This window comes from Humulus lupulus, chromosome X (assembly GCF_963169125.1).
Source record: "Humulus lupulus chromosome X, drHumLupu1.1, whole genome shotgun sequence".
Classification (NCBI taxonomy): domain Eukaryota; kingdom Viridiplantae; phylum Streptophyta; class Magnoliopsida; order Rosales; family Cannabaceae; genus Humulus; species Humulus lupulus.
The window spans coordinates 95,871,646-95,943,734 of record NC_084802.1 but is presented as its reverse complement, the minus strand read 5'-3'; the positions used below and the strand labels follow the sequence as shown (position 1 = coordinate 95,943,734).

The 72,089-nt window shown below is 41.7% G+C and overlaps 1 long non-coding RNA gene across 2 annotated transcripts; it reads left to right on the top strand.

Moving 5' to 3' along the window:
• The first annotated feature begins 51,195 nt into the window (after window positions 1-51,195).
• LOC133804787 (uncharacterized) lies at window positions 51,196-54,357 on the top strand. Of its 2 annotated transcripts, XR_009878628.1 has the most exons (3): window positions 51,196-51,215; window positions 52,390-52,456; window positions 54,088-54,357. It is a non-coding gene; the product is annotated as an uncharacterized LOC133804787 (long non-coding RNA). The 2 variants fall into 2 exon arrangements; XR_009878627.1 differs by lacking the exon at window positions 51,196-51,215 and having other exon boundaries at window positions 51,236-52,456.
• The last annotated feature ends 17,732 nt before the right edge of the window (window positions 54,358-72,089 follow it).

The following is a 72,089-nucleotide window of genomic DNA, read 5'->3' as shown; positions in this document are numbered from 1 at the left end:
CCAAGTTTTTTAGTATTGATTTTTGCATGATTATTTGCTAATTCAATCCATGTGGAGAGCATACACATTCTTATCACTTTATTACTTGTGGACTGTGTACACTTGCACATTTACATAGTAATTTTATCACAACAAAATCATAAGAAATTTCTATGTGACTTCTTCAAGGTTTCCCTCTATTAGGTAGAGTGTCTCTACTTTAGAACATTTCTCATTTGTTCCCAACTCTTTAAACCTTTGGCTTCTCCGAGACAATTTAGGTTGCTCACTAACCTTTGGATCTTTCTCTTTAAGAGATTCTCCAAGGTTGCGCATTTACATAGTAATTTTATCACAACAAAATCATAAGAAATTTCTATGTGACTTCTTCAAGGTTTCCCTCTATTAGGTAGAGTGTCTATACTTTAGAACATTTCTCATTTGTTCCCAACTCTTTAAACCTTTGGCTTCTCCGAGACAATTTAGGTTGCTCACTAACCTTTGGATCTTTCTCTTTAAGAGATTCTCCAACACTTGTGGGTTCTTGAGAGTTGCTATCATAATATAACATATTCTCAAAGAACTCTACTTCTCTTTATTCAATTATCACATTAGACTCCAAGTCTAATAGCCTTTAAAGCTTTCTATTCGAGGCATAGCCTATAAATGCACACTTAACAGCCATTGGACCCAACTTGTTCCTTTTAGGCTTCGTGTTCTTGCAATAAGCAAGGCACCCTTGCACTTTAAGATTGCCTAGGCTATGCTTCTTTCCTCTCCATAACTCATATGGAGACATATTGTTCTTTTTCATAGCAATTCGATTCAATATATAACATGTAGCAAGCGAAGCTTCACCCCACAAATTATAACACAATTTAGCATGTAAAATCATAGAGTTAATCATATAAAGATATGTTATACTCCTTCTTTCAGCTATTCCATTTTGTTGTCAAGTGTACGGTGCAGTACATTCATGTATAATGCCATGTTGTTAACTAAACTCATTAAAATCATTTTAAAAGTATTCACCACATCTATCACTTCTAAAACTCTTAATTTTCCTTTCCAATTGATTTTCTACTTCAGCTATATAGAATTTAAATGCATTAAATGCCTCATCCTTATTCTTAAGAAAATATACATAAGTATACCTAGAGAAATCATCTATAAAAGTTATGAAGCAATTTCCTCCTCTAGTCAACATGCCATTTAATTCACATAAATAATTATGCATTGAATCGAGTAGGTTTGAACATCTATCAACACTTGGAAAAATGTTTCTTTACCATTTTAGATTTAACACATAATTCACATTTCTCATGCTCATTCACATCACAATAAATTAATCCAGATTTAACAACTCTTTTAATTGTGCTATAACCTATATGAGCAAGTCTATTATGCCACAAAGTAATAGAGCTAGAATTAATCATATAACAAGAATTAGATCCCAAATAATTATTGTCTTTATTAAGAGTACATAATTTTATCATCTGATCACATGAATAACCATTTCCAACAAAAGGGCCAAATTTAGTCAAAGTGAGTATACCAAATTCAAACTCCATTTTGATACCTGGTTTACTCAATGTACTTCCACTTAATGTTTCTAGTCATATTGGGAACATAGAAAATATTAACTAGGGTCACTTTCTTTCCATTAGTGAAGAATACATCAATGCAGCCCTTACAAATTACCTTGGATCTCTTTTCATTTATGTGGATATGGGAAATTCATTGAAGAAGAAAGGCACCCAAAAAGAGGGCCTCGCATAGCGAGGACCAACACGCCGCATGTCAGCCAAGCATCTCGAGTAGCTCCTGGTGGAGTCCAAGTGCCTCACGCACCCCTCGCAACGCCAAGTGCCTCGCACAGCGAGACACCACACGCTACAGCCAGTCGAGGGCCTCGCGCACCCTTGGCAACGCCAAGTGCCTCGCACAGCGAGGCCCTACACGTTGCAGCCAGCTGAGTGCCTCGCGCACCCCTCACGATGCCAAGTGCCTCACAGCGAGGCCCCGCACGCTACAGCCAGCCGAGTGCCTCGCATAGCGAGACCTCACACGCTGTAGCCAGCCGAGTGCCTCATGCACCCCTTACGATGCCCAAGTACATCGTCGTGTTGCTCATAATGTGGTGACACTGCCTATGAGCCAAAGACACATCGTTTGTATAATATGCAAAGGGCCTCATTTCCTTGAAGCCAAGGCACGGAGGAGAGCCACACGTAGTGAGAGCCTCATTGCCTTATCACGTACCATATGTCCCAAGCTAGGGCACGGAGGAGAGCCACACGATGTGAGAAGATATATTTTGGAAGTGTGAAAAGGACCTGCAAGTACAAACGAATTAGTACAAGAAGTGGTGGCATGACCTGCATACCTCTGACCTTGTACCGACAACTGACACCACGACCCTCTGCTCCTCTACATCATGCCCCACTACTCTGACAGGGTAACAACGTACAATCTTGTCCCTTGGGACCACCTTGTATCAAAGGCCATTGGAGCCCATCTATAAATAGGCTCCGAACCCTTAAATGAGGGGGTTGGAAAAATTCATTGTAAACAAAGATAGTAAAGCAATATACGATATTTTCCACCATTGTTGTTCTGCATCTCTCTTTCTTAAGTTTTTGCTAAGTCCTACCTATGCATTTTTCGTAACAAGCTTTGAGTTTTCCATCCATATATCGTTGATGAGTTGTTGCCATCAACAATTTGGCCCAGTCTGTGGGAAGAACAAGTATCAAGCCAATGTTCTTTCTGATCGCGAAAATATGTATATACGCAAGCGCACGCATTCAATTCAAGTAATATAGATGATAAATAGAGTATCTTTCCCACGAAGACTATTTTCCAAGTACCACTAATTGTTCTTTAAATTTCTATTTGGCAACTAAAAATTTGATTTTTGACTTTAATTTTAAATTTGAAAGTACTTTAAACAAAACAACTAAATAAAAAATTCAAATCACTTTGAAAAAGATCTAGGGTGTTAATTTCATCAACTTTTCATTCTACTAATTGTATTAATCAATTCTAGATTTCTTTCTTTCTATTCTAATAGCAGGTTAACATAAATCGATTCCTATTCTTTTTCAAGATATAAGATCTCAGCCTATATGCAGGTTTTCTACATCTTTGTGATAAACTTAAACATATAGAATGCATTAAGCATGGAAACCTAATTACTACACAAGCCATACAGGTGCTTTCGCACAATATGAAACCTATGTCTATATATGATAGCATATTCAATTCTTATCTTTCAAATTTTGAATCAAAATCTTTAAATCAAGCAAATAGTGATCAGGTATATACTAGCATTAAACACACATTATATAGATTAGAATAGAGAAGAAAAATCAAAACAACATCATAATTGAATTAGATAGAAATCCAAGTGACTACATTAAACCCTAGATAAAAATTTGTTTAGTTCATAACGACATAATAACAATAACATTCATATAATTGTTCATGGAAAATAACCTAAAGAATTAAGATGAAGAAGAAATCGAGAAAATAATAAACCAGAAAAACAAATCTAAATACAATAATCATAGTAGTCTTTTCTAAATCTAGGGTTTATAAAACTAATCAGGCTCCTCAAATTCGCAGAATAATGTCACTTAAATAGATTCCCAATGCCCATAATTGAAAAGACCGTTTTGTCCTTCTAAAAATGACTTAAATTTTCAAAATTGCACAGATAACACTATAGCTATAGGTTTTGAGCTCTGTAGCGCTGATAACAGAGCCAAATTCCATAAAAAATTCTCGTACTAGTGTTGTAGCGCTAGTTTTGTAGCATTGTAGCTCTACAATCAGACTCCAAATAAATATCAACTAGCGTTGTAGCACTACTTACAGAAACACAAGCCTTCATAACAACAAATGAGCGTTGTAGCGCTACTATGCTAGCGCTAGGGCGCTAATCACAGTGACTTAACTCGAACTTCTTGCTTCCAAAACGACTCAATTTTCTCCAAAATTGCTCCATTTTCTCCCAGTTTTACCTCATTCATCTCTTTTCACCTTCTTAACATCAAAAACCTGAAGCATGAACAAACATGCATAAATCTGTGATAAAATAGCCCTAAAATAATGAAAACCTTCCTAACAACTAGACCATCAATGAGCCTAAAACTCATATATCAAACTCCCCCAAACTAATCATTTACTCGCCCTCGAGTAAAGAACACAACAATAAATAGACTTGACTAAAAACCTAAACAACAAACACACTTGAATCAAGCCGACAACAATAATTCACGCCTCAAGCTATGATGACTAACACACTTATATAATCTTTAGGAAAATCAACTTATAATCCAAAATTTCAGTCAAAACCTTCTTCCAATTCACATAAATCCAAACAAAAATAAAAGCTCTCAAAATCATGATTAATAAATAAAATGTATTCGAATCATTTCCTGCTCGCCAATTTTTTTTCATCACAATCAATTAATATCATTATCACATAAGCTTGTTATACTTACAATTCTCCACTAATGTAAAAAACACATGCTCAAAAATCAATAGGAATTTCACAGTTTATAATTGAATGGCTTAGGTTAAGGTAGATGAAAAAGTCATTTAAGCTAAAGTATACCATAAGCACACTACCAAACAAACCAATCTTGTATCAACTTGCAAACCCCAAAAACAATCTCAAATTTTTCTTACTTTGAGAGAAATTCATAAACTGATTTATTTTTTATTATTTTTCTTCTGATGATACTACACTTCCCCAAACTTATTTCTTTGTATTTTCAATTGAGTGTAGTTTATTTTCAATATACTTTTTTTCTTTCTTTCTCTCTCAATTTATCTTCTTCTATTGAAAAAATTTCCAAATATAAACTCCATTACAAACCATCCCCCAATCACTTTTCATATTCTCATGGTATATCAAAGGGAAGGAAAAATAACATAGTTTCAAATAAGCTCAAAATAAGTGTCAAACGAAAAGAATCAAATTAGGCTCAAAATGGGGTAACTAGTGATTTAATAAATCAAGGTTGGCTTAAAAGACTCAAACATTGCAAAGAATTGCCTAAATCATCTTCCTAAGCATGCATAATCTAGGATTTCGTCTCAAATAGCAAGCAAACAAGTTCTAGGATAACAACATTTTCATAATAATTTTTTTTTCAACATTCAGCAAGGAAAAAAATGTTCAATTACACAAAATTTATTAAAAATCATGATTAAGCTCTCAATTATTTAAGCAGATAAAGTAAAAATGGAAAGAAATATTCAACCAAGCACACAAATTTTTATAGTTTCATTCCCATTCAATTTATACAGCACATCATTCAATCATTTTATCATTGGCTAATCATTGTCAAATTGATTCACATGAAAAAGACCTTGGGTGTTAATTTCATCAAATTTTAATTCTACTAATTGTATTAATCAATTCTAGATTTCTTTCTTTCTATTCTAAAAGAAGGTTAACATAAATCGATTCCTATTCTTTTTCAAGATATAAGATCTTAGCCTATATGTAGGTATTCTACATCTCTATGATAAACTTAAATCTATAGAAGGCATTAAGCATGGAAACCTAATTACTACACTAGCCAAACAGGTACTTTCGTCCAATTTGCAACCAATATCTATATAATGATAGCATATTCAATTCTCATCTTTTGAATTTCGAATCAAAATCATTAAATCAAGCAAATAGTGATCAGGTATTTACTAGCATTAAACACACATTATATAGATTAGAATAGAGAAGAAAAATCAAAACAACATCATAATTGAATTAGATAGAAATCCAAGTGACTACATTAAACCCTAGATAAAAATTTGTTTAGTTCATAACGACATAATAACAATAACATTCATATAATTGTTCATGGAAAATAACCTAAAGAATTAAGATGAAGAAGAAATCGAGAAAATAATAAACCAGAAAAACAAATCTAAATACAATAATCATAGCAGTCTTTTCTAAATCTAGGGTTTATAAAACAAATCAGGCTCCTCAAATTCGTAGAATAATGCCACTTAAATAGATTCCCAATGCTCACAAGTGAAAAGACCATTTTGTCCTTCTAAAAATGACTTAAAAATTCAAAATCGCGTCGATAGCGCTGTAGCGCTACTTACAGAAACACAAGCCTTCATAATAACAAATAAGCATTGTAGCACTACTATTCAAGCACTGGGGCGCTAATCACAGTGACTTTACTCGAACTCCTTGCTTCCAAAACGACTCGATTTTCTCCAAAATTTCTCCATTTTCTCCCACTTTTACCTCATTCATCTCTTTTCACCTTCTTAACATCAAAAACCTTAAACATGAACTAACAAGCATAAATCTGCGATAAAATAGCCCTAAACTAATAAAAACCTTCCTAACAACTAGACCATAAACGAGACTAAAACTCATTTATCACTTTCATCACTTCTAGCAAGGAAAAATGCCAAGGCGTTCGAAATGCCTACGTCAACTACAAGATGTTGAGGTTCGCCTGGATGGAGAACAGTTGAGGGCCTCCAGAAAAGACCCTCCTCCACCTAAGCATGGAGATATGCCAAAAGAACATCCTGCCCAAAGAAAGGAGAAGGAAACACCATCCTTGGCTGTCCAACCCAGTGGAGGTCATTCAGCCACCAGCGCACCCACATCCTTGGCCCCGGGCAGCACCACGCTCTGGCCACTGGGACCCAGGTCCTTCTACACACAGGCCCGGAAAGAGTCCCCGAGTGCACTCGGTGAGTTCCAGCTCAAGGACTCGCTTCTATGAGGACGAGATTCGCGAGTTATGCAAAAAGAATCGAAGGCTGGAATCCACACTAGAGAACATGCAGGAGGTTTTAAACGCCCTTTTGTAAGGAAGGTCGAGCATGCCCCTTCCCAAGCATAAGGAGAAAGAGCGTGAAAGAGGGGAAACCACTGTCCCCGTAGATGATGGGTGAACCCGACTTTCCACCAGCAACACACCCCAGACAAAGTACCATGAGGGACCTAAGCCGACGAAATACCCCCAGGAGCAAAGGCGGAGGGACGACGCTGGTCGTAAGAACGAAGCCGAAGTCACCTCTAAGGAGGCGCCCCTTGACCTAAGAGAAAAGCTCAATGGAAGGAGGTCAGAAGTAAGGACGACACCTCCTATGGTCCCTCCGAAGAGCAGTGAGAAGAGAAAGGCCAACCCTACCGAGCTGAGGGACTCCTTGAATAGGAGGCGAAAGGAGCTAGACATCGAGATGAGGAGCCTTCGGAGCAACATCGTCACAGCGTCTGGGGGCACATTACCAATGAAGATTTTGACTACGAGTCACCCTTACGCGAGAAATCCAGCTTGAACGACTCCCATCTAACATTAAAGAACCTCATATGACCCCATATGAGGGCACTTCGGACCCCAAGTACCACTTAGACGCCTTCAATGATTTAATGAAGCTGAGAGGGATCAATAGCAGAGCAAGATGTCACTGTTTTGCTGTCACGCTGAAAGAGCCTACATACAAGTGGTTCAAGAGGCTGAGGCCGGGGACCATTAGTTCATGGCCACAATTTTCTGACGAGTTTCTCTAACAACATCATGCCGTACACGATTACAACATTCCAGGCACTGGCCTCCCTAACATAAAGCAAGGTGAAGGAGAAATCTTGAAGAGCTATATCCATAGGTTCAACATGGAGGCGGCTAAAGTGGGAAGTCTGACCAGGGGAGAACTCAAGATTGAAATCATGGCTGGAGTGCGCCTAGGCAGTAAGCTTTGGGATAATATTCTTAAAAGGGAGGTCACCGACTTAGACGACTTCTATGAAAGAGCACAGAAGTACATTCGTGTCAAGGATGGCCATGAGAACCTAATGGCAGGGAAAAGTGAATCCCATGTCAAGCGCTCAACCCATGAAGGTTCAAATGGGGCAAAAAAGAAGAGGGTGTACGAGGGGCTGAGAGATGACCACCAGAGAAGGCCCAAACATGGAGGCTACCCTAGGCAAACATCTTACACCTTCTATACAAACCTGACAGACATCGGAGAACATATCTACCTCCCGAATGAAGGCCAAGTCCCCTTCAAGAGGCCCCCGCCGAAGGGAAAAGATCGATCCAAAAGGGACCCTAGCAAATACTATTAGTACCACAAGGACATTGGCCATTCCACAACAGAGTGTACCCATTTGAAAGTAGAAATTGAGGAGCTCATACGCAGGGCCACTTGGGAAGATATGTCAGATAGGAAAATAAAAAACAGGAGGACGCGCTGGCGTCACCTCGGGTTGGAGAAAGAGCACCGGAAGTACAAGGAGAAGTGATAATGATCTTCGGAGGCCTAGGATTTGGAGGAGAGTCTAGGAAGGGGCGAGATAGGTATGCTAGAGAAGCCAGGAAAATTCCACCACCTTGTGTCATGAGCCTGGAGCAACGACCCCCGAAGAGTTTTAAGGGAGAAAATGACTCAATCACTTTCACGGGGAGGATGCACGAGGGGTGCATTTCCCCCACAATGATCCTTTGTTGCTGACCATCCAATTGGCCAATATGAGGGTACATCGGGTCCTCATAGACAACGGAAGTTCTATGGACATCTTATATCGCCCCGCCATGGAAAAGATGGAATTAGGCGTCAGACACTTGATACCCTGCCATTCACATGGGAGTCAATACAACCTTTAAGAGTGATCAAATTGGCCCTCACCATGGCAGAACAACCCAGACAAACTAATGGGGAGATCATCCCTGAGAGAATTAAAAGCAATAACTTCAATATATCACCTAGCTGTCAAATTTCTAACTCATGTGGGAATTGCGAGTATGAAAGGGGAATAAAAAAAAGCAAGGGAGTGTTATAATATCTCCTTCTGCAGGTCTGTAAAGCCCCATGAATCGATGGCAATGGTAATGCTTGGAGGCACAAACCCCTAGGAACTAGACCCCCGAGTCACAGAGGAGCTAGGTGCCGAACCTGTGGAGGACTTAGAAGAAATTGTTGTAATGGAAGAACCATTACGAAAGTTGAAGGTGGGAAAAAACCTTCAAGATGACACAAAGGAGAAACTGGTGAGGTTCCTGAATGATAATCTCGATGTATTCGCTTGGTGTCACGAAGAGATGGTGGGGATAGATCCTTCCATCATGTGCCACCATTTAAATATCAACCCCGAGGCAAGGCTAGTTAGGTGAAAGAGATGAGCGCTCGACCCAGAAAGGTAAGCAGCCTTGAAGGAGGAGGTCAACAAATTGAAGGCAAATGGGTTTGCCCTCGAAGCATTCTACCCTATGTGGACTTCTCTAACCTCAATAGGGCTTGTCCTAAGGATAGCTTCCCGCTTCAAAGAATAGATCAATTGGTGGATGCAACAACCAGACATGAGTTACTAAGCTTTATGGATGCTTACTCTGGATTCAACCAGATACCTATGAACCTCGCTGATGAAGAGCATACTTCATTCATAAAAGATAAAGGACTCTACTGCTACAAAGTGATACCTTTTGGATTGAAGAATGTAGGTGCCACCTACCAAAGATTGGTGAACAAGATGTTCGCCAACCAGATAGGAATGAACATGGAGGTATACGTTGACGATATGTTGGTGAAGACCAAAAATTTCGAAGAACTCAACGGGGACCTGAGTGAGATGTTCGACACACTCCAAAGATACCAGATGAAGCTGAATCCACTCAAGTGCACTTTCAGAGTCTCTTTGGGAAAGTTCTTGGGTTTCATGGTCAACTCCAGAGGAATTGAAGCTAACCCTGACAAAATAAAGGCACTAGTATAAGTGAATCCATCCAACAGCAAGAAAGAGTTACAATGTCTAATGGGAAGGGTAGCAGCACTCAACAGATTCATTTCGAGGTCCAAGGACAAGTTCCTCCCCTTCTTCAACGTCCTAAAAGGGAGCAAAAAGTTCGCTTGGGATGGAGAGTGCGAGGAAGCCTTTGCCAAGTTGAAGGAGCACCTAGGGAAGCCACCTTTGTTGGCTAATCCCAAGAAGGGTGAAAGGCAATACTTATACTTGGCAGCATCCGAGCATGCCATAAGCGCTGCCCTAATTAAAGGAGAAAAGAAGCACCAACAACCCATGTACTACGTCAGTAAATGGTTAGTAGACGCGGAGACCCGATACGTAGAGATAGAGAAGTTAGCATATGCCTTAGTTGTGGCCTCAAGAAAGTTAAGGCCCTACTTCCATGCCCATGCGATTGAGGTACTCATTGATAACCCCTTGAGACAGGTCTTGGACAAACTTGAAACCTCAGGGAAACTGATGAAATGGTCGATTGAGTTAAGTCAATTCAACATCACATATACCCCAAGGACCTCCACCAATGGACAAGTGCTCGCGGACTTCATAGTTGAGTTCACCTATTGGCCAAATGAAGAAGGAGATATAGGAGGGAGATAATTAGTTGGTAAGGAAGAGGAAAGAAAGTTTGAGGAATTGAGCCTCCACGTGGATGGGGCATCCAACGAAAGGGGAACTAGAGCGAGTATCGTGATGACTGGCCCCAGAGGACACAAGATGTATTGTGCAATAAGGTTTGGATTTGAAGCCTTGAACAACGAGGTGGAGTATGAAGTGCTTCTAGCCGAGTTGTGGTTGGCCAATGGGCTAAAGGTAACACATTTACACATTTTTAGTGACTCACAGTTGGTGGTATTCTAGAAGGATGAGTATCAGGCGAGGGGTCCTAAGATGGATGTATACCTAACAAGAGTAAAAGGCTATCTGGAGCAATTGGAGGGGTATAGCATAGAGAAAATCCCAAGAGAGATGAATACCCACGGCGATGCCCTCACAAAGCTAGCCTCCACAAAGGATGGAGATATACTCGAGTTTGTACCTATGGAGTACTTATCCAAGCCAAGCATCACTGAAGCAGAGGTTCACATTATCAACACCCCAAAAGAATCATGGGTCGACCCAATTATGTAATACCTGAAGGATGGAGCTCTACCGACAGACAAGAGATAAGCTTGAAGGATGGCATATAAAGCTGCCTGGTACACCCTAGTAGACAAAGTCTTGTGCAAGAGAGGATTTTCTGTGCTGCTCTTGCGGTGTGTTGATGAAGAGGAAGCAATGAAAGTTTTGTATGAAATACACGGGGGTGAATGCGACAACCATGTGAGTGGGCCTTCTATGGCCAGGAAAGCCATGAGACAGGGGTACTAACGACCCTCTATGGAGAAGGATGCAAGTGACTTCGGAAGAAAGTGTGACAAATGTCATAGACACGCAAGCTACTCCTGGAAGCCCCTAAATGAGCTAACTAGCCTGATCAGCCCTTGGCCTTTTGCTATTCGGGGAATAAACCTGATCGGTGCCCTTCCCGTAGGCAGAGGAGGAGCCAAGTACGCAGTCGTAGCAGTCGATTACTTCACAAAGTGGGTTGAAGCAGAACCTCTAATAAAAATAACGACCAAGCAGATCACCACCTTTGTCAACAAGTCCACTGTCTACATGTATGGAGTGCCTTACAAAATCATTTTTGACAATGACACCCAGTTTGAGGGGGGAACGTTCGAGGAGTATTGTAAGGAGAAAGGAATAAGGAGAAGCTTCTCAGCTATTATACATCCGTAGGCCAATGGGCAAGTGGAGGCCATCAACAAAGTCCTCACGAAGAACCTAAAAATGAAGCTAGAAAAATTGAAGGGAGCCTGGGTTGAGGAGCTACCTAATGTGCTTTGGGCCTATACGACCACGCCGCACTCAACCACTAAGGAGACCCCTTTTTCCTTAGCATGTGGATGTGAGTCTGTCCTCCTGGTTAAGATGAAGGTTAACTCCTTCAGGATACAGGCATACGACGACCAAGTCAACCATGCGGCAATGGCTAAAAACTTAGATATGTTAGAAGAAAGAAGGGAAAGGGCGCAACTAAGAGTAGTGGTATACCAACAACGGGCAGCGAGGTACTACAACTCCAGGGTAAGAGAAAGAATGTTCAGGGTAGGAGACTTGGTGCTGAGAAAAGTACTCCCCAACACATGAGACCCAGGGGTGGGGGCGGGGGTACTAGGGGCGAACTGGGAAGGAACCTACCAAGTCACCCAATGCATACTGCCGAACACTTATAAACTAGCACACATGGATGACACCGTAATACCCCGAGCATGGAACGCGGAACACCTCAAGAAATACTACCAGTGAGACTTTCATATCCAATGCAAAGAATATCTGTATTTAGTTTATTGTATGTTATGCTAACTTATGCAGATAGGAATCAAAGAGGTTACCCAGATAATCTCACAAGTAGATGTAATTGTTTCATATATGTCTTTGTGATCTGCCTACTATGAATGAAAATATTCCTTACTCCGCATGCTACACTTCTTCTCTATACAAACATTCACCAAAGTACTTGATGGAATAAATTTCACTAAGAACTTGGGGGGCAGGACAGGAAGCACACATATATACAAAAAAGAATATAACTCAGCAAGCTGTCTCTTATATTCAAAAGGTTTAGCTACCCTTATGAATATCAAGGGAATAAAAAAATAATTTTTTTTTTACAAAGATGACCTCCAACCAAAGGCTGACACCCCCACAGGGTTGAGGCTGTAAGGAAGGCATCTCCCAATAAGTCTAGAATGGCCACTAAGCCGACTAGCCAAAAAGGGCCCTAAAAGAGACCCTTGTAAAAATAGTACTATACATAATGAAGAGAAGGATTCTTCTCGCACAAAATTACAAGCGCGTGCAAAGAATATAAAAAGGATACCAAGAACCTAAACGGTTAATATTTCCTTACAAGTATAGTCAGGGTGCACAAAAAAGACTATTGCTATCAGCCCAAAGAAGACATAAGGAAATCATCAAAAAAATAATAATAAGAGGGACTTATCAAAGTACCTTAAGCATGATAATCAAAAGAGAATGATAAAGGCTAGAAAGGCCAATGCATCCTCATAGTCGATATGAAAAATAAGCAAAGACTTTGAAATCAAGAGTCCCACATACCATTAAAGACTTATGAGGAGTTCCATAAAAAAACAATATGGAAGGTTTCACGACAGCAACATATATGTATACAAATAAGCCTTGAAGAGGGGTCTACGGGTTTCCACTCCGACCTTTCCACTCAGCAATTTTCCCAGTCACATACTCTCCAAAGGGAGACAAGTTGAGGTCAGGATTGGTCCTCCACACGGCGTGAAATGTACGCTCAATTAATTCATTCTCGGCATATACAAGTTCAGCCTCAAGCGTGTTAATCTCATCGTTTAGAGTGTGAATTGTAGCTTCAAGTCTAGTATTGGAGTGAGAGGTCGAAGCAGCCTTTTCTAGTGCAGCATCCCTCTGGAAAACCGCTTCAGCAAGCTGGCCCTCCAAATCACGCAGACCCGTGTGGACAAACTATCCTTCTCTACCTCGGTCATTGAGAGATTCTTCATTGCCCCCTTATGCTCGAGCTGTAGTCATGGTGTGGATGAGGAGCTTGAGGCAACAAGTCGGTGACCTAGGATGGAAGCCTAAGTAAGGACAAAGAAACAAAATAAAACATCAATGGTCAGGCAATATCAAACCTGAAAAACATACATTGAGTGTTTTGACAAGTACCTGCATAGAGGCTCGCATATAAGCCTCGCCCAATTCGACATCTGGAATGTCATACATAGACCCCCACTCGCCTTCAGGAATGTTTCCCATGTAACGGTTCATGGCCTCTCCATACTGGCTCGCCAAAGGATGGCCTCCACAAGCGGAAGTATAAGCTCGATGGGGGGAGGCATGTATACCCGTCGAGGCATGCTCAGACAAGGAAGGAGACCGAGACGGTCTTGATCCATCTGCAGAGTCACCTTTTTAGGCAGAGAGGCACCCGAAGAAGGCTGCCCCAAACGCCCCCCCCCCCCCCCCCCAAGGGTGGAAAAGCATCACCAAAAGAAGGTAGGACAGAGTTCCTCTTTGGGATAGAAGGGGGGAGCATGGGTGTTGAAAGAAAACTCGCCACCAAGCACTGATAGTAGAACCCGATAAGTAACACCATCAGTGTGTCTGTCGTCAGCAACATCCCTAGCCTCGCCAGATAAGGACCGTAAACATGAATAATTCTCAGACTCCACCTAGACCTCATCTCCTGTTTCAATCTGGTCACATGATGAGTTGTTGTAATCTTTATCAGCTTCCTCATCATAAGCGTCTTCATCATCACCTAATACCCACGGGATGGTAGATTTCGACGAGACAGAGAATAAGGAAACAACTTGATCTGGAGACAGCACCTAATACCCTCCGTAAAAAGGCCACAAGCTTGTTTCCGCAAGGTCGACACACCTAGGATCTTCACCACTCGATCGTGTGCCGTTGAGCTCAAGGTAAGGTCGACAACCCCTTCGAGGCCTGTGGTCAAGAAAAAAGAAATAACCATAGTTAGATAAACCAAAAAATGGGGGTAAAGAAAAATTTCTTATATATGCACCCAAGGTGGGAATAAGCTTACTTGAAGTGTTGAAATGCGTATGTTGAGTGGACATGCAATCGGTGAAGAAAAAGTCACTCTTTCATGAGCCCCTATTGGAAATGGAACCCTCCACAAGGGGATACCCTGTAAAAGCCACGTCTTTCAATAGCTGGTAGAAGCTGAGGGTTGTTGGGTTCACCCTAAGGGTATAAAGTTGGTGGACCTCACTCATGGAAGGCTCCCTAGAGTGCACTTGCTTGTATAATACGTATAAACAACTAAGCACATCCCAAGAGTTAGGAGACAGTTGGAGGGTTGCCAGCTCAAAATAGTTGAGTACCTTAACAAAAAAGGGGAGAAGCGGCAAGACTCTACCAGATTTGATTATTGAGTCGTTGAAAGCAACGAGCCCCTTAGGAGGCTTAGATGCACGGTCCTCACGAGACGGAATGATGAAGTTTATGTCCGGTGATAGTTGGTGGGCCTTCAGCATGTTGGCAAGCTTAACCCGGGTAAGAGTGGACATGATGCCTACGTCCTCAATATTGTCAACCCCCAGAAAGCCCTCTACATGGCTTACATCTACCCACACACTGCTTGACCCTATGACGTACGGCCGGGGGCAGGTGAGAAAACGTAGGAAAAACCATAGAAAGAAACTCAGTTTCAAGTGGATCATAATCAGCACCCCAACGAGCAGGACCCCCATAGCCTGAGGATTCAATACCATAGAAAGAAGGAGGTTCAGGTGGCAGGTTTTCCTCTAGGCAAGCGATTTTGTCTTTATAATCTTGAAGGGTTGATTTTAGTTGGGAGACATACGTTTCATGCCACAGGGAGAAACCTAAACCCTCGCCACTAGTAACAGATTCGAGTTCATTCTCAAGGCCCCATGCCTTCTGCCTAAGGTAGGATAATCTCTGTAGGTAGAGCATTCACACACCCCCATTGTTAGGGGGGTTGTAAACGTCAGCCTCAGAGTCGGAGGATGATAGCTCGATAAATTCAACACTGGTGGACCTTTAGAACACCGCCTAGACGCCATGGGCCAGCTAAGACTTGATGGCGTGTGTGCATGAAGACAACCCTATATCTACAACATAAATATAAGGGGTGTAAGAAAAGAACCAATGCATATGTGCTTAATGAGCCGTGAGAATAAAGAAAAAAAAAGAGAGAAAAAACCTCTATGGAACGGGTACATACCAACCTATGACCCTACCCTCATATAAAAGATAAAGGAGACATGCGTATCATTGGGTAAAGAAGGTATACCTGGGTACGTATATGTGGATTTGCAGATGTGCAAGGACATACTTCTAGGCGTGTAAAGAAGGACCAAGCGATAAGGAAGAGTGGACCTTTAGCAGCGAGAGAACGCCTTCCACCACTACAATGAAAACATGGTACGAGAGAGAACAAGTAAAAAAATGAATGAATAAATGAGAAGAGGCAAAAATCACCTCAAAAAAGCCTCTGTGGGGGGATAGAACCTTGGAGCTCCTAGATATGGCTTGAAGGAGATACCACTAGGCTAAACAACGTTTGGTGTGAAGAGGTGAGCTCAAGTCTTGGGGTGTTTATAAGGAAAGTCAAAACTTTCTAGCCATTGGATCAAATTTAGATGGATGGTGGACATCAAGAGCCTTGGCAATCTTGGGATCTGCGATTGGAAATGATTGGCCCTCATCACATCTTTAGGACATGCTTGGATCACCACCAAAATTAGTTGGTTTTTGTGTTTCTTTAAGAATTACAAAGAAACACACCACCAAGGTCCATTTTGTGTTTCCTCATTCACTCCAAAATAGCATTCAAAAAGTGGCCTTCTGCACCCCTTCAAGGAAAACGAAGCATAAAAGCCATTCAAATCACAAAATGAACATATGAAAGAGTCTATGAACACACTCAAGAGAATGCTCATAGACTCGAGGGCAAGTGTGAATACGGGAAATTCGTTGAAGAAGCAAGGCACGCGAGAATAGGGCCTCGCATAGCGAGGCCCAACACGTCGCATGTCAGCCAAGCATCTCGCGTAGCTCCTCACGAAGTCTAAGTGCCTTGCGTACCCCTTGTGATGCCAAGTGCATCACACAGCGAGACCCCACATGTTGCAACCAGCCGAGTGCCTTGCGCACCTCTCGCAACGCCAAGTGCCTCGCACAGCGAGACCCCACATGCTGCAACCATCCGAGTGCCTTGAGCACCCCTCGCAACACCAAGTGCCTCGCACAGCGAGGCCCCACACACTGCAGCCAGCCAAGTGCCTCACGCACCCCTTACGACGCCAAGTGCCTCACACAGCGAGGCCCCACATGTTGCAACCAGTCGAATGCCTCATGCACCTCTCGCGATGCCAAGTGCCTCGCACAGTGAGACCGTACACGCTGTAGCCAGCCGAGTGCCTCACACACCTCTCGCGATGCCCAAGTGCCTCGCCATGTTGCTCATAATTTGGTGACACAGCTTATGAGCCGAAGACACTTCGCCTATATGTAAAATATGCAAAGGGCCTTGTTGCCATGATGCCAGGGCACAGAGGAAAGCCACAAATAGTGAGGGCTTCATTGCCTCATCACGTACCAAATGTCCCAAGCCTCCCAAGTAGAGAAGGAAAACTAGTAATTGTGTCCAACACTTAGCAAAATATTATAAGGCGATAAGAGAAGATATATTTTGGAAGTGTGAGAAGGACCTTCAAGTACGAGACACGTGAAAAAGTATGAGGTGTACAACCCTGAGGGAGGCAAGGGCGCCATTCCATCATTAGTGCCCGAAAAGTAGTAGTGGTACGAATCAGTACAAGAAGTGGTGGCATGACCTGCATACCTCTGACCCTGTACCAACAACCGACACCACGACCCTCTACTCCTCTACACCATGCACCACTACTCTGACAGGGTACCAACGTACGATCTTGTCCCTTGGGACCACCTTGTATTAGAGGCCATTAGAGCCCATCTATAAATAGGCTTCGAACCTTCAAATGAGGGGGTTGGAAAAATTCATTGTAAACAAAGATAGTAAAGCAATATGCGATATTTTCCTCCATTATTGTTCTGCATCTCTCTTTCTTAAGTTTTTCCTAAGTCCTACCTACACAGTTTTCGTAACAAGCTTTGAGCTTTCCATCCATATATCGTTGATGAGTTCTTGCCTTCAAAAATTTCCCATTTGGATTTCAAGTCCCACATTTGCACTTTCAATGGTTTTGAAAAGAATTTTATCATAGGTTGCATGAATGATGGCACAAGTATCATACCAACATCCTTAAACCTTCCCTTGGGTTGCATTAACTTCACTTAAGGTTGTAATGATCTCAACATCAATTGCATTGACATGTCTACCTTGTCTTAGGGTTGCATTTATCTCATCACTATATGCATAAACAATGTCAATATCATTTAGAGTTATCATACATTCCTCATTGAATTCATTATTCTCTATTAAGATTACAATGCATTCCTCATTGAATACATTAGATTTACTTAGGGTCATAAAGATTTCATCATCAATTAAAGTAACCCAACTAAGTTCTTTTAGAAAAGCAATGATCTCATCATCAATTGCTTTAACCCTAATCTCACTATGGTTAATTTTACAATTACCATATCTCACATGATGATCAATAATTTTACAAAAAAAAAAAAAGTATAACAATAGCCCTTGAATTGTTCATTAACATTCACCATTTTACTCTTAACATAAACAATAAACTCAATCTCAAAAAAATATGACAGCAAACACATTTCTTTCAAATTCTTGGAATATGCACATTTAAAAATATGGAATTTGATGATGCCAATCTCCTTAAGTATGCCCTGCCTCATCTTTTGTTGATGAAGACATTGAATCCATATCCACATTCATGTTGAGCATGTACAAATAGAATTTTCTTTGATCTCCCAAGGTTGTTTTTTCAACACAAACAAAATCTTGAAGCAAAGATTTAAAGGTTGTACAAGATGAACACATTTTCCTCATTGGATTATGCAAAATGTTGACGCAGTTTTTCACCAACAGTAGACTAAGTAATCCGAATTAGATAATTAGGCTTTTTAGGAAACCGTAAGTAAATATAACACCATAACTTTTACGTGGTTAGGTGATTAAAATTCACCTAGTCTACAAGTCTGTATTATTTTCTTTAGGATCTCTGGAAAATTTGTTTAAGACAATTTTGGAAGAGTTTTAGCATACAAATTTTGGTCCCTTTATCAGTTAATTCCCATTCTATTTATAGGGGATCAATGGACAAATTTGGGTAACGTTCAATATTGGATAACTTATAAGAATGGGTAACTTCGCAAACGCACAAATAAATACCTTAAATACATTGATTGCCTGGAATTATACATTATCAGGCAAGGGTTACAATATATTAATTACGCATATAAAGTCTCCGACTCTTTAAGAAATCAAGCCAGTTCTAGGCGTAGGCAACGAGCTAAATGCACACCATGTGAGCTAGAGGTTTCTAGGCTAAACTGACCCAGGCATTGAGATGCTTAAACTATGCTTGTTGTACCTGAAGATATGGCGAGACGATCTCCTTGATGTCTTGTTGACTTGCGATTGACCCGGGCTAGCCATTTTAGAACTTGTATCGCGTTCTCAAAATATGGATAACCGTATTAAGTGCTTGACAGCTGTACTATGAACCAAAACATGTCACCTTGTGTTTTTTTGGCATAACATTTGCCCCATAAGTTTTTGCTTGTGTATGACTTCATTCCTATACTTGGCACACATAGTAGGAGCTTTTTTACTTCTACCATGGGGAATGTGCCCATTTACCCACTCGAGTACGAGACATGTATTTCATTTTTACAGGTGTTTGTTCGGGTTTCGAGTATAGTGGCATTTGTCTTGTCAACTCTTTTGTCGTTGTTTTGTCTATTCAATTCTAGCCCTTCGATCTCAAACTACTATGATCATACTACTCTAATTCTGTCTTAGGTCTGGTCTATATATAGGGCCGGGGAATTTGATCCTCACCACTTTTGCATTCTAAAAGTTTCCTATTTTCTCTCCTTCTCTGAAACTTTAATGTTTTGTGGAAATTTTCTCCTGAATCATCTCCTTGCAGTTCCTCAATCCTCTCGATTCGTTAAGCCTTGTTCGACCAGACCAGAACTATATATATTTTTCTTGAACTCCTTTACGCATGTTTGGAAGTTTGTGAGGTTTTTTATTTTTTACATTATAGTTTTGTCAACAGTTTAGGTTATGCTAGTATGCTCTCATTTTGTGAGGGAAAAATTTATAATATACATTTATTTGGCTGAAATTTTTTGAGAGAATTGACAAAAATAAGCATATTTCAGGGCATTTTATGAGTTTTGAGGTTTATACAAAGAGCAATTTAGGCCAAAATCCTAGGTTTCTGACCATAAAACTGGGTAGCTTAGGGGTCACGCTTCTTGAGTGGTTTGCATTAAGACCGCTTCCTAAAACCAGATTTTTGATGCACGATTTCTGAGGTGATAGTACCTTCTGATATTAGAGCGCGTGACTTAGGGGCATGCAAGGGTCCACGTATGCGGGTATTAACTTTGATTTAGCCCATGAAACATAGCCTTTGAGCTTCAGGTTGAGTTTTCCCTGGATCTTTCTCTGGTTAATAACCACGACCAACTCCCTTGAATTTCATGATCCTTATCTAGAGTTACATTCTATGGTCGCCACTAATAGTTAGCCATGCTTTGTACCCAAGCGAACTTCATTAATTCAAAAACACTGAGCAACCAAAAGAACAAGAACATAGTGGGCTCTTCGCAAAAAACTCCCTCCCCTACTTTGGACCAGTGGTGGAGAGGGAAATCGAGGTTGACACAAATAGTTTTTATGAAGCTGAGAGAATAGTTTCCATAATAACTTCCCTACCCCAGATAAATAAGATAATGAAGGGTCACGAGATCCATATGGATTCGAAGTTCTATGCGTGCCCTGTGCTTGAAGGTGAACGGAGTTGCATCCCTTGGAGGACGACTTTGGGGCATGGAGCAACGAGCATTTGAAGGCAGGCACTCTCCTTCCGCTGAGCTTGTACTTCACAGACTTTCTTAATTTCATGAAAATAGTTCCATTCCAACTTCCCCCTAATAATTATCACCTCTTAGCTAGGCTTAAGTATTTATTCCTTAAGAATGAGTGGGACGCCCTAACTGTAGAGGATATCATGTTCTTTTTCAGCCTCAAGGTCAATCCAGAATCTAGAACCAGAGGTGATGGTTTTTACTACCTCACCTGGTTCCCCAAGACCACTAGTATCATCAACCTCCCCAGCCATCCAAATGAATTCAAGGACCAATTCTTTATGTCAAACGGGTTAAGGACCTATGACTACCGATATTTCAATCAACCCCGTAAGTGTCTTCGTCTTGGCTTCTTATTATAGTAGACTTTGTAAATATTTGTCTATCATACAGTGTTTGCCTATTGTGACTGCGTTACTTTCTTTTTTTTTCTTTTCTTTTTTCAGCTACTTACAAGAGGTTTGAGGCCTCCATAGTTTGCCAGAACCAATATTAGACCCTCGCTTTTGCTGCACAAAAAGAGTGGTGAGCAATAATAACTGATACCAACATGTTTTCATGCTAGTTGATAAAGGAAGGCCAATCTTTGGCACTATAACCTCGAGGTCCTCCTAGGAAGAGGCCTTTGGCCATTATAAAATAGGTTGAGGAAGAGGAAGAGGTCACGCAATATGTACGTAGACGGCCTTCTAGGGGCGATCTAGATAGTGACCTAGGCTGGGCAGAATCGGGGGTAGTTGTCGGCATGTAACACCCTACTAATCCATGACTGTTACAACGTGTGTTTATAATAGTGGTGGACTTGCTAAACGAGTCTTTTAGACATAAATGTGTGATTAAAGTAACTAATTGTTCATGTATTAAAAATTTTGGTCAAAGAAGTAAACACTTTCATTACAAGTTTCAATCTATACATGGGATCCCAAAACAGAAGTTTAAAAGTTATTTACAACACAAAAGATTATAAAACCTAAGCGGCAAAATAGGATCCAACCCTAGTCCCTCTGTGATACCCTGGTCGTGGTGGTCGAGCAGACGACATATGTACACGTCGCCCCTAAAGCTCTCCAACTCATGGCTAGTCTAGATCCTCCTTACCCTTACCTGCACCATATAGCACCCATGAGCTAAGGCTCAGAAGGGAAACTTAATTGAATAGATTCAGATAGACAACATAACATAAACAACATGCTCAGCAGTAATAAGTGTACTCAAGAAGACACGTTTTTTTTATTTAAGTGACCATAGGTCATACAAGTGCATATTGTACTTGTATTTATTCAAGTGGTATCCATGACAGACAAGTGCATATCGCACTCCCAAGGTGGCCTAGCCCTAGCTGCATGCGTTCTGCACGCATAATGTCGACCTCTCTCATAAACCGAGCTTTCAGATCAGGTACAATGAAGAATACAATTCACTTAACTCATAATCATATATAGTTTATTCAAGCATGCTTAATCAAGGAATCATATGCATAATTATGTTCATGCTCATTAACAGGGGCCCAAGCTCGAATCACAATCAAGGTGCAATTTTCTTACCTCTGATCTGGTGCTGGAAGAATGAGTACGACATCCTTCCCCAAAACTAGAGGTAACCCTAGTCACAACCATAAATGATGTCCTCGTTAAGTTCCAATTCAAAAAAAAAAAAAACTTCGGAACCAATCCCTGCTCTCGGAACCTCAAATTCCACCAAACGGGTTGGTGGAATCGTCCCCCCTAGCCCCCATGTCTTTTTGAAGCCCTAAAAATGAGCCATGTTGAAAAGGGCATAGGGCAAGGGCGCCCCAACAGAGGAAAGGCCCAACAAGCCCTCCCCTGCATAGCGCAGGGGTGCCCTAACTAGGCAAAGGCACCCCAAGCTCTCCCCAACATAGTGTAAAGGCACCCACACCTAGCGTAGGGGTGCTACATGGAGTCTTCCAACGTTTTTCACCTAACCCATTTCACCAAAAATCAACCCCAAACTCAAACCAAGGCTAGAAATGAGCCCCAAAACAACAATAATAAATCTTAATGAGCATATAAACGCTAAAATTTTACCCAAAAATACATCAAAACCTAGAATCACCATTTGAGTTCCAAAAACTCAACTTCAAAACTTAGGGTTCTAAACCCACTTTTTTTCTTTGCTCAATCTGAAGATTACACAGTCCTAGCATGAATTTCACTTGCAACAAGACTTCCCAAACAATAACTAACAAGATTCTAACATTAAATCTCCAAAATAAACAACTTAGAAATTAGAAAGTGTAACGTCCCGTAAAATCTCTTAACATAATTTCCGGAAAACATAACCATTTTCTAAAATAAGGTAACTAGAAATCCATATAAAAAAACTTTTCAAAGCATACAATAGTTTGAAATTATATGCATACTTAAAAGTGAATTGCAGTGTCATAATTTTAAAAACATTCAACGAGCCCAAAATAAACTATTAGCTATCATATGGGCTCCAATCCCCAAAACGTAAATTCCCAAAAGGTCAGTCCACATGTACATCCTCGTAGATAAACTCCAGCGCTCACTAATCCACTTTTCCTTTGAGCATACCTAGAACACGAAACAACTAGGTAAGCGAAATGCTTAGTAAGAACAACTTAACAAACATAACCATATAAACAAAGCAAGAACTTAACTAACTGTAACTAGGCAGATAATCAACAAAGAATATGGTTCTAATGAAACTAAACCCTAACATACAATTAAGAATGTGCGAACGTCTTGGCAAACTTATGGTCATTCCTAATAACCAAATGTATAACCTAAAGGTACACCTACATGCAGAAAATCTCAGAGCATACATACAGTCTTAACTAGTAACATACATACTTACTTACTCAGTCGTATCATAACGTACATACTTACTTCGTCATTCGTATCATATCGTACATACTTACTTAGGGCTCCAGAGGAACCTTCAACATAGCGTAACATATCTCAACATATATTAACATATCTCACCATTGCGTCGACGGGTGTAAACTAGTTACACCAGTTACCTAGACTCCTAGAGGAATTGAGCATACTTTCTTAACCGTAGAGATTTGATTCTGAAATTAAATTACTTACATGTCACGGAGATTAACCGAATTCTTATGTCATGGGTGTTAGAGAATATTATTTTTTTGCTCAATGGAAAAAGTGGAAAAACCAAAAATACAACTCTATGCAAAAAATACAATAGACAAGGTATTTGATTAAATAAATATTACAACTCAATTGCTCAAAATACAAGTAACTAGAAAGATGTAGGAGAAGAAGATTACAAACTCAAAACAATAATAATACAAGCAAATAAGATCAACAAGATCAAAAGAATGAAAACACAAAGAAACTCTCACACAACCAAAGTGTAGAGTAGTGGGGATCACCAACTTGAACGAGGTTCAAGACCTTTGTCCAAAAGCTTATTTCCTCCTATTCTTTAAGCACTAAGGGATCTCTCAAGGAAATAGCTCTCTGGAACAATCAAGCCTCAAGGTGTATTTTTCAGCCAAGTGCTTTGTGGATGAAAAATGGTGTCATACAAGTGAGCATTAGGCTCCTACTTATAGAGGTTGAGATACCCTTTGGATTTCAAATTCCACCAACCCCCATGGCTGTTACCAATGTTTAATTGGATTAATATGGAATTAAAATTGAGATTTGGGAGTTATTTGGGTTTTTAGAACCGTTCAACACATTTGGAAAAAACTGAAAATTTGGCCTGAAATGCACCTGTGGCCGCGGTCAGGGACATCAGTGGCCGCGACCACTGCTTTCTGTCCCCCAGGCCGCGGCCACCATCATGCAGTGGCCGCGGCCACAACCCATTTTCAGCACTTGACAATGTGCTGTTTTTCCAAACGGTTCCAAACCCTCCAAAATGATTTTGTAACTCCCAAAACACATTATTGGGGTTAAAATCATATCTCCAACAACCATATTTCATAATGGCTTTATGAAATCCAATCTCAAATGTGTAACATATAATATACACATTATTGGGTAATATTTGGGAGTTACAAATTTGTAACTGAATTTGTAACTCCAAAATATGTCACATTTGGGCACACACATGTGTCCAATTTTGTGACTCTCAATAATATGTTACAAGGTGTGACAAATCACATTTGTGTGACAAATCACATTTTGTCACATTATTTAATCTAATATTATATTATATGAAATAATATAACATTCTCCCACTAGATTAAATAATCACTTTTTGTAACACTTATTTAATCAATCAAACATTATATTAAAATATAATATTCCCCCACTTGATTAAATAATCACTCTCTATAGAAACATTTGCATTGGTGCATAAAGTAAAATGTCTTTCGACTTGAATTTTACCTTAGTGTAATTATGACAAAGTTTGTTGAAATTTTGGTTGCCGAAGCATTGAACCACTATCCCTTGATAACAAACCGGTGATAACACACACACCTTTGCTATGTTCACTTGAGACCTCAATGTCTCGCTTTTGCACCGTTAATGGCCATGTGCACATTCCATTCATAGACTTTTCTTGAGAATGACTCCCAATTCTCATGAGGGGCAGCACCACCCCTAGGTCTATATAGGTAGAACTATTACAGTATTTTGTTACCCTAAAATACTTGTCTTTTCAAGACTGAGTTCTATTAAAAAACCTTTCAGTTTTAACCCTCATTTTGGTAACACACTAGTACTCATATCTCAGATGGGATAAAATTTGAGTACTACTATCTATTCATTTGATTGACTTGTTATTACCTATTGAACCTGATACTAGTTTGGTTACTAGTATTAAGATAGGTGACCATCAACCGTGAATCTCTTTAGGGAGTCTAAGTCCCATCTCTTGAGATGTAAAATTGATTCTATTTGAATCATTTCTTTTCTCATGTATGCATACTTAGACACTCTCATTATTTTATTCAAACTTTGTTGCTAGCCATAGTTTGATTAAAATAGTTACCCCTTTAAAATAGTGATTTTGACCATAGTCAACACCCCCACTATTTTATAGTTTAATATCCAAGATAAACATTTGAATATTAATTCTAGAAATCTCCTTGTTTCTAAAATTCTCCTTTATGTTTTAAATTGATTCCCTCTTGAATCAAAATATTACAAACAGTAACTTTAGATACCAAGCATGTCTAGATTTATCCATTCTATACACATAAAGCCAATGTGATTTAAAATGTAGAATTCCAAATCACCTATTTGATAGGATGACCAAATTAATCAATTGATTAACAACAAAATAAATTGATTAACTTTGGAGCATCACCCCCACATTCCTCACATAATGATAATAAAATATCATTTTAAAATAGAAATCTCTTTATTTCTAATAAGTCATTTATCCTCCAAGATAAATCTAGACTTATGATTCTCAAAGTTCATCATGAGTCCTTAAGCTTCATGATAAACACTCAATAGATCAAGATAAAATACCTCAATGTTTATCTTGATTCATTTACTTGCTAAAGCAAGGCACCCTTATTTGAAAGTAACTTTCACTTAGTTGCTTTCTTTTATATATTTCACAAAATAAAATGTGAACACAAGTGTAATGTGAGAATTTCTCAAACAAATAATCACAAATTTTCAATTTTAGTTGTCTAAATAATCTATAAATCACTGAAACAACTTTTGTGTATTTCTTAAGAGTCTCTTTGAGATTCTTTTGAAAACATCAATTTGACAACCATTGATTTTCTCATCAAAATCAAAATGAAAATGTCAAATTTTTTTTAAACACTTTAAATCAAAGAAAATAAACCCTCATTGATTTATTTAAACACTTTGATTTCTTATGTTTTGTTTAAAATTATCTCCTCACTGAGATTAATTTAAACATTTCACCATCTTTAACCAAAATGAATAAAGTTCTCTTTTATTCACCATTGGTGTAAAGATTCAAAATTGCTTCTCCAATTTTGTAATGTATCCTCATTGAGATATTCAATGTTTAAGAATTATTGTCACTAAATAATTCTTAAATATTTTCTCTTTTGACCATTCTTTAGACTATAAGTCTATTGAGTCAATATGTCATCCCACAATTTTTGAATCCACTTTGATCCATTTTTCTTGTAATGGCAAGACACAACCATTAAAAGATGTAACCCCCTTAGTTTCATCTTTTCTTATCTCATAAAGTGAGATGGTAAACACTTAAATGGGAAATTTCATTTCTCAAATAATTCCTTTTATTTACCAAATAAATGGTAACTTATCACATTGCAATAATATAGGATAAACATATTAACATCTCACAAATGTTTGCATGATTATATTTCAATATAATTTCATATTGCTGTCAACATATATGACTTATATCATACTAATATGGCTCTTTATTAATATGAAAACATGAATTAATAATATCATACACATATGATTTCACATTTCTATTGATTCACAAAATCAATATATTTATACATGTCATACAAAACTCATAGTTGTCATTCTAATAATTTCCCATTAACACAAAATAAGTTCTATGACATGCTAGCATACTACCCAATAATCTACTAGATTATTTACATGTTAATCACATATAACAAAAACTCAAGATATTATATTATCTTCTAATCTAACCACTAAAAAACAAAGGAGATTAGAAAACAATGAACTTCATTTATAAACTTTTATTCTTTTCATTTCTATCACTATATGAAAACCAAAGAAGAGCATTACCTTATCTTACCATCTTTTCAAAGTTGGATCCTCATATGATCTCCATGGTTTCTCCTTCCATTGAAAAGGCAAATAAGCTTTTGATTGTTAGAGAATATTATTTTATTGCTCAATGGAAAAAGTGGAAAAACCAAAAATACAACTCTATGCAAAAAATACAATAGACAAGGTAATTGATTAAATAAATATTACAACTCAATTGCTCAAAATACAAGTAACTAGAAAGATGTAGGAGAAGAAGATTACAAACTCAAAACAATAATATTACAAGCAAATAAGATCAACAAGATCAAAAGAATGAAAACACAAAGAAACTCTCACACAACCAAAGTGTAGAGTAGTGGGGATCACCAACTTGAACAAGGTTCAAGACCTTTGTCCAAAAGCTTATTTCCCCCTATTCTTTAAGCACTAAGGGATCTCTCAAGGAAATAGCTCTCTGGAATAATCAAGCCTCAAGGTGTATTTTTCAGCCAATTGCTTTGTGGATGAAAAATGGTGTGTCATACAAGTGAGCATTAGGCTCCTATTTATAGAGTTTGAGATACCCTTTGGATTTCAAATTCCACCAACCCCCATGGTTGTTACCAATGTTTAATTGGATTAATATGGAATTAAAATTGAGATTTGGGAGTTATTTGGGTTTTTAGAACCGTTCAACACATTTCGAAAAAACTGAAAATTTGGCCTGAAATGCACATGTGGCCGCGGTCAGGGACATCAGTGGCCGCGACCACTGCTTTCTGTCCCCCAGACCGCGGCCACCATCATTCAGTGGCCGCGGCCACAACCCATTTTCAGCACTTGAAAATGTGCTGTTTTTCCAAACGGTTCCAAACCCTCCCAAATGATTTTGTAACTCCCAAAACACATTATTGGGGTTAAAGTCATATCTCCAACAGCCATATTTCTTAATGGCTTTATGAAATCCAATCTCAAATGTGTAACATATAATATACACATTATTGGGTAATATTTGGGAGTTACAAATTTGTAACTGAATTTGTAACTCCAAAATATGTCACATTTGGGCACACACATGTGTCCAATTTTGTGACTCTCAATAATATGTTACAAGGTGTGACAAATCACATTTGTGTGACAAATCACATTTTGTCACATTATTTAATCTAATATTATATTATATGAAATAATATTACAATGGGTGATAAACCGGACTTATTACATATCGCAATGGTCAACCGACTTTAGCCACATAGGCATCAGTGGCGAGCCTGACTTCTTACATATCGCGATGGCCAACCGACTTAGCCACATAGGCATCGGTGGCAAACCAGACTTCTTACATATCGCGATGGCCAACCAACTTAGCCACACAAGCATTGGTGGTAAATCGGACTTCGTACATATTGTGATGGCCAACCGAATTAGCCACACAGGCATCGGTGGCGAACTAGGCTTCTTACATATCGCGATGGCCAACTGACTTAGCCACACATGTATCAATGGAAAACTAGACTTCTTACATATCGTGATGGCCAACCGACTTAGCCACACAGGCATCGGTGGTACACCAGACTTATTACATATCGTGATGGCCAACTGACTTTAGTCATAGAAGCATCGGTGGAGAACTAGTTTCGCACATAGTTCCCTGGTGGCTAGCTAGAGTTTATAGTTGTCATGGTAACTAGCCGAACTACCTACCTTAGTCATGAGTACGTGAATTCATTAGGACCACGATCTTGAGTAACCTCCTAGGTTTAAAAATATTAACTAATAACTCAGTCATCTAAACTAGTCAATAACGTGTTGTATCCAAACATATCATAAGTCGTCTTACCCGGATTCCTTAGCGCTTGCTATGGAAACCTTCTATCCAGAAGCTTGCCTTCACGCTTAGATAACACTATAGTGAAACAACACAGTGACTCAGAATAAACTATGGCATAGTCTTATAGTTAATACTCCACAATAGCTACATGAAATAAAATTCTTAGGGACTATATAATATAGTCTCTTATACACTTCACAGTGTACAATGTCAGATTTAGTTTCAGTCTTAACGGTATCATAGGAAAATCGGTCTCGCCGCAACACGCTCACAATGCCATGCATTTTAATATTCCTTAAATGAAGAAATCACTTATCAGATAACTCGTATTTTGGTTTTAGGAAAAGGGAGTGATACTCAACTCATATCTTTAGAAAATACCAAATTGTTGTCTTCTTATGAAAATTTACTGTATGTGAGTTTAGTATAACTCCTTTTTCTTAACACTAAAATGTGAGTTATCTAATAAGTGAGTTCTTCATGAAAAGAATATTAAAATGCATGGCACAGTGAGCATGTTGCAGCAAGACCGATTTTCCTAGGATACTGTTAAGACTTAAACGAAATTCGGCCTTATACATTGTGAAGTGTATAAGAGACTATAGTATAGAGTCCCTAAGAGTTTTATTTCATGTAGCTATTGTGGAGTATTAACTATAAGAATATGCCATAGTTTAATCGGAGTCACTGTGTGGTTTCACTACAGTGTTATCTAAGCGTGAAGGCCCATTTATGGATAGAAGGTTTCCACAGTAAATGCTAAGGAATCCGAGTAAGAAAACTTATGATATGTTTGGCTACAACACGTTAATGACTAGTTTAGATAATTGAGTTATTAGTTAATAATTTGACCTAGTCCTAGAAGGTTAATCAAGACCGTAGTCCTAGATAATTCTCATACTCATGACTAAGGTAAGCAGACTGGATTGCTATCGTGACAACTATGAACTTCGTCTAGCCACCGGGGAACTATGTGAGACACTGGTTCGCCACAGATGCCTGTGTGGCTAAGTCGATTGGCCATAATGATATGTAAGAAGTCCGATTCTCCACCAATGTCTGTGTGGCTAAGTCAGTCAGCCATCACGATATGTAAGAAGTCTGGTTCGCCACCGATTCCTGTGTGGCTAAGTCGGTTGGCCATCGCAATATGTAAGAAGTCTAGTTCGCCACCAATGCCTGTGTGGCTAACTCGGTTGGCCGTCACGATATGAAAGAAGTATGGTTCGCCACCGGTGCCTATGTGGCTAAGTCGGTTGGCTATCGCGATATGTAAGAGGTCTGGTTCGCCACCAATGTCTATGTGGCTAAGTTGGTTGGCCATTGCGATATGTAAGAAGTTCGATTCGCTATCGATGCCTGTGTGGCTAAAGTCGATTGGCTATCACGATATGTAAGAAGTCCAGCTTAACAACGTGACAAAAGAGTTTGGTTAAACTCTGTGACACATAAGTAAGTTAATTCCATAATCAAATATCTATGGCTAAGTAAGTATGTCAAATTCCTCTAGGACTCTGGGTAACTGGTGTAACTAGTTTACACCCATCGAAGAGATGGTGAGATATGCTAAGTTATGTTCAGATATGTTAAGCTATGTTGAAGGTTCCTACGAAACCCTATGTATGTATGTATGATATGATACGAATGACTAAGTAAGTATGTATGTTATGATACGACTGAGTAAGTATGTATGTTACCAGTTAAGACTGTATGTATACTCTGGGATTTTCTGCGTGGAGGTGTACCTTCAAGTTATAAATTTAGGTTATGAGGCATGACCATAAGTTTTCCAGGACGTTTGCACATTCTTAAATTGTATGTTAGGGTTTGGTTTCATTAGAACCCTATTCTTGGTTAATTATCTACCTAGTTATAGTTAGTTAAGTTCTTGCTCTGTTTATGTGGTTATGTTTGTTAAGTTATTCTTGCTAAGTGTTTCGCTTACCTAGTTGTTTTGTGTTGTAGTTAAGCTCAAAGGCAAAGTGGATCAGTGAGCGCTGGAGTTTATCTACGAGGATGTACACGTGGACCAACCTTTTGGGAATTTATATTTTAGGGATTAGAACTCATATGATAACTAATAGTTTATTTTGGGCTCGCTGAATGTTTTTAAAATTATGACATTGTAATTTACTTTTAAGTATGTGCATACTTCCGAACTATTGTATGTTTTGAAAAAAAAAATTATATGGATTTTAGGTTACCTTATTTTAGAAAATGGTTATGTTTTCTGCAAATTATGTTAAGAGAATTTACGGGACGTTACAGTTGGTATCAGAGCCCCGGGCTAAACAAGTTCTGTAGACAAACCCACATGTACATTTTGCAAGATAGTCCGACATCACTGTAAGTATTGTCTTTTCATATCTGTTTCCTTTACTTTCTTTTATTTACCTCATTCCTATAAATTGTAGGTTATGGATGATATACCTGAGATAGATGACCTTGTGATAGAGAACCTACCCGCGATCCCTACACCTAAGGTTGACTATTATAAGTAATTTCACAACAAGAATCCTCGACGTTTTGAGTACGATCAATGACATCGGAGTATCATTTGGCAATGGACGCATTACATGACAGAAGTCTTTGACAAGGCCAACACACCCGAGCGACGGAGAGTGCGATATGCCGACACTTGTCGGAGAGGCTCAGCACTGATATGGTTTCGTCGCAGAAGTTGGCAGCTAGTTCGCGACACTTGGGATGACTTCTGTATGGAGCTCGAGTTGGCGTTTGGTCCATGGATTTACTTATCTCCACGGTTGATGGCATATCTCGAGGTTGAACGGTAGATCCTGAGGAGGATTCTCAGCAGCTGGACAAGGATTCCGACATAGAGCTAGATATGATGATGGATAGGGTAGATTAGGTTTTGCTGTGAAAGTTTTGTTGATAGTTTTGTAAAGACATTTCAAACCTACTAAATTGTAGAACTTTTGAATAGTGGTAGCAGGCGTATTTAGACACCCCACGTGTAGTTAGGGTTTTCTTTTGTATTTCTCATTCTACTAACTAAGATTTTATTGCATGATCTGTCATGATCATTTTGTATTGCTAGGATATCGCCTTGAATGATATGACTAGCTATTTAAGTTGAATCGTTATGTTTTTTTCTTTCCTTTTTCCTTGTACGCGGAAACTTGTATGCTCATTTAATGCTAGGTTAGTATTCTTCCCTACAATACATTGTTGTATAGAGACTCGCGATGGTGCCTAACACTCTAGCTAGGGGAGGTCGAGCTTTAATCCACCAGACCCAGCCGAGCGAGTGGCAGTTGACCAAGACGTAGTTCATGGCCATGGCAGAGGAAGTGATTGAGGCCGAGGGAGAGGCAGTGGACAAAGAGCACAGCCGGAACAAGATCTAGCAACTCAGATAGAGGATATGAGAAAGGTTGTGCATGAATAGAATGCAGTGAATGCCCAGATGTTCGAGGAACTGATGCGGAGATTCCTGGAAGCGCCACACAATCCCGCACCCCCAGCACCCCGGGAAGACGTTCCCAAACAACAAGAATTCTCGGGGCAAGAAGACCAACTTGTGGGAGCGAATCCACCAGCTGATACATCTTAACAAAACAGCCGAAACCGATCTCGAAACAATTTAGCCGGCAAAATCAACTTGTGTTCGAAGGAACTTCGGACCCCCTCCTAGCAGAGGAAGGGGTCAGTGTGCTGGAGAGAATTTTTGACTTTGTGGCGGCTAGCAAAAGGGAAAAGGGTCATTTGTGCAGTGTATATATTAAGGAAGGACGCCCGCATCTGGTGGGATATTGCTAGAAAAGGACGTGATGTGGGAATGGATTGGGCAGAATTTCTGGTCATGTTCAATGCTAAGTACTACAACTAGATAGTGATAGATTGGAAGGTGGTTGAGTTTGCCAACCTTGTCCAAGGGTCATCTAGCGTACAGGAGTACGTGCGCAAGTTTGACCAACTCTCAAGATTTTCTCTGGATTTGGTACACACTGAAGCCAATTGGGTACGCAAATTCATGAAGGGGTTGAAAAGAGAGATAGTTCAATTCATGGACACTGGGAAGACCAGCCCGGATACTTATGATAAAGCCGTAGAGCGAGTAATCCGCCAAGAATCCTGGTTAGTACAAGGAAAGAAGGATCACTACAGGGCTAAAGAATAAGCATATGTTTTATATGATCGAGGAAGATACTCTAACAACCAAAGACAGTAGCAACTGCCCCACGAGTCTATGCACTCACCCAGGGTGATAAAGAAGCTGGGACTTTCGACATGGTGTCAGATCAACTTCCTGTGGCTAATAACTCAGCATATGCTTTAATGAACATTGGTGCATCCCATTATTTTATTGCTACATCTTATGTTGATAAGATAGATAGGAAGCCTGAGCCTATGGCAAATGTATGTGGTGTATCCTTACCTTCGGAGGAGGATATGATGGTACAGTGTTGGGTTAGAGCTGTACAAGTCTGGGTAGAAAGTTGGGAGTTGACCATGGATTTGTTAGTGTTAGATTTACATGAGTACGATGTTACTTTTGGTATGGATTGGCTAACCAAATAAGGGGCGGTGATAAATTACAAATGAACAAAGGTGACTTTTAGCCCACCTAGGGAAGAACAGTTTGTGTTCCAAAGCACAACCTGCGAGAAGAATTTTGCTATAATCTCCACGATGAAGGCTAGGAAATTATTGGACGATGGATGTATCGGCTACCTGGCGAACATAATAGACAAGGATAGGGAGTCTAAGATACAACCAACTGAGATAGTAGTGGTGTGTAAATTTCCGGAAGTGTTTCCTAATGACCTTCTTGGGCTACCGCCGGGGCGAGAAGTGGTGTTTGATATAGAAATTTTCTATGGACGGTGCCCATTTCGAAAGCTCCGTACTAGATGGCACCAGCAGAATTGAAGGAGCTGCAGGCTCAACTGCAGGTGCTGTTGGATAAAAATTTAATAAGACCAAGTCATTCTCCGTGGGGAGCCCTGGTATTGTCTGTAAAGAAGAAAGACGACTCCATGAGAATGTGTATAGACTATCAGAAGCTGAACAAAGTGACGATTAAGAACTGGTACCTGCTTCCCAGGACCGATGATTTATTTGATCAACTTCAGGGAGCATCGATATTCTCCAAGATAGATCTCCAATCAAGTTACCATCAGCTCAGAGTCAAGGAATCAGATATTTGAAAAACTGCATTCCAAACTCGGTATGGCGACTATGAATTCGTGGTGATGTCTTTTGGACTCACCAATGTGCCCGCATCATTCATGAATCTTATGCATACGATACTGGGTGAGTATCTAGACAAATTCATGATCGTGTTTATAGACGATATACTCGTATACTTATGAAACCAGGAATAACATGCTCAACACTTGGAACTAATCTTAGAGCAATTTAGTGAGAAAAAGTTGTACGCCAAGTTCTCCAAGTGTGAATCTGGTTGAATCAAGTGAGTTTTCTTGGACATGTGGTGTCAGGAGATGGGATTGCAATCGATCTGGCCAAATCGAGGTGGTGAAACAATGGAAAGCCCCAAAGAACACACAAGAGGTCTGCAGTTTCTTGGGTCTTGCAGGTTATTACAGGCGCTTTGTGGAGGGTTTCTCCAAAATAGCTATGCCTATGACTGCATTGACTCAGGAGAACATCAAGTTTGAGTGGAAAGACAAGTACGAATAGAGTTTTCAAGAGTTAAAAACCATATTAGCAACTGCTCCAGTGCTCACTATCACAAAAGGCACATAGGGTTATGCCATTTACAGTGATGCATCAGGTCAGGGACTTAGGGTAGTATTGATTCAACAAGGGAAATGATCGCATATGCCTCCAAACAACTAAAAAAATTCGAGAAAAACTATCCAACTCACGACTTGGAGTTGGCAGCAGTAGTGTTCGCATTGAAGATCTGGAGACATTGTCTCTATGGGATCCAGTGCGACATATACGCGGATCACAAGAGTCTGAGATATTTCTTCACCCAGAAAGATTTAAACATGAGACAATGGAGATGGTTAGAATTGTTCAATGATTGCAATTGCGATATATTGTATAACCTAGGAAAGGCTAATAAAGTAGCTGATGCGTTGAGTCAGTAGCCAATGGCTAATGTAATTTCGGTGAAAGAAATACCCCAAGAACTACAAACGAATATATCCAAATTGGATTTGGAGATAGTAGTGGGAAGACTGGTAAGGTTATCCGTGCAACCCACGATCATGGAAGCGATCCAAGGGGAACAGCTCGCAGATCTGTGGATCCAACGACTGGTGCATCAGACGATGAAAGGCATGCGACCAGGGTTTCACATCTCAGAGGATGGAGTGTTGGGTACAAGGGCAGAATATGCAGGCTCGATGATGAGGAGAATAAGAGGCAACTATTTTATGAAGCTCACAATACTCCTTACGCTATGCATTTGGGAACTACTAATATGTATTAGAATCACAAAAGATACTTTTGGTGGGTAGAAATGAAGAGAGATTTCACGGTACGTTACAGAAATTATAAAAATCACTCCTCCACTCAACCTTGCTCAAGAACATGAGATGAGCATCAATAAAATCTTACCCCTCCAATAAATTTCGAATCCCAGGTGTGTGTTGCTGATCTGGGTAGCTCTAATCTCAATCTGAATACTTGAATCCTCTTCCCAATCCTCCCCTTCCAACACTTGAATCAAACTTGGAAAATTGAGGTATATGAGTTGAAAGAAAGTTCCGAAAGAGAGAGAGAGAGAGAGAGAGAGAGAGAGAGAGAGAGAGAGATGAGTGAGAGATGAGTTACGTGAATGACCAAAACCCTTAGCCAAGGTCTCATTCCCTCTAGTTATGTCTTCAAAAGACCATAATACCCCTACCATAATCCATCTCCAAAATTGAGCCCAACCCTAATTTCCGATTAACCTCAAATTACACCAAAATCTTCCAATTAAACCCAAATATTCACCAAATTAGTTCCCATTACCCTATAAATCCTGGTAATGTGCCAAATTACCAAAATACCCCTAAGCTCACCCCGAGCCAGGTATTTATTCCCGTTGTGACTTTTCCACTACATTTCTCACTGGGATGACCTCGTGCCAAGTAACTCAAATATATCCACATAATAATGTGTTCTCAATCATAAAGCACATGTATATACAGATATATCCTCAACAAGCCAAAATTATGAAAATGCCCTTCTGATCAGAAACGGGCCCACAAGCATATTAATACACTTAAACGTGCATAAAAAGTCATATTATAATATAACTCATATAATTCACATAATCACATATGTATAATCACAAAACTACACATAATATCCATTTATGCCCTATTGGAATGCTAATCAAAGCACTAAGCCTAATTAGCAAACTTGGGACGTTACATGGCACCTCTGACCAAGGTAACAATGATAACGATATTAATTGAGTTGCTGACAGCTTTGTGTTAGCCCGTCATGATCCCATAATGGTTGTGACTAGACACCTTGAGGTCCCTACTAAGGACGTCACTCTTCAAGCATGTGTCGACCTCGTTGACCTTCGTCATGACTTTAGCCTACCCAAGATGACTGTCATTATAGATAATACCTTACATATTAGGCACTTTTTTTGAGCAATATGGTATGAATATCCAACCTGGGATCCCTCTTGGTATCTAGAGTATGACCCCAGCTCAGACGAAGAGTTCGGGTCTGAATGAGTACCCAATGTAGTTTTGTTAGAGTCTTATCCACCTCCTATTTTCCAAGAATTAGAGATTCCCCAACTAGCTTACTCGGTCCCCAATCAAAAACTAATTATTGTAGTTTGCTCCCCTAACTCGGAGGGTGGGATTTTTCTTCTTTTGCTTGTAGTTTTTCTAAGTTAAGTTGGAATCTATCTATCCTTCTCTTGACCATCTTCCAAAGGATGATATGAACCTGACCAATGCCTTAGGGGCTTCTGGTCCCACTGTGACAGCGAGTTTTGAAGAAAGGCACTCCCGGAGCCAGAGCTTCTACGGGGACTCAAACTAAAGTCAAGGAGATAGCTCCCTCCCATATGCGAGCTCACAGCGGGGTCATAATGTTGGTCATAGAAGATCCCCCATAGCTCCTGGGGTGATTGATCAAACATATTCTTAGACCACAGCACCAGCTTGTCCTGTCACCATCCCAGCTCCTTATATAGAGGTGGTCAGATTTCCTGGCCACCTCCGGGCTCCTTTGCAAACCCTGACCAGCAAGGTAGTTGGGCATTTCAATCAAATTTCTGTCCGGAAGATTGAGAAGATTGAGGGAGAGACCACTAAGGTCATGATGGATTCCACCTTAGCGATGTTATTGACCATAAGTTTCTTTATTCTATTTTCCCAAGGTCTATTCCATATTTTCTATAATCTAATCCTTTGGTTTCGTTTTATGAGAGTCATACTTTGCTCAGATCCAAGATGGAGATAGGATCCGCTCTGCCCTTGCTGGAAGAGGTTAGGAAAAATGAGGATGCCACCTCCAGGGAATTGGAGCAAGCTCGTGAGACGATCCGGCAGCTTAAGGCAAACCTTAAAACATCCCGTGATAATGAGAAGATTACCATGGCGCAGGCCCTAGAGGTGATCAAGAACTGTGAGAAGATCCACCAGCTTGAGGCGGACCTTGAGACATCTCGCAATAACAAGAAGATTGCAAAGGCGCAGGCCCTGAAGTGATCAAGAATCACAACCACCTCTAGGAAAGACCGACGAACTCCAACTGAAGGTGAACGAAGCTGAATCCCATCTTGGAACGTCCTTAAAGGAGATGTTTTACAAGGTTTGGTGCTTCAACCAGGAGGATGATTTCTATGTCCTTAATGTTGAGTTGTAGGGGTCGTATCGTGCTAAATTCCAAGATCGACTAGCAAAGGAGCCAACTGAAATGGTAGACATGACCTTGGGAGTTGGCGGAGATGGCGGGGAGGACAAGATCTCTTCTCACAAGCAAATTTCCAGAGCTAAAAGTTGAGGACCTCGCATATTTTTGCATATTTTACATGTTTTTTTTTTATCGGGGATGCCTGATAACTCTAGTATATAGAGTTATTTTACTACTTTTAAGCTTACAATTTAATCAAGAAATGAGTGTGTTAGAGTGTTTTATAGCTATTTTAATTATGTTTATGCTGATTTGTTAGTTTGAGTTCCTTAATGAGAAATATTGAAAATATCTTAATAATGTTGATTTTTCTTTGAAGGTGGTTGGGAGCTAAAATAAAATTTTGGGAAGATTATTGAGAAGTTAATTGGAAATAGGAATTCTGCAATGCCACAGGCAATTTGCAGCATTGAACTCTAGCATGAGTGATTTGGAAACCCACGTTCAAAGCACTAAACTTAAGTTATTGGACTTATTCTCTTTTTGAGTAAATAGCTTATGTTGGCTGAGTGTTAAATAAGAAAAACTAGGCTTCAAATATTATGCACTCTTATTTAGCTAAATAACAAAAACAATTAAAGAATTAAAGGAAGAAGCCCACGTGGGAGCCATGAAAAGAAAAAGGGAAGAGGACCTCTTGGGGACACGTATTGGGGCTTAATTTTCTAATCCCTCTTTTAGTATTTAATTTATTTTCTTGTATTTCACATGACAATATTTGGTTTTATTATGGACAATTTTTAGATTTTATTCATGAGCTAATTTCTTAGTAGTTAGAATTGTTGATGAATTTTATTATGTGAATTGGGTATTTTGTGGCAAGGGTGTTATTTGTGAATCAACAATTTTTTTATTCAAGTATTTATTGTTTATTACTACCTGCTTTTTTTGTGCCATTAATTGTGAGTAATTGAGTTAATTCTTAATACCGAAGGGGGTAAGATTAATAGACATAAGACTTGAATGGTCGAAGATTGCTTTCTTTGAATTGTGATTTGTGATAGTATAGAAATATATTATTGCCTAGCATAACTAAATAGAATTGGTGATTGATTTTAATTATTTTATTTTGATTGGCATAGACATATGTTTGGTTAAATTAAAAGATTAAAATCATATTGACTTCGACGGAGGCCTATGAACTCATTTGGAATTCTTGGTTAATAAAACCCATTTTGTTATAGCATCCCTACAACATTATTACCATATTGCATATTAGAAGGATTCAATAATTCTAGCTCATCTTCATTGTCTTGCTTTCTTGTTCAGTTGCTTATTTTGTTTACTTTCTCATTTATTTTTATGTTTAATCAAATCATTATTATTTGTTTTAGTCCAATTTGTTAAGTGTTGATTTTACACAATTTATTTCTAACATAGTCCCTGTGGAGACAATACTCACTTATCACTCTATTACTTTAATTTTTTTAGTGCATTTTTACGCCTTGTTTGTTTGAGTTTTTCTTACTAGGTACTTGAGATGTCACATCAACAAGTACTCTTGAATTTTGTTTAACATGACTCAAAGCCTTTACATAGAGCTTGGTGGAGATATAATGAGTTTCTAATGAGGTTCCCTTACCATAGTTTGTCAAGAGAGTGCCAACTTGAAGTATTTCTCAATGGGTTGCATGCAAGCACAAGAGAATGGGTAGAAAGAGGAGATGGTACCACCAATTTCTTCCAAGTATCAATCGAAGAAGCCTATTGGATGTTGGATGACATGGCGAAGTACGATGCGAGTAGTTGGAATTCTCCAACAACCAACCAAGTTTGCGTGAACATTTCTAGCCATGGGGATCCTACCTTTGAAAATTTCATTCAAAGACCATGGGAGGAGAAATTAGAGGATTTTCAAGACTACATCATAGAAAATCCTCCATTTGTTGATTAATCAAACTCATTGAATGATTTTATGAAGGAATTCATGGCTCAAAACAATGCTTGGATTCAAAGCCAAGCCACATCTTTAAAGAATTGGGAAAATCAAGTTGAGGAGTTGTTCAAGGAACTACATAATACACCCCTAGAGACTTTGCCTAGCTACATAGAAAATCTAGGAGAGGAAAATCATTGCATTGTCATGCCATTGGGGAGTGGAAAGGAGATGGAGTTACCAAAGGAAGAAGTTGAGCATTAAATGGAGCACTCTTCAATCCAAAATGATGAAACAAAGGGAGAGGCAATAGTAAATTCAATTGTGTCGAATTTTATCTCTACCCAAGATGTTGATAAATCTTTTGAACAAACTAGTATAGAGAAGTTAGATGCAAACCCACCACCACCCCATATGCAACACTTCCAAGAACAAAAAGTTCTTTATTCTCAACTTTGGAAGCCACTAGTCATGGAAGCATACACATATAAAGATCCTATGTGGCCACCACCTCCTCCACCACAATAGCATCATATCTTAGTGTCCACCACACTCATTCATCAAAAGCAAGTCGAGTTAAGCACATGAACCCATCAATATCACATCTCAGCAAGCTTGAGGGCGTCCACAATGAGGACCCATGTGTGAGGGCATATGCCACTCTCTATGGTTGGAAACCACTCTTTGACGATGAGTTCTCCAAAATTCAAACTGACGACTTTAAATCAAGCACTTCTTGGGAGGCAACCCAAGTTTCTAAAGTTTGTTATTAACTTTTTTTAATAAAGTGTTGGGTTGCAAAAAGACATTAATTTGGAGTGAAAAAATTCAGTTGGAGGATATTTTGATTCTTCTAAGCCAAGGGTAAAGCTGTTTAATTGCTTGTGTTAATCCTGATGAATTCTGGAAATGTTTGGGGTAATGTTGTGAAAATGCTATGGGTACTTTGGTAATATTGCTACATTGAGTTCATATGAGAATTGGGAAAATTTCGAGCGAATTACATAAGGCCCTGCGATGCACGCAGAAAAGCTGTGATGGCTCATGGCTTTTGAAAAAAAAAAAGAAAAGAAAAGAAAAGAAAAAGGCAAACCCGACACCTCACTTTCTCTTCCTCCCCTCACACTTGATACCTAGCCGCCACCTCCCTGCCACACCTCCGCCACTCACCATCGTCCCCACTTCTGAACTACCCCCATAGTCCCTCGCTGATCTCCACCATCCCTTGCCCAGAAACATAAAGGCTCGCCGAGCTCATTATCTCCGCGAATCCCCACGCGCCTCTGGCGTAAGAACCAAAGGTGTGACTCATCTCCTAAAATAACTACCTCTACCACTGCACAACCCCTCAATGAAGCCCCAGTCAACCCTCACAAACCAACCCCAAAATCCCCAAAAACTCGAGTACTTTGAAATCCTCAACATTCAATCCCGTCATCGCGATACCACTTCTATTGAAGCATACTCCATTTGCGTATTGCTGGGGATTCTTATTTCCCAATTTTTATTTTTGTGGTTGCAAATTTCCCTCAAGTTCCCTTTGCCATTGTGGTGGCACAATATATTTGATCATTGGCAACTCAGGTTCTTTGCAAATTTAGTTTCCATCTCATAGTCGGTTCCTAAATTGCTTGTGGACTCTCATTATGCTCTATACCAGGCTCAGTTTTTTGCTAATTTGGTCAGCGACTTATGATTACTTTGGCTTGATATTTTGGTGTGCTTGATGAACATATTTGAGATGATTTTTTGTGATTAAACCATAGCCAATTTGGTTACCTGCTTGTGGAAAATTCTCCTTGTTTCTCTAGTGTTCTTGCGGCTATATTTGATGTTGAAATTTGCATTTCATTGCTTTGAACTAGCATGAATGGTGACTATTCATTGTGGGATGTAGCTTGCCTAGATTATTACTATATTGGTCTGGATTTAGTGTTATTTTCCAGTTGTTTGGTGGTAAATTGTGTTTTGTCACTCACCCTTCTCCACCATGAGTGTACGCCAGTTGAACTTTCCGGCACCCGCACTTGCTCCATTTTCTTCAGCTCTTAAACACTCACAAATTGCTTCACATCATGGGCTACTCTTTCTTCGCAAGTATGATTCGTTCCACATTTTTTTGAATGAGCATTTCTTAAAATTATCTCTCCCATTTTCTCTTTTTTATTGACTATTTTGTTGCTCATTGTTGCTAGCTTTTGTGGTAGATTTTATTGTCTGATGATTTTTGTTGTACTAAGATTACTTGCCCAGTTTTTAGTTTAGAGGTGTTAGTGTGTTTTTTTTTCTGTGTGTTTTCTGTCACTTCCTGCTTCTTGTATATTAAGGAATTATTAGTTGTTGTTGGATTGTTTTTGTCTTGTCTTTTGTGTTGTGTCTTGAAAGGAGTTGTTTTGCTTTAGTTTTGGTTCTTTACTTTGGGGCTCGATGATGAACCATATTGTTTATCCATAAATCAGCTACTGATGACGTGGCAAGGATTTTTGACACGTGGCGGACACGTAGCAGAGATACGGCTCGCTTATCAACCAGCATTATTTCCACATGAAAAGATCAAGTTTTATATACGACCAGCCTGGTCGTATATTTCGTTCATTTATGTAAAGATCTGTATAGTTGTGATGATATCCAAGAATATATCTTTATTATGACCTGCACATCCGATCATTAAGGATAGATATTATTTCCTAATTCATGTAACTCTTCCTGAGCCTATAAATACACAAGAGATAGCTCAAGGAAGGGGATCGATCTTTTTCTTTCAGAATTATATTACTATTATCCATCATTGTATTGTTTTCTTCTTTCAAGGTCTGCAAAACTCAAGAACCCTAGTTCTTTGATCACACCTTTGGAGCTCAATACTAATAATAGTATCAAGTGGACGTAGGTCATTACCAAACATTGGGGCCGAACCACTATAAATCTCTATGTTCTTTATCTTTCCATTAGATTCTTTTCTCAAGCTCTATATTACTTTCCTGTCGTTTTCTAGACTCCGTGTCGTTGACCAAAATCAGGGTCAGCATTCTGGTGCTTTCATTGAGAGACTTGATTCCAAGAAAAGCAAAGACTACCAAGAAGACTAGACAGGCTGCCACTGCACCATCCCAGCCTCCTCCCCCAAATATGGCTGAAGATGAACCTCATTTGGAGTTCGATGAGGAGGAGGTGGACTCTGAGACCCTGAAGACAAAACTGGGGGTGTTGCAAGATGAGTTGGCCGCTCTGAGGGCCAATCAGGAGAGTGCCGCCGAGATAATGGCATCACAGCAGAGGGAGATAGAGCGCCAGCGCCAAGAGCTGAGCGAGAGATAGGCAGAGATGGACCGTCGTAAGAGGGATGCCATGGCAACCCTTGAAGTAGCCCTCCAGTTGGCTAGGAATCAAGCTACGCTTGCCTCGCAGCCTGATCAACCCCCAAGTGGGCCACCTCAAAGAGGTCCCAATCCTAGCCCTCAGCTCCAGCCAACAAGCCCTCAAAGGCTGGAGCAGCCACCGATGCCTCAGGATGATATCCCACCTAGGGATCCTGAGATGCAGCCTCCGTCCCAGGCTGGTCAAGGCAATCCCCCGCACTCGAGGCAGAATAGGGCTGGGCAATAGCCCCGCAGCCCTAGACGCCCGTGGGGCGAAGAGCCGCATCCACTGAGCAGGGGGCAGCGTCCTTCTGCCAACAGAAGGAACTCAGAGACAGGCTCTGCGGTCGGGGGCCCCCCACGGCATGACAATACATGAGGACCCACCGACCAACGCAGGCCTCCCCCTAACTCCCGGGAAATGCCAGCCCAAGGAGGCAACAGAGGAAATAGTCAGTCCCACCATAGCCAGTCAAGGTTCAGAGGTGGCCACGGCTACAATGAGGCCGACTCAGGCAGAGGGAATGCTGGTCGGAGGAATGAGGAGAGAGATGGAGGCAGAAGCCCCCCACCTAGAGAAGACCGACAAGCAAGAGATAATGGTGGGGGGAAGCCTAGACAAAATAACGTCTTTAGCCGACTCGGAGCCAGCGAGCAGCAGCGAAGAGATGATGACTTAAGGGATGTACTCAACGACCGCTGAGAAAGGCACGATGAGTACATTCCCTCGGCACCAGAGGCCCCAAAAATTCCTGAGGCCATTCAAGCTCAAATCGATGCCCTAAACCAGGCTGTGAAACAGCTGGTCGGGGGCGGACATCGCATATCGAGTACGATCGGAGGAGAGGCACCCTTTTGTACAAAGGATTGTTGTGGCAGAAACCCCTAGCTAGTTCAAAATGCCGACTCTGCCAAATTTTGACTGGTATGGAGACCCGGTATCTCATGTGAAAAAATTTGAGATACAGATGGACATTCAGAAAGTTTCTGAAGATGCTCGCTGCAGGATCTGCCCAGCGACCCTTTCTGATGCCGCTCAGGAGTGGTTCTTTAAGTTCCCTCCTGCAAGTATAGTATCCTGGGAGATGTTCGTGAAGGAGTTTTACGGACAATTCTTCGCGGGTCATGTGCACCCCACCGAGGCGAACCAACTGGTCGAGATACGCCAGAAAGAGGGGGAGCCTTTGAAGGAATATGTTCAGCGCTTCATGCGAGCTGCAGCAGGAGCCAAGACTGAGGGCGATGAAGGCAAGATGATGGCCCTAACCGCTGGGGTTAGGCTCCATTCTCCTCTCTGGAGTAGCCTCAGGAAGCATGGGGTTAGAAGTACCTAGGAGTTTTTAGATCAAGCTGATCGGTACATCAAGCTTGAGGACGCGATTTCCAATGAAGGAAAATCGCCAGAAAAAGACAAGGGGCCCAAGGAAGAACCCGCCAAAGCCGCCAACGGGTCTAATCCCAATGGCAACGGCAAAGGCAATGGGAATGGCAACGAAAAAAATGGTGGAAAGCAGGCGAATGGCGAACCCTTAGCCTCCGAGAGTAAGCGCCCCAAAAATAATCGGTATGAACCGAAATTCACCAATTACACCGCCCTTGTTGAAAGCCGAGCCAAAGTTTTCCAAGAGACCAGCTCGAGCATGCACTACAAAGACCCGCACCCATAAGAAAAGATATCTCCAAGAGAGATTCAACAAAGTTCAGTCGTTACCATAATGACTATGGGCATGACACCAATGAGTGTAACCAGCTGAAGGACGAGATTGAGTTCCTGATAAGACAGGGACACTTAAGAATATGCGTACGAGCTGCGAGAGGTTCTCAGCGAAAAGCTCAAGGTGGCAATGAGTCGGCGGCTGCACGCTAGCGCTCACCACCTTTACAGCCAGCTCCCGTGGCAGGTACCCTACTCACCATCTGCGGAGGCCCACATCTTGTAGGAGATAGTGGAAAAGTGAGGGAACGATACGCTCGAACCCTACACCACGACCAGGACATCGAGATGATGAGTGTTGAGGATCGTGCACCAAAAAAGGCTCAAACAGAGGACGAACTGATCACCTTCTCTGATGACGATGCCCAACATGTGCGATTCCGACACTCCAATCTGCTGGTCGTGGACGTCCAAATCGCAAATATGATGGTGAAGAGGGTGTTGGTCGATATAGGAAGTTCAGTCAACATCCTATATAAGTCCTTGTAGAAAAGGATGAAATTGTCTGTTAAGGACCTAGAGCCATGCAACCAAACCATTTACAATTTTTCCGGAGAAGGGCTCGCCCCAGTGGGGTCAATTAGACTCCCAGTCACAATAGGTACTGCGCCTGCCAATAGGACATTACTCACTACTTTTATAGTAGTTGATTGTCCTTCGGCGTATAATGTCGTGATAGGGAGACCAATTTTGGTTGACCTTTAAGCCGTCACTTCTATATGGCACCTCGCAATGAAATTCCCAACGGACGCAGGAGTAGGGTGCGTGTTGGGAAACCATCAGGAGGCGAGAGAATGCTACAATGCCTCAATCACCAAGGAAAAAAAGGGTGTATCGAGGGATGCCGCCGGAAAAGAGTTGCAAATGGCAACTGATGTTCAAGCCCGCTCAGGTGATAATCTCACCAAATAGGGCGTTGCCCAAAGTGAGGATAGAGACTTAGATCATCGCTTTGGGGATTTCGAAGAAGAAGTAGGCCCCATCGAGGACCTTCAAGAGGTCCAACTCGATGAGGAAAATCTGACCAGAGTTGTGAAAGTCGGTAAAAACTTAGAGACAACAACAAAACAAGCACTGGTGGAGTACGTAAAGAGGAACCAGGACGTCTTTGCCTGGTCACAAATAGACATGGTTGGGATAGATCCTGCAATCATCAGCCATGTCCTGAACATTGACAAAAGCTTTCCACCTATGCAGCAAAAAAGAAGGCTACTCGACAAAGACCGATCAAAAGCTTTGAAGGAAGAAGTCGAGAAGCTGAAGGAGAATGGATTCATCAGGGTGGCATTTTATCCATCGTGGGTCTCCAATCTCGTACTTGTGCCTAAGTCGAATGGCAAGTGGCGTACGTGCGTGGATTTTATAGACCTCAATAAAGCCTGCCCCAAAGACTGTTTCCCACTCCCGAGGATCGACCAGCTGGTCGATGCAACTGCAGAACACAAGATCCTCTCATTCATGGATGCATACTCTAGGTATAATCAGATCAGTATGCATCCCCCTGATGAGGATCACACTAGCTTTCGAACCGATACAAGGCTCTATTGTTACAAAGTGATGCCATTGGTTTGAAAAACACTGGTGCGACTTACCAGAGACTCATCAACCACATGTTTAAGGAGCTGATGAGGGAAAACATGGAGGTACGTCGACGACATGCTGGTTAAGTTGAAGAAGGCAGAAGGACATCTAAGGGATTTGCAGGAATGCTTCAACGTCCTTAATACATATAGGATGAAGCTAAATTCCCTTAAATGTTCCTTCGGAGTTGGATCAGGGAAGTTCTTGGGATTCATAGTTAACTCAAGAGGAATTGAAGCTAATCCCAAGAAGATAAAAGCCCTGATCGAGATGAAGTTGCCAGTGAAGATTAAGGATGTCCAAAGCCTGACCGGGAGAATTGTTGCTCTCAGTAGATTTATTTCAAAATCAACGGACAAATGCGTCCCATTTTTCAATCTACTCAGAGGCAATAAGAAATTTGAATGGATAGATGAGTGTGAACAGGCCTTTCAAGCACTAAAAATGCATATGGTGCAACCACCCATTCTGTCGAAGCTGGTCGATAAAGAGACTCTGTTCATCTACCTGGCAATCACTGATTACACTGCTAGTGTTATTCTGGTGAGAGAAGAAGAAGGTGTGCAGAAGGTTGTCTATTACGTAAGCGAAAGGTTGATCAGAGCATAATTGAGATATCCCCCCATCGAAAGGTTAGCCTATTGCTTAGTATTGGCCTCTAGGAAGCTGCAGCCTTACTTCCAAGCCCATCCAATTACGGTATTGACTGACCAGCCTCTTCGGCAAGTCCTGCAAAAGCCAGAGGCTGCCGGAAGATTACTAAAGTAGGCAGTCGAACTCGGGTAATTTGACATATCTTACCTGTCGCGAGCAGCGATAAAGGGACAAGCCTTAGCTGACTTAATCGCTGAGTTCACAGAGCCCGCAGGTGGCGAGCAGATCGAGGAGCCTAACGTGCCTGAATGTCAAATCCAAGCACCCTCGTGGAAATTGTTTATAGACGGTTCATCTAACGAATCCCACGCAGGAGCAGGAGTGATATTGATAACTCCGGAATGGCATCGATTTCACTGTGCAATAAGATTTGACTTCACCGCCTCTAACAATGAGGCTGAATATGAAGCATTGCTCGCTGGACTGCGGTTAGCCAAGGATATGAACATAAAAGCGCTTGATGTCTATAGTGATTCTCAGCTAGTCGTGAATCAAATCTTGGGAGAGTATCAGGCGCGAGGATTGAAGATGGTCGCCTATCTTAACAAAGCAAGGGATCTGTTGGCCCAGTTCGACAAATACACTCTCCAGCAAGTACCTCGCGATCAGAATTCCAACACAGACGCTTTGGCAAAATTAGCAAGTGCAAGAGATGCTGATACTCTGAACATAATGCCAGTCGAGCAACTATCCGTGCCCAGCATCCAAGCAATAGAAACCACTCTAGTCATCCAGATGACGGATACATGGATGGCGCCATATGTAGAGTATCTATCAAGCGGATTGCTACCAACGGACAGAAACAAAGCTAGGACCCTTCAGCGGCAAGCTGTTAGGTATATCCTGGTCGATGGAATCTTGTACCGAAGGGGATACTCACTACCGCTCCTCAGATGTATTACAAAGGAGAAAGCCAAAGAGTTGATGAAGGAGGTGCACAAAGGCTTTTGCGCTAGGGGGCAAAGCCTGTCAAAAAAGATCCTAAGGCAGGGATATTTCTGGCCAACCATGAATGAAGACTCAATGGAATTCGTGCGAAAATGTGACAAGTGTCAGAGGTTTTCTAAAATCCTGCGAGCAGCTCCCAACGAGTTAAAGTAGATGCAGAGTCCATGGCCCTTTGTAGTTTGGGGAATAGATCTAATCGGAATCTTTGCCTACGGGGAAAGGTGGTGTAACGTATGCAGTGGTTGTCGTCGACTACTTCACCAAATGGGCCGAAGCTGAGCCACTCGTGACCATAACGACGAAGAAAGTGCTTGACTTCGTAGTCAAAAACATCATCTATCGCTATGGATTGCCAAAGGAGATAGTCTCAGATAACGGCACCCAGTTTGACAGTGATCTATTCATGGACTTCTGCAAACGTCACAACATTATCAAAAGCTTTTCTTCCGTCGCTCATCCCCAGGCGAACGGGCAAGTTGAGGCAGTTAACGAAACGCTGAAGGATACACTGAAGAAAAGACTTGAGGAAGCCAAGGGAGCATGGCCAGAGCAGTTGCCTGAAATCCTCTGGTCGTACAGAACTTCCCACCGAACAGCAACAAGTCATACCCCGTTTTCCTTGTCATACGGGTATGAAGCCATGTTTCCTGTCGAGTTGGATCCACCCTCGCACCGCAGATTAACATGCGACCAAGAGTCTAACAACCAGCTATTGATGGAATCCTTGGACTCGATTGATGAAAGGCGTGAACAAGCCCAGCTCCGAGTAGCTGCATACCAGCAGAAGGTCGCCCGGTACTTCAACTCCAAGGTGCGAGAAAGAAAATTCAATGTTGGAGACCTTGTGCTCAGAAGAGTTTTCCTTAACACCTGCGACCAAGCTGCTAGAGTACTCGGGCCAAATTGGGAAGGGCCTTACCAGATTGATGAAGTCCTTCACCCAGGCACTTATAAACTTGCACGCTTAAACGGAGATCTCGTTCCTCGATATTGGAATGGAGAACACCTGTGCAAATATTATCAATGAACAATTCTTCTTAAAGAATTGGCTTATACAAAATTTATTTTTTACAAGTTTTGTGTAAGATCTTATTGATCACTCGTAAAGACATGTTTAGTCCATTTACTACGAGAATAAAAGGGATTGTGCTCAACCAGTCATTTCTTGCCAACTATTGTATTTATTACAAGTATTTGCTCATTACGTGTGTTGTTTTGTTGTATTATAATTCTAATCGCATTGCTACGAGCAGTAACGTTCGGGCATGTTCTAGTCAAGGCAAGTGACCAAGGACCTAAAGCTCCCCGATCACTTGGGGGGCATACAAGGTACTAGTAAGCAAAGCATATCGTTAAAAGGTATGTAAACACATGAGCAAGCACTACAACAATTTTGCTTAAATATTACATTAAAATATTATGGATTTTAAGAAGTGCTATTAATAAAAAAAATAACACAAAGAGGCGGAAAATAAAATTACTCAATTATATTAGGCGCCAAATGAAAAAGAAATTAGAGAAAGTCAAATGAAAAAATCACACTCAGTTTCTACCTAGACCTAATCTCTCAATCCAAATCCATAATCACGCCTCTGCTTCTTTCTCTCACACCCAGTTTCTCAGTTGCCTCTCCGTCAATCTTTCCCTCTCTCTCTCTCTCCATCCATCACGCGAGTTGCTAGAGCACTCTTTCCATTACATTGAGTCGCTGGAGCACGCAGGCCTGAGTCATGCCAATACGAGTCACGGTGCTCTGTCCCCCTCACGCGAGTCACGGTGGTATCTTCCCTGCTGGAAGCAAGAACCTAGGAAAGAACATCTCTATGAGGTAGTATGCTTGACCTGGTCTATTTTGCAGATCTACTTTGGGCACTTTTATATCTCGCATTCTTATGCAAATGTATCTTATGATTGTATCCTATTTAATATCATTCTATCTACGATACAATAATCATTTTCTGCCAACAATTTCATAGCTGAATTGCAAAAGAATAATTCAAACTGTAAGCTAATCGATAATTTTGCTTAGTCTGCCAACAATTTCAGAGAGAGTTCCAACTCCAACACCCAGCTTTCACCTCATGCAAATTTTACTGGGACAACGTCATATGTGGTACCAAAGTCGGAAACCATCTTGAAATGTGATGATTCCATTGAACATATTAAGCACGAACAACGTTTAGGAGAAATGGATGAACTTGAGGCAGAACTTGTAGTTGAGTTTGAACATTTGCAATTCAGCTTGGATACAGAACAGACTCAGCACCAATGTTCAAAGGTAAAGATATATGCTTTACTAATAATAGTTTGCATTTTGCTATAAATATTAAAGTGATTCTCATAATGACTGAATGAAGACCCAAGAGGTGTAGCTTTATTGGTAGCCTGTTGTTCTCCCACAATGGCTGAGGTTTGAATATTGTAGGTTTAGTGAGACTAGTTAAAAAAAATGATTGAATAAAGAATAGTCAACTGACTTGTATGCTGGAAAATGACTCTCGAATCTAGTCTATTGTTAATGCTGTTGTGATTTGTTGATACACGTGCATTTTCATTGTTGGTCACTTGTACCTTTTTCTTATTTTTATTATAATAGTTACTTGTGATCTGGTTTGCATTTTCAGGATGTTATGGACACTGCTTCTTCAGTAAGTCAGAGCCTGAGTTATGGGGAGGTAATACCATCCCCGGTCTTCCAAATACAATAAAAGAAAGATAAAACTAATGGAAAAGGAAATGTGTCTTTGGGCAAGGCTACTGGGTCATTGTTTAAAGTTTCAAGTGATTGATATTAATCTGCTAATATAATTATATTTTGAGAGTTTGCAATACTCTTCTTTCTAGTAGGTGCTCTTTTCTAACATTAGAAAATTTTATGTTATTTTATTATTCATCATTCTACTAAATGATATACTGTGCCTTTTAAGGAAAGCTAACACTTAATTTTTTTTTTCATGAAATAATAATATGAGCAGCTGACAATGAGAGACGATTGTGTACTTGATGAGGAAATATTGTTGATCTTAAGGTCCTCTTGATTGGAGAAGAGGTGGGAAATTTGTATTTATTTTTTCTTAGAGCTCTTTCATTCTTTTTGTTCTTCATTTTTCTTCAAATTGTTTTTCATTCCAGGTTGGAGAATACCAAGAAGCATACAAGGTTGGATTTTCTTATTTATTGAAAAGATGATTTTTTTTTTCTTATGTAATCTTCTTTAAAAACTCTTGTCTAATGCTGCCCATTTCCCCTATGCTTTAGCATAGATATTCAAAGGTCTTTTGGACAAGTATGGTCCTGATACAATTCTTGATACTCACAGAGGTACGTTTTATTACTTGCCATGTTGACCTTTCTCTGATTTTTTTTTGTTTGTTTGTGTGGGAAGATGGGTCTGGTTACTTAGATATAATTCATGGTATTATTATGGTTTATTTTTCCTTGTATTGAATCTTATATTAATAATAACATGTTATTCAATTCTTAAAACTGGCCATTTTATTTTTGGAAGTAAGAAAGGAGATTATTCTTGCTTATTTACTTTAGTAGCAGCACTTGCATGACCTAAGCTACCTAACATGAGTTATGTAGGAAAACACAAAGACTTGCTATATTGTTACCTTAACAGAAGAAATGATATGAGTAAGCATTAAGAGAATCTTTGGAAAGCATATAGAAATGCTCCATCTCCTTATTGTGTTGATACAATCATAGCTTAATTTGTTAGACATGAGTTTCCTCTGAAGGAATTCCTCACTTTTTTTTATCAATCACAGAATTTACATGAACGCCTAAGCTTTTGAGAGGCTTGGTTCTCTCCCATGAGCACAATTCTATCAATTCTCTCTATATCCTTTCCCTTATGATCTAGGCAGTTTATATAGTAATCCCCATTGTCCACATAGGCAGTATATTTGCTTAAGTTTGTATTTTGAAATCACAAATGATGGACTAGAACTATAATATCTTGGCTTCTCTGTAAATGATATGTCATGCTTTACATGATGGTCATGATATGTACTTTATGCTACAAGTTGATGGAGATTTCCTTGAAAAGAGTTTCTTTATTTCCATTTGTCTGTTCAGTTTTTAATTTGGAAACTTGCATATCTTTATTGTATTCATGATTTAGTTGAAATTATGATTTGAGATTTATAAGTCTCTCTCGTTTTTTTAGAGGTTTTTTTAAGGATTGAAAGAGTTATTGTTTTAAAGTTTAGTGAGTGTCTCTCATGATTTGTTCTAAATTTTCTTTCTCACCCTGTAAATCACATTTCTAAACTATAGGTTATTTGCTCCAAGTTTTTGTATCAATTACTGTGTGTTGGCTTAAAGATTATTCTATCCTTTTTGAAGCCTTTAATGGGTATTTATAGGAGATTTAGAGAACACCCTTCTGTTTTATTGGATATCCAACCACTTCCATGTCTTCTTGAGTGTTTGACTCTTCCGTGTAAAGCATTTTTCCTAACTTGGGTATGGTTTTTCTGTGGTGAAGTCAGAACAAAAAACGTCCATTTTTTGCTCTGATGTTTCAAATTGGTGAAGATGCTCTGTATCATAATGTAAGTTACTTACTAGCTACTGTAGAGTAATTTTATAATAATGTAGTTGTTTCTCTACCTCATATTTATTTATTCTCTCTTTTATCTTCCTCTCTTTTAATGATTCCAATCTGACTATATTTGTTTTAGATATGAAATTATTATTTTTTTTTTCCTTTGCTTTGGGTCTTGTTCAGTATGACTATTTATTAAACATGATTTCTGATGTTATTCTAATTTAGTTCAAGCATATTTCTTTTATTGCCTTCAATATTGACATTGCACACTATCTGTTTGCAAAAATGTTTTAATGATAAAGTTAGTGTAACCTTATAGTTTGCTTCTGCACACATGGTTGTTTGTTCAAACTAGAATTGGGTTAATGTGAGGTGTTAAAAATGACATACATATATAATTCTTAGTAAGGAAGATCTTATTTAAATGTTTTTTTTCGTATCTTTTTTTTTAATCAATGATTCAATATTGTGTTGTGAGTTATGGCTTCAAATTTTGTGAGGTGAGTTAATATCTGTTCAATTTAACTTTTTTATATGCATGGACAATAGTTAAAATTTTCTTTTCTGGTTTTAGTCTTCCTTGTTTCTGTATTTTGTTTAAATACACCAAATTCTTGAATATTTCAGAGTTTAGTTCTGCAGGGTTTCGTTTATATTGCAGTAGTTTATAGCAAGTTATGTTGTTTATTTAATTAATAATAAAAATTTAATGAAAGACTTAGCCTTTATGTTGCCTATATTTATTGAGCGAAGGACAAATTACGACAGTTTTTTTATTTGTCTAAGGCTATTTTTTAACATGTGATTTTGAGTTCTTTGAAATCATTTTTATTGCAGTCATGTTGCACCATGTTTAATGGTATACTTAAACTTAATTGAGTTGGCACATGTAATGACACCCTTTAGAATCTAAATAAATAAACATTACTATATATAAAGTAAATGTTATAAAACTAATATTAATAAAAAATGAGATTTATTTTGTATAAAAGTGTTTAAAAAATGAGATTTCTTTTTACTGCTATATTTTGGTGTCATAGTGGCTGAAAGTATTGTGATTGAATTAATGAAAAAATATGAGAGTGGTTGAATTAGTATTTTGACTTGATGCTAGATTGAACATTGGTATTTTTATTATCTTACTATGGCAGAATTAGTGCATTGATTATCTTGTTTAGATTAGTCTTTTTGGTACTGTAAAATAAGAAAAATTGAATTTCCTTTTTTTTTCAAGTGTCTTTAGTTTTGCATTTTCTTGTAATTTTCATGTAGTTGAACTTAGTTTCCTTATTTACTTTTGATTTGTCTTTAGTTTTTCATGTTAATTCAGGCTAAAAATAAATATTTGCCAAAGCACTGTTGCCTAGAAATATAGGTTTCCATCACAAGTATCTCAATGAAAATAGATATTTCTACTTTGGCGTCTAAATGCATAATTTGTGATCTTTGTATCATTTTTTCTACACAACCCGTATAGGAGACTGTATTTTCTTTTGAAGGCTGCACTGATCAAATAAGTAAAAGTCCGAATATGATATCCAATTATTTGCAAAAAATTCTATCTAATTTGAAAACTCTTTTATAGTTCACTATTAAGTATGAGTTTGAGTATTAATAATTTAATTTCTTATGTAGTTGAGCAAACCGATGCCACAATGGAAACAAGAGTATAATGAATCATGGATTGGAGGATGGAGCTATCTTCAAACTTTCATTGTGTGTATTTGATTATGTTTTGTTGCTCACTTTTTAAGTAAAGGACTAGTAGTTTGTCATATCTTTTTGTAGACTTCAAAACTTCAACTAAGAATGTTACGAAGTGGTGATAGTTATGGTTTGAATTGAATATTGTGAATGATTTGAATTAGTTATTGTTCAATGTTATAATTCTCATAGTTTGTGATATATATTTAATTTTACATATGTTGATTAATTAATACAATAACAAATCAAGTGCAAAAGAAGAAGTGTTACAAATAACAAAGAAAAAAATGGTATTATTTGTGTTTTAAAAATATTTATAATTTTTTTATATAAATATTACAAATGTAATAAAGAGTTATAGTTAATATAATATAGCAATTTTAAACGTTATAAAATGATCAATTATAATAGCGTACATAAATTTTTTTTAAGTTGTTATACTAATGAATTGTTATTAATTTAATACTATAACTACTAAAGAGGTGTTATGGAATCATTTACTATATCAGTGAAAATAACATGTGAAAACTGTTATGGAAAAGTCTGGACTTTTAATAACAGGGGCTATGTTAGCGTTTTTAAAAGCGTTATAAATACTTCCGGTTAGCAATTTTTAAGTGTTATAAAAACTGTTTTTTCTTGTAGTGAAGATAAGTGAAAGCATGCTAGGGCACTTAGAGTATTTTTCAAAATTTTGATATTTTGTTAAATCAAACCAAATTGCTATGCTAAGTTCGGTCATGCGAACAAATAGATGTCATAATAATATGCAAATATATTATAATATCAAAGCGATCCTTTTACACCGCAAGCAGTAACTGCTTGGATGTAATTGTTCAAAATAAAAGTAAAAGCTGCCCATGCAGCAAAACCAAAGAAAAATTATATTGTCTTTACATCACGACCCGTAGGTCGTGTAGTTAAAAAAGAAAGAAATATAAAAAGAAAAGACTAAGGAGCTTGAGGATCTGGAGGATCCTGGGGAAGATTCTGGTCGACAGCTTCATTGTCTACACCCTCCATCCCGGCGGCCAGCGAGATTTCGGGGGAAGCAGGGACCCTCGATCTTTCTTCTTCAGCCAACTGAGCCGCGCAGCGAGCCAGGTTAGCTTCCCTTGCATTCTCAGGAAGATAGTCAAAATTGGCACCCTGATTGTGCTTCCAGAAATCGTAGAAGTACCTCAGGGTGGCATTTTTGTACCTCTCCAAGTTGGCGGCGTTGGTCTTCTCCAAGTTCTCAACCCGACCCTCCAAATCTCTGGTTTCTTGCCTACTCGCGATCAAGTCTAGCTCGAGCTGCTTAGCCACTTTTAAGTTAGAGCGGTTGGACTCCCTGTATTGGTCCCTTTGCTCGCAGGCTTTTTCCAGAGACTTCAGCTTCTCCTACACCTCCTTAGCCAGTTGGGCCTTTTCCGCAGTCACTACCGCCAGCTGATCAGCATGTCTGGCCTCAACAGCTTTGAGTTCGTCCTCATGCCATTGCTCCGAGGTCTTGGCCTGCTCGGTGACAGCACCCAGGCAGATGCGGCCGGTAGTAAGGGTTACCTTCCGCTGGGGGAACCGGGTATTCAATGGGCAATGAATCCAGATATTTACCCCTTTACGGAACTGAAACTGAGATTCCAGGATATTTGCCGACTTAAGCGGGTAGTCCTTATTAGTCAAGCTTCGACTCCTGAATGGGAACTAGATCCGTCCAAAGGGAAACTTATTCTCAATCTCAATCTGTATTTATTCAAAGTGGTTTTGTATTCGTATATGGGCTTTTACCTTTTACTGGGTCATTAATGCATCAATGGAGGAAACTAAATATTCTGTTTTTAGCATGGCCTGCAGTCATAACAAAAATTAGACAAACAGTAAACTAACGAAGACCTGTTTTCACAAAAAGAGATGACTTGCACTAGTGAACTTGTTTAGGGCACGGTTCAAAATTGGGTCAACACCCATCGTTTCCGTAGCCGCCATTGCCTCTTGGCAGCATTCATGCTTCGCGATCTTTGTGACCCTCTCCTTGATCAGCTTGAAGAAGCGACCAACCATCAAGTTTCCTGTTGAGGCAGGATCTTCCTACTGAGGTTGGTAAGATGGGGGATCGGGTGAAGGAGTCGACCGAGCCTCAGTAGATGGAGTCTGCTGCTCACGGGGAGAAGGCAGAGTTGCTGTGGTGGAGGGCCTATCCTTCGGAGGACCTGCGTTACGGGCCTTCTTTGCCTGAGGCTCTTCGTTGCTCTCCCCAGTATGTCTCTTACTGGTTTTCTTCTTGCTTGGAGGGGTAGCGGTAGCCTCTGGGGTGTTGTAAAGATCGAACACATTGGTGGAGTCCATGTCTAAAAAGCAAGAACAAAGTCAAACAGTAAGAAAGCATGAATAGCCAAACACATTACATCAGAAAAAGAAACAAAAAATGATTGCAAAGTCCAATACCCGAGCTATTATTACTGGTCGCTACACTACAGACTCTACTAGTCTTACACTCATTCTTTGACACGAAGAAGTCTGGCCCTAAGTGTGGAGCATATTTAAAATTTCCCTCCCCATCGAATAGATGACAGGGAATTGGTAAATTTTCTAAAAGCGAAACAATTATACCGTTGTCATCCGACAATTCATCAGAGAGGTCAGCAGGCTCGGTGGCCTTCTGCTTTCCTTTCCCTAAAGGGGTCGAGGGCCTCTCTGCTCGAGGAGTGCCAGCAGGTTTCCTGATCGTGACCCCAGTCGGTCTCCTCTGTGGAGGTGACGCTTGAGGTTACTGCTCGGGTTCCTCTTCGGCGCAAGCACTCCCAGCCGAGGGCCCCCTCGTGTCCGAATGAGGGGCCCAGAGGCTAGCCAACCTAAGGTTAGCCTCTGTGACCAAATTCTTGACACTCTTTTCAGTATCAGTCATGCTGGCTAAGAGTGTCGATCTCGAATCCATGACCGGAGTTGGGTTTGGTCGCAGCCACGGGCCTGGAAGACATCAAAATTTTAATATATTGTGGAGGAAAGCACTAAGTGAAGAAGTCATCTAGCGATACAAAAGTTTTACCTTCTCGTGCGAAAGCTAGGTTGTCCATGACCATATCAGCCGTAAGAAAGTACTCTTGATAGTACCTCCCCACGTTTGAGATGTGGGTCGTGTCAGTCAGAAAAGTGCGCCCAATTTCCTGATGACAAAGGTGGAAGAACCCCGTGCCTTCATGGTTGGGGTTAGATTTGAGGTCGAACAGGTAGTTGACCTCATGAGGCGATGGCATGGGCCATTTCTTCTAGCTGTACAGGATATAGAGTGCAGCAAGCATCCTATATCCATTCAGGGTCATTTGAAAGGGGGCAACTCCAAAATAGTTGGCCACCCCCTGAAAGAATGGGTGAAGAGGCAAGGTCGCCCCTGCCTCAATATGAAACTGCGACCAGGCGCTATAGGAGCCTCCAGGAAGATTAGCCCTTTGGTCTGGGTTGGGCTTGACTAGAGTCACCCCTGGCAGGCCATATTTCCTTAAGTAGTTGGCGATCATTCTGATCGTCACCCTACTTTCAGACACTACATGCCACTCAACATCTAGCTGAATGGCGTGTCGAGGGTGGGCATGTCTTTGGATGTTTGGGTCGGGAGCATTCTCATCTCGACCACTGGTCGAGGGAGCATCAGCCGCAGCAGCAGGCTGGTGAGAAGGGTTAAAGTTTTTCCTTTTCTGGGCCTTGGTTTTGGTGCGAGCCATGTTTCGGGTGAAGACTGGGGAAGTGTTTGGAATGGTACGAGAAAAGGGAATATCGGGTATCAATGTCGAGGGTTTTTCTTCATCCTCGAGCAGTTGAGCTAGTAGATCATCGTCGATGGGTCTTTCTCCTCCCCACGGGTCTTGCATATAAACTGCAAACAGACAAAGGAGGAGATAAAACGCACAGCCTCGGAGCTTATGTTGAAAGTTGGAATAACGTTGCTCGCATCTACGACCAGCAGCATTCTAACCGAAACACTAAGTTTTATGTGTGCAGTTTGAAAAACGGATCAAAAAGTGAAAGTAAAAAGTTTTTCTGAAAAAAGCTTTTGCAAATCCAAAGGGTCGGGAAAAACCCAGTTTTTCAGCTAGCCTAAAAATCGAATTTTTACTTCGATTTTACGCCTTAAACCCATGATCCTGACTATCAAACTAATTCCTAACTTCTACAGAGCAAAACTATACTACCCTATCAAGCATCAAATGGTATATAAAAAATCTTCACAAATTTTTACCCAAGAACACAAAAAGTTTCAGAGCACGAAAGTAGTTTGCATGGCATCTCAAAGGGTTAAACGTCGAAGAGATTTACCTGAATGAAGATTAGAGATTCTAAAAAGGAGTAGCTTTGGGTTTGCAGGCGAAAGATCCTTAGCAAAGTGACTAAAAACCTTGAAGTTCCGGGCTCTGAAATATAGTTCTTGAGAGTTCTTGGCAAAGAGATGGCATGTAAAGAGTTAAAAGAAGAATGTGGAGATTATTTATAAAAGCTGAGGTGTGCCGAAAAAGGGTAATCATGAGTTACCTTTTTCAAGGCAAGGGGGTGTAACAGCCGTCGGAATGGTTTCTTGAAAACTGAAAAGGCATGATTGGACGTGATTAGGTCATAGTTTTTAAGAACGCACGAGAGGCTCTGACAGATTTCGTGAGGCATACGAAAAGTTAGTTTCCTAAGTTTACTTATTGCTGGTCGCAATAAATAAATTTGGGAGGCAAATGTTTATCCATAAATCAGCTGCTGATGACGTGGCAAGGACTTTTGACACGTGGCGGGCACGTAGCAGAGATACGGCTCGCCTATCGACCAGCATTATTTTCACATGAAAAGATCAAGTATTATATACGACCAGCCTGGTCGTATATTTCGTTCATTTATGTAAAGATCTGTACAGTTGTGATGATATCTGAGAATATCTCTTCATTATGACCTGCATATCCGATCATTAAGAATAGATATTATTTCCTAATTCATGTAACTATTCCTGAGCCTATAAATACACAAGAGATAGCTCAAGGAAGGGGATCGATCTTTTTCTTTCAGAATTATATTACTATTATCCATCATTGTATTGTTTTCTTCTTTCAAGGTTTGTGAAACTCAAGAACCCTAGTTCTTTGATCACACCTTTGGAGCTCAATACTAATAATAGCTTCAAGTGGACGTAGGTCATTACCAAACACTGGGGCCGAACCACTATAAATCTTTGTGTTCTTTATCTTTCCATTAGATTCTTTTCTCAAGCTCTATATTACTTTCCTGTCGTTTTCTAGATTCCGTGTCGTTGACCAAAATCAGGGTCAACACATATATAGATTGTACGCCCTGACTTTCCCACCGGCTAATTAGCGAGCTAACCTGCGGCCTAATCATGATTATCTCGTGGACATCCCCAAAACCGGAGCTGCCATCATAAGATCATACCTCCTTAGCTCGAGGTAACATGAGGGTTCGCCTCCGGTGACTTAAAGAGGGAGTCCGGGCTTTGAAGGCCGAAGGTCGAGTTAAGTACCCAGATCATAGTACGAGCTGGGGTTGGAGGCTATGACCCTTTATAAAGTCAACCACGCAAGGTAAACGTGCATATATCAGACATCACGTGTTTGATATATCCCTGACTTCTCGGACACGCAGCAGGAATGTGCGTATTTAGACACCCACGACTGGATTGGGCCGTGCGGCCCATTATCTCCTTACCTATTTATTTGACCACGCTTATGTGTCAGGTTTAGGAATTAATCATGAATGTCACAGAATTGACATGATAGATAAGAAGGTCACGGGATGACCTTCTTACCAACTCCCAGGTGCCTTCTCCTATAAATATGGAGACCTTGGGAGTTGATAGGGGTTGGATTCCTGATTGTAAGGACCCTGTAATCAAATATCCAGTACATAGCAATAATACTGACTAGTGGAGTAGAAGGATTTTAGCCTTTGAACCACTCAAAAAACGTACTTTGAGTCACCATTTCATTTTCCTAAGATCATATATCTGTTTCGGTTCAGCAGAAGCACTAATCCCTTTCTCTTCTTTTCTTAATTTCCCGTTGGCGAAGAATCGCGTCAACAGTTTGGTGCTTTCATTGAGAGCAAGTCCGATTAGTGCTGTCACAAACATCCAACTCTGGTGACTACTCGATCCAGGCACGGTAATGAGATAGGGCAGCATGATGGGCAGGAGGCTCATCATACTGCCATCCCTGGTGAACAAGTTCCTGAAGCCCAGCAGCGGCCACGAAAGCAGCCGGCGGGCCAAGATGACACCGGAAGTTCGGCGCCCCGGCCACCTAATCCAAACCCGTGTTATTACACTGCGGTGGAGATGGAGAATGCTCAGCTGAGGAGCCAGCTAGCAATAGCTAGCCAACAGATCAAGGATGCGCTGGCCCGACTACCCCCTCTTACAACCGATGCTAACGACGGAGAGAGGCAAGGCGAGGCTACTAAGTCTCGCCGAGGTAACCAGTCCAGACATAGCCGCTCGGACAGATTTGTGATAGCCAACTCCACTCCTTCATCACACCATCGAGAGGCAAACTTTGAAGAAGTGCCTGGAGCCAGGCAACAGTAATACAGCTGTTCGGTCAAAACGTCGAGTCCTAGCTCCCAACCATCCTCGAGAGCGCCCAGGGGAGCTCGAGGAAATTCCCAAAGGAGATCCGGGGAGGGCTCGCAGCATCAGCCCATCCCCAACAACCGTCCTGCGCCTCGTCCAGATCACCAGGCTCGGGATCAGCCAGTTGGCAGGGCCAAAAGGCCCCCACTGAACTTGATCCATCCAAACGGAACCAGGATCGCCTCTCCAGTCAGGCACCCTCTGTCTCCAATCAGATATCCATCTCCTCCTTGGCCCGTCCGAGATATTCCAGCCTACGGAAGTAGCAGGAGAGATCCGACGTCAGCTGGACATTCCCGGCATAGCAGGGTATCAAGGGAAAGCCCAGGTCCTCAGCACCAAAGGCGAGCTCCAAGCCTCTCTAGCAAGAGTTACTGGACCAGCAGTCGCCGGAGTGACCTTTGTGGCGGAGACCTGCGTCAGCGCCTAAGTTCGGCACAAAGCCCACAAGCCGCTCGGGGAGGCGATCTACGGGATCGCCTTAACTCCCATAGGGGGGAGCAGGTAGGAGGAGACAGCCATGCTCGCTCAGGGGGGGCCCTGTCCGAAGTACATAACGGAGGGAATGCCCCAAATAACCTATCTCAAGACAGGAGGGGCAATAACCCACCAAATATTTACAATGGATCTGGAGCTGTTGACCCAGATGGAGGAGTTGATGAGGAAGCTCCTGTCAGAAAAAGAAAAAGATGAATATGATTCTGGGGACGAGATGGAGCTCTTTGCCCCCAGCATAGCAGTAACGGCTTACCCACCTGGTTTCCGTATGCCGCACCTGTCTAAGTTCAATGGAGATGGAGACCCTTCGGATCACCTAGGGATGTTTAACACCCTGATGATGGCCCACAACATTGGCCCCAAGCTAAGGTGTCTAATCTTTCCTTCCACACTAACTGGACCTACCAAGCAGTGGTTCAAGCAAGGTAAAAGACAGTCAATCAGCTCCTGGAAGACTTTCTTGGCAGATTTCAAGAGGGCATTCCGAGCCTCCCAGGCTGCCCGCGTTCATGCCGACTCTTTGGCTAACGTGAGGCAGCAGCCCGGCAAAACTCTGAAGGCTTACCTGAGTAGATTTACGAACGTCGCTGCTCGGGCCAGAGACGCGGATGATAGCTCCAAGCTCATGGCCATGAGAACTGGAATCCTCGTCGGAGGGGATCTCTAGAAAGACATACAAAGAAAGGGAGTCAGCTCGGTTAATGAATTCCTTAACAGGGCCCAGGAATGGATAAACTTGGAGGAATTCGAAGCCTCAGCTGCAGGAACTAGCCAGGTCCCTGATTAGCCCGCTGGAGTGGGGACGGAGGTCGTGGCAGCGACCCAAAACGTCACACAGAACAACTAGCTCGGTGGAGGCAAAAGAAAGGGAAATGGTGAAGGCAACCAGCACGGCCAAAAGAAGAATAAGCCCGTAGACAAGTTTAAGCCTGTCTACGCTACTTACACAGAGCTCACCCAGTCTAGGGAGAACATTTTCCTAGATAATTCTACTCGCCTCCCCTGGAAGAGGCCCGAGCCGTTGAAACACCAAAAGGGGAAGAGAGATACCTCCAAGTTTTTCCGCTTTCACAACGATGTTGGCCACAACACCGATGATTGTAGGCATCTAAAGGATGAGATCGAGACCCTCATCCAAGCCGGTCCATTGGCTCAATACGCGCAGAATAGAGTCTCAGCAGGTTGACCCACTCCAGAAGTCCCGGCCAGTCAGCCTGGGTCTCGAGTAGATCAGGACGTCCCTCCTCCCTTGGTTGGAGGGGAGATATCCACCATCTCTAGAGGTCTGCATTTGGCTGGCACGGGCAAGGGCGCCCAGAAGAGATACGTGAACGAACTGAAGGTGCATAACAAAGTGGAGTTCGTCCCGGAGCAGCGCCTGCCGAAGCAGCAGCGATTGGAGAAGCAACCGATCATTTTTACGGAGGAAGATGCGAGCTATGTCCAGTTCCCCCACAATGATCCTTTGGTCGTGGCAGTTCAGCTCGCCAATCGAAGAGTGAGGAGGGTGCTGATCGACAACGGGAGCTCGGTGAACCTCCTATTTCGATCCATGTTAGAGAAGATGGGTTTGACCGTGGCCGAGTTGAAGGCGACCTCCATGATGTTATATGGCTTTTTGGGAGAAGTATCGGCGGCCATAGGGACGATCGAGCTAGTGATCACCCTGGGAGAAGGACCTCGAACAGTCTCGAAACTCCTCGAGTTCGTGGTCATTGACTGCACCGCTGCGTACAACGCAATTTTGGGACGACCTACGCTCATGGAATTTAAGGCCGTCACTTCCATTCGCCACCTCGCGATGAAATTCCCTACTTCCACGGGAATATGCACTGTCCATGGCGATCAGCTCGCTGCCAGGGAATGCTACAGCATTTCCATGAAGGGAAAATCTAAACCCGGGCAGCTGGTAATGGCCATCCAAAGTGGTGAAGAGGAATCTCAAGAACCCTTAGCTGATCCTGAGATTGAAAAACCTCAAAGCGCCGAAGGGGAAAATGTCGTCTTAAGTGAGGATATTGACCCCCGAATAGGCGAGGACAGATCCGAGCTCCAAGATATTGAGGAGCTCGAGGAAGTGAACATTGATCCTCAGAATCCATCACGGATGGTTAAGCACGGGAAAAACCTCAGCAGCGAGAGGAAGGCGGAGCTGGTTAGATTTCTGCGGGATAACCTGGACGTGTTTGCGTGGTCCCATGAGGACATGGTGGGAATCAACCCTAATGTCATCATGCATACACTTCATCTGGATAAAAGCATTCCCGCCAAGTCCCAGAAGCAAAGACGCCTAGGAACAACCCGGGCTGAAGCCTTGGAGGAAGAGGTAGCCCGGCTCAAAAAATGTGGCTTTATCCGTGAAGCCAAGTTTCCAATATGGATCGCTAACCCCGTGCTGGTCCCAAAGCCCAACGAAAAATGGCGGACCTGCATAGACTTCTCCGACCTGAATAAAGCCTGCCCCAAGGATTGTTTTCCACTGCCAAGGATTGACCAGTTGGTAGATGCCACTGCAGGGCACGAGCTCATGTCATTTATGGACGCGTACTCGGGCTATAATCAGATCGCCATGAATCCGGCGGATCAGGAGCACACCAGTTTATTGACCTCGACTAACGTTTATTGCTACAAGGTCATGCCGTTCGGGCTGAAGAACGCCGGAGCTACCTACCAAAGGTTAGTAAATAGAATGTTCGCGGACCAGATCTGAAAAAACATGGAAGTGTACGTCGATGACATGCTAGTCAAGTCAAAGACCGCCGATAACCATGTTTCTGACCTGGAAGAATGTTTCAAGATACTACGGGAGTATGGCATGAGGCTTAATCCGCAGAAGTGCACTTTTGGTGTCGCGTCAGGGAAGTTCCTGGGATTCATTGTCAATACCCGAGGAATCGAGGCAAACCCCGACAAGATCAGATCACTGCTCGAGCTTCCCTCTCCCAGGTCGCGAAAAGATGTCCAAGGCCTAACAGGAAGAGTGGCGGCCCTCAATCGGTTTATTTCCAAGTCCACCGATAAGTGTTTGCCATTCTACAACCTGCTCTGAGGAAACAAGAAGTTCGAATGGACAGAAGAGTGCGAAAGCGTATTCCTCGACTTGAAGGCACATCTGGCCGAGCCGCCCGTACTATCCAAATCAAAGGCAGGAGAGCCTCTTTTTCTCTACCTGGCTATCACTGAGGATGCAGCCAGTGCCGTATTGGTCCGGGAAGAAGACCGAGTTCAGAGACCAGTCTACTACATCAACAAGAGACTTCCCGGGGCTAAATCCCGATACCCGTTGATGGAGAAATTGGCGTTCTGCCTTATCACGGCCTCGCGAAAGCTCAGGCCGTACTTCCAGTCCCACTCAATACACGTCATGACCGATCAGCCTTTAAGGTAGGTTTCGCAAAAACCTGAAGCATCGGGCCGTTTGTTAAAGTGGGCAATCGAACTCAGTCAGTTCGAGATTTTGTACACTCCGCGAACTGCTATAAAAAGTCAGGCCCTGGCCGATTTTATGGCAGAGTGCGCGGGATTCCAGGAGGATCCCGCAGAAGACTCACCTCAAGTCACCTCGCCCCAGGCGTCGTGGAGAATCTTTGTGGATGGTTCATCCAACGAGAACGACTCCGGAGCTGGAATCATTTTGATATCCCCCGAGGGACATAGATTCCACTCGGCCCTGAGATTTGGATTTAAGGCCTCCAACAATGAGGCTGAATACGAAGCTTTGCTGGCCGGGCTGAGGATAGCTCAGGAGTTTAAGGCGAGCTCCGTCCAGTGCTTCAGTGACTCCCAGCTCGGAGTAAACCAGGTTCTGGGTGAATATCAAGCACGGGGACCCAAGATGGCAGCATACCTAACAAAGGTAAAAGTTGAGCTGTCCACGTTTAGGCGAGGCTCGATCGAACAGATACCACGGGAGCAGAACGCTAACGCAGATGCTCTTGCCAAGCTCGCCAACTCTAGGGAAACGGAGACCTTGGGGTTAGTGCCAATAGAATTCTTGGAAAAACCAAGCATAGAAGATGTCAGGACGGAGGTCGAGATGATCGATGCCAGTTCGACCTGGATGACCCCCATCCTTGAGTATCTCATCGAGGGAAAGCTGCCCGAAGGACGTAATGATGCACGATGAGTCCTATATCAAGTTCCCAGGTATACGATGGTAGATGGAGTGTTATACCGACGTGGGCATTCCCTACCTCTCCTGCGATGCGTTCTTCCAGGCGAAGGAAAGGCCATCCTGCAAGAGGTACATGAGGGTTTTTCCAGAGACCACACTGGGGGGCAGAGCCTGACCTTAAAGGTCCTGAGGCAAGGATATTACTGGCCAACTCTGTCCAAAGACTCGATTTCATATGTGAAAAAATGCGACAAGTGCCAGCGATTCGCCACAGTTGCCCGAGCTCCTCCAGTCGAGCTGAAGAAGATCTCGTCCCCATGGTCGTTCGCTGTTTGGGGGATCGACTTGGTGGGCGCCCTCCCTACTGGAAAAGGCGGGGTCCGTTACGCCGTGGTAGCCGTCGACTACTTTACGAAGTGGGCCGAGGCAGAACCTTTGGCGACGATAACGTCCAAAAAAGTGCTTGACTTCGTGGTTAAAAGCATTGTTTGCCGATTCGGCCTGCCCAAGAAGATCGACTCTGATAATGGCACTCAGTTTGACAGCGACCTGTTCATCGAATTTTGTGAAAGGTACGGAATTGTGAAAAGTTTCTCCTCCGTGGCCTATCCTCAGGCGAATGGCCAGGTCGAAGCTGTCAACAAGACTCTAAAGGCGAGCCTCAAGAAGAGATTAGATGAAGTGAAGGGGGTTTGTCCAGAACAGCTCCCCCAGGTCCTATGGGCATACCGGACCTCGCATCGGACTCCTACGGGTCATACTCCTTTCTCCCTAACCTTTGGGAGTGAGGCAGTCCTCCCCGTGGAAATTAAGGTGCTTTCACATAGGGTCCAGTCTTATGACCAGGACTGCAACCATGAGCTACTGTAAAATTCCCTTGACTTAGTTGATGAAAGGCAAGAAGATTCGCAACTCCAGCTCACCCATTATCAGCAAAAGATCACTCGCTATTTCAACTCTAAAGTCAAAAAGCGCGCCTTTAGCGTTGGCGACCTGGTCCTAAGGAGAGTTTTCTTAGCCGGTAAGGACCCCAAATATGGAGTCTTGGGACAGAACTGGGAAGGACCATATCAAGTCATCGAGGTCATTAAGGAAGAACTTAGAAGTTAGCTCGGCTTGATGGAGGGGTAGTCCCGCGGACTTGGAACGCCATCCATTTAAAGAGATACTATCAATGATTCACTTGTAAGGCCTAGAAGGCCATTTTTTATGTATTGAGAAATGAGGATCAGCTTTTTGTTTATATTTGTACATGTTTCAAGTGTAATCTAAAGTAACTAGGAAAGGGTCTTTCGTGGATATAACGAGGTCACCTTAACGACTTAGAAGTTGATTCATATCGATTGATCATTATTTTTCTTAAAAAATGCGAGATATTGGTAAGGATTAACGCGAACTAAGTCCAATCCTGGATATAACCAGGTCATAAAACATAGAAGTTGATTTAAATCTATTGATCGTTGTTCTTCCTAAAGAGCTCGAGATATGGATAAAAGTTAACACGAACTATGTTTTCAAATTAAGTTCCTGGATATAACCAGGTCATAAAACTTAGAAGTTAATTTTAATCTATTGATCATTGTTCTTCCTAAAGAGCTCAAGATATGGATAAAAGTTAACACGAACTAAGTTTTCAAATTAAGTTCCTGGATATAACCAGGTCATAAAACTTAGAAGTTGATTTAAATCTATTGATCGTTGTTCTTCCTAAAGAGCTCGAGATATGGATAAAAGTTAACACGAACTAAGTTTTCAAATTAAGTTCCTGGATATAACCAGGTCATAAAACTTAGAAGTTGATTTAAATCTATTGATCGTTGTTCTTCCTAAAAAGCTCGAGATATGGATAAAAGTTAACACGAACTAAGTTTTCAAATTAAGTTCCTGGATATAACCAGGTCATAAAACTTGGAAGTTGATTTAAATCTATTGATCGTTATTCTTCCTAAAGAAGCTCGAGATATGGATAAAGATTAACGCGAACTAAGTTTTTCAAAAATTGTAACCAAAATGCGTAAGGGCAAAAGTAAGAATCAATCAAAAATAAAATTAAGTTAAATTGTCTCGAGGTGGAAGCACCTCATGCATAGGTTACACAAAAAAAAGGGAGTTAAAAATGTTGGAAGAAAGGACACGAGAGAGGGAGGCCCTAAGCTCCGCCAGGTGGCCCCTTGGAGGTCGCCGTCTCGCCCCGTTTAGCTGCGCCAGAGCCTTCCCCGGCCTCAGAGGGCGCCTCTTTATCAAGGCGAGCTTGGAACTTCACCAGCAAGCGCTCCCAGAGGTTCGCTGACAGGAAAGAGAAGTCAGCGTCTGGATTGTAGGCCCAGCAATGGTAGAACAGGTCTTCCAAGGCCTTTTCCGAAGTTGTCCACTCAGCCTCCAGGGCGGCCTTGGCCTCAACCTTCGCGGCATCTAGGTCTATCCACGCGGTGGCAAGGGCGGTCTCAAGCTCTTGAACCTTTGTGCAGGTTTTTTCCAACTCGGCCTGTGAGGCCGCCAGAGCATCCTTAGCCGCCCGCAGAGAAGTCTGGTGCTCGCTCCTCATGTCCTCGAGCTGAGTTTTGGTCCTGGCGATGCTTCGGTGAAGGGAAACAGCGCTCTGTGAAGGCGGAAAGGCAATTGCCTTAAAAAAAAAAAAAAAAAACAGGGCAAAGTGTAATACTAAAAATCCATAAAAGGGTAAAGTCAGCTTACCGTTAGGGTCATGCCCAGTGAAGACTCCAGCACGCCCACCGGGCTCATTGTCTCGATGGCCCGGAGCTCCTTCACGTTGAACTTGTATATGTGGCTGGCGGCGTAGTTCGCCGACTCATACATCGTTCCCCGGAAGGCCTCTGGGATCTTCTCCAAGTCCTGGGGATTGACTGGGATGCGTACCTCGGAGGGTACGATCGCCGAAGCCCCGGGCTCCGCCCCTGCATCCTGGACGGGGGCCAGAGCTCGCGGAGGAGGTGGGGGCATGTTGCTTCCCCCTGCAGCAGGAGGAACTGCTCCCACGACCTGGGCAGCTGGGGCTTGCTCCTTCTCCTTTGCAGGAGACTTGGTGGGGGTACCGGCGGCATGCTTGGACGTCCGGAGCCTTTTCATTCTTGGCCCAGCGGCCCCAGCTGGGGGGTTCCCCTCGACAAACGCACCTCGCAGGCTCTCTTCGAACTAAGACATTTCTTCTGTCAAAACAAAGACATGGTTAGTACAAGAGTTAGCAATCATACAGAAACAAAAACAAAGGGGGAAAAAGATAAATTAAAGTATATGTATACTAAAAGGGATCCTACCCCCCGGGCTAGAAGAACCTATGGTTACGACCATCGAATCCGGAGCTCCCGCGGGAGAATCTAAGTCGATTATCTCCCGAGCTGATGCAAGTTCTGGATCTGACTCCGGTTCCGGGCTAGATTCTTCTACTTATTGCCTAAGCCCCGGGGCTACGGCACCCCTCTGGAGTGATGGCCATGACCTAAGGTTGGTCCCATACTCCTCAAAAAGGATCGACCTAAAGGCTAGGGTGTTATCTACTACTACGGTACCCCTAGGCCGGCTATCTTGGTAGTCCAACACAAGCCGGTCGACGCAGTGGAGCAGGGTTGTGTTCAGATCCGGATCACTTCGATGACGATGGACGAGCTGCCTAGGATTGAACCTAGCTAGCCGGGGGTCTGTTGTGGCCCTATCTAAACTCCTAAACAAGTAAGGGTTACCTTGGCCAGAAGGACCCGCGGCTGCTCCAGACTGGATCCTCTCCTCGCCCGTCCTCTGGGCGACCTCCAACGCCCGCTTCCTGTTCCTCACTAGGGGAACTTTGTCATCCTCGTCCTCTTAATCTTCATTTCCCGCGACCTCCTCCACGATGATTGGCCTGGTATCGCGGGCTAGGGGAAGCCCCCGGGGCCTCCTTAGGTTCAGAGTCTAATTTGGGAAAATCAGCTTGCAGGCCACCGTTGTCTCGTCTGTCACGAGCACGCGATAATCCTTCTCGCTGGGGGGCAAGCCCGCCAGTCTCTCGTACTGGGCCCAGAGGGTCACAGATTTCTCTGTCCTCGCAAAGATAGCTGCAAGATCAATCTAAGTCATAAAGGGATACAGGAGGAGCTAAACGATACTTAACTTACGAGCTAAGGATGAAAAGCACTTACGAGGGCGATTGAAGTAATGGAGCTCGCAGTTTCTGAACCCTGTCGACATGAAGAATTGATCCTTAAAGTCGTTGGGGTGGCTGGGCAGCTCGATGACCGCAGCCGTGTTGGGAAATCGGGTCAAGTAATAAAACCCGTCACCTCGCCCCCGCTGATCCGGGCTAGCCTTGAGGCAGAAAAAATAAAAAATATCTGCAGGAGTGGGGACCTCCCACTCGTGCTTCAAAATAAATATCTCAACCCCGCCAACAACCGATAAGAGTTGGGGGGGGGGGGGGGGAGCTGAAATGGGGCCAACTTCACATAATTTAGGAAGTCAGCAAAATACTGGTCCAGCGGGAGGAAGGCCCCCGCCTTGAAATGCTCGCCACTCCAGGCAGCGAATTCTTCGTCGAGCGGCGCGCAGCTCCGCTCGCCTTCCGCAGGAGGTCGGGCAATCACTGATGCTCTCCCCAGCCCGATGTTGTGGGAGAGGAATAACTTGTTGATCTTCGTCTGGTCGGTAATCTTTGAGACGATCCTCTCCGCCTCAAAGAATGCGTCAGGAGCCACCTCGAGCTCTTGCTCCACTGCCGGCCCAAAATTGGGGATCGGGGAATCCGGCATCACCGCCTTTCCTTTATCTTGCTGGGAGGCCGAGTTTTCGACGGTCTTCTTTGGAGCGTTCCTCTTCGGTGCCATCTGGTCGCCTAACGAACAAAAGAAAAAATTTCAGAAAAGGCGACCTAAGCATAAGGAAGGGTCAAAAGGAGTGTTCTTTGCACGAGCTGAGATAAGCCCAGCCCGTGGAGAGTGAGACCACGCGGTTCAATGAACACGCGCCTGTGCTCCCAACAGATCCCCGATTACTTGGAATTCGTGTGTCAGGAGGGTCAGGTTAAAATTTTGCCTTGGAGGGAAAGTTCCAATAGGCATGAAAGGCAAAACTGCCTGTGAAGCGTGTCCCCTAAGCTACCCGATTTTGCACCCAAAATTCCAAAACTCCTACCCAGAAATTTTCCCCAGAAAATGCATCCTGTAAGCCATACTCCTAAAACGATTTCCTACAGCAAAAATACCCTATCCTAAAAGGCTTTCACCCTTCGTACCCACAAAAACCAGTAAACCCTTGCATGTGGCTACAGTAAATATTTACCTAAGCTACAGTGAAAAATATTTTCAAAACACACATGGTCGGGGGACTTACAGAGTGTTTGGTTGGGAGGTGGATGAAGGTGTCGCCTAGGTGGGAGCTTCACCGGAGTATTTGTTTCCAAAAGCTTTGAAGGAGTCCTCACGCCTGAGCTTCTTGAACGCTGAAAATGGCAGTCACAAAGAAGAGGGTTTTTTCTTCTGAGATGAAGAGAGAAGAAGGAGAGAGTTTTTGAGAAATTTCAAATAAAAGGGTGGCCCATGCGTAGGGTGGCCACCCCTGTTATATACGCGAAGGGGCACATAAAAAGGGTCGTTGGATGGCCCTGATGTGGGATCCAAGGCCATCCACTCGAAATACGAAACGACGGCTGGGCATAGGCTAGGCCATTAAATGCGGTTCTCGGAAGACGTACCGTCACCAACCATGATGTTCCACGTATCAGGCACTTGCGTAAAATGTGGAAGGAGAAGAGTTCACGGGGAAGCCTAAAAGTCCCTACTGTGGCCCTATACGACGTCGTATACCACGAGCAGGGGCTTAGGGGGCAGATGTACGCCCTGACTTTCCCACGGGTTGATTAGCGAGCTGAGCTGCAGCCTAATCATCATTATCTCGTGGACATCCCCAAAACCGGAGCTGCCGTCATAAGATCATACCTCCTTAGCTCGAGGTAACCTGAGGGTTCGCCTCCGGTGACTTAAGGAGGGAGTCCGGGCTCTGAAGGCCGAAGGTCGAGTTAAGTACCCAGATCGTAGTACGAGCTGGGGTTGGAGGCTATGACCCTTTATAAAGTCAACCACGCAAGGTAAACGTGCATATATCAGACATCATGTGTTTGATATATCCCTGACTTCTTGGACACGCAGCAGGAATGTGCGTATTCAGACACCCACGACTAGGTTGGGCCGTGCGGCCCATTATCTCCTTACCTATTTATTTGACCACACTTATGTGTCAGGTTTAGGAATTAATCATGAATGTCACAGAATTGACATGATAGGTAAGAAGGTCACGGGATGACCTTCTTACCAACTCCCAGGTGCCTTCTCCTATAAATATGGAGACCTTGGAAGTTGATAGGGGTTGGATTCCTGATTGTAAGAAGGACCCTGTAATCAAATATCCAGTATATAGCAATAATACTGACTAGTGGAGTAGAAGGATTTTAGCCTTTGAACCACTCAAAAAACGTACTTTGAGTCACCATTTCATTTTCTTAAGATCATATATCTGTTTCGGTTCAGCATAAGCACTAATCCCTTTCTCTTCTTTTCTTAATTTCTTGTTGGCGAAGAACCGTGTCAACATAGATATATATATATGGGGGCACTCTTAATGCTTACTACCCATGGATGGTTACTTAATATTAACCATTGGATTAAGAATAATGATCTATATTTATGATTATTAATTAATATTTCTAAAAGTAAATTTTGACTTTTTTAAACTTTTGGA